Source organism: Myodes glareolus, unplaced genomic scaffold, assembly GCF_982192425.1.
Source record: "Myodes glareolus unplaced genomic scaffold, mMyoGla1.1 HAP1_SCAFFOLD_49, whole genome shotgun sequence".
Classification (NCBI taxonomy): domain Eukaryota; kingdom Metazoa; phylum Chordata; class Mammalia; order Rodentia; family Cricetidae; genus Myodes; species Myodes glareolus.
This window is the reverse complement of record NW_028263221.1, coordinates 330,444-401,901: the sequence shown is the minus strand read 5'-3', so window position 1 is coordinate 401,901 and position 71,458 is coordinate 330,444.

The window sequence follows — 71,458 nt, the reverse complement described above, 5'->3', positions numbered from 1 at the left end:
CACTCCATTCACTTCGCACAGTGAATTGAAGTGTTGGAACAGACTGCTTCTCTTTCAGAGAAACGGATGTGAGTTTTTTGTGAAAGCTTGTAAGTAGCTTAAGGCACTTTTAAAAGAAAGTGATTTTCTCTGAAAGGACAGCATGTAGAAAGTGAAGCAACACTCCATTCACTTCGCACAGTGAATTGAAGTGTTGGAACAGACTGCTTCTCTTTCAGAGATAAGCATGTGAATTTCTGTTGAATGCTTGTAAGTAGCTTAAGGCACTTTCAAAGGAAAGTGATTTTCTCTGAAAGGACAGCATGTAGAAAGTGAAGCAACACTCCATTCACTTCGCACAGTGAATTGAAGTGTTGGAACAGACTGCTTCTCTTTCAGAGAAACGCATGTGAATTTCTGTTGAATGCTTGTAAGTAGCTTAAGGCACTTTCAAAGGAAAGTGATTTTCTCTGAAAGGACAGCATTTAGAAAGTGAAGCAACACTCCATTCACTTCGCACTGTGAATTGAAGTGTTGGAACAGACTGCTTCTCTTTCAGAGAAACGCATGTGAGTTTTTTGTAAAGGTTGTAAGTAGCTTAAGGCACTTTTAAAGGAAAGTGATTTTCTCTGACAGGACAGCATTTAGAAAGTGAAGCAACACTCCATTCACTTCGCACAGTGAATTGAAGTGTTGGAACAGATTGCTTCTCTTACAGAGAAACGCATGTGAATTTCTGTTGAATGCTTGTAAGTAGCTTAAGGCGCTTTCAAAGGAAAGTGATTTTCTCTGAAAGGACAGCATGTAGAAAGTGAAGCAACACTCCATTCACTTCGCACAGTGAATTGAAGTGTTGGAACAGACTGCTTCTCTTTCAGAGAAACGGATGTGAGTTTTTTGTGAAAGCTTGTAAGTAGCTTAAGGCACTTTCAAAGGAATGTGATTTTCTCTGAAAGGACAGCATGTAGAAAGTGAAGCAACACTCCATTCACTTCGCACAGTGAATTGAAATGTTGGAACAGACTGCTTCTCTTTCAGAGAAACGGATGTGAGTTTTTTGTGAAAGCTTGTAAGTAGCTTAAGGCACTTTCAAAGGAAAGTGATTTTCTCTGACAGGACAGCATTTAGAAAGAGAAGCAACACTCCATTCACTTCGCACAGTGAATTGAAGTGTAGGAACAGACTGCTTCTCTTTCAGAGAAACGCATGTGAATTTCTGTTCAATGCTTGTAAGTAGCTTAAGGCACTTTCAAAGGAAAGTGATTTTCTCTGACAGGACAGCATTTAGAAAGAGAAGCAACACTCCATTCACTTCGCACAGTGAATTGAAGTGTTGGAACAGACTGCTTCTCTTTCAGAGAAACGGATGTGAGTTTTTTGTGAAAGCTTGTAAGTAGCTTAAGGGACTATCAAAGGAAAGTGATTTTCTCTGACAGGACAGCATTTAGAAAGTGAAGAAACACTCCATTCACTTCGCACAGTGAATTGAAGTGTTGGAACAGACTGCTTCTCTTTCAGAGAAACGGATGTGAGTTTTTTGTGAAAGCTTGTAAGTAGCTTAAGGCACTTTCAAAGGAAAGTGATTTTCTCTGAAAGGACAGCATGTAGAAAGTGAAGCAACACTCCATTCACTTCGCACAGTGAATTGAAGTGTTGGAACAGACTGCTTCTCTTTCAGAGAAACGCATGTGAATTTCTGTTGAATGCTTGTAAGTAGCTTAAGGCACTTTCAAAGGAAAGTGATTTTCTCTGAAAGGACAGCATTTAGAAAGTGAAGCAACACTCCATTCACTCGCACAGTGAATTGAAGTGTTGGAACAGACTGCTTCTCTTTCAGAGAAACGCATGTGAATTTCTGTTGAATGCTTGTAAGTAGCTTAAAGCACTTTCAAAGGAAAGTGATTTTCTCTGAAAGGACAGCATGTAGAAAATGATGCAACACTCCATTCACTTCGCACAGTGAATTGAAGTGTTGGAACAGACTGCTTCTCTTTCAGAGAAACGCATGTGAGTTTTTTGTGAAAGCTTGTAAGTAGCTTAAGGCACTTTCAAAGGAAAGTGATTTTCTCTGAAAGGACAGCATTTAAAAAGTTAAGCAACACTCCATTCACTTCGCACAGTGAATTGAAGTGTTGGAACAGACTGCTTCTCTTTCAGAGAAACGCATGTGAATTTCTGTTCAATGCTTGTAAGTAGCTTAAGGCACTTTCAAAGGAAAGTGATTTTCTCTGACAGGACAGCATTTAGAAAGAGAAGCAACACTCCATTCACTTCGCACAGTGAATTGAAGTGTTGGAACAGACTGCTTCTCTTTCAGAGAAACGGATGTGAGTTTTTTGTGAAAGCTTGTAAGTAGCTTAAGGCACTTTTAAAAGAAAGTGATTTTCTCTGAAAGGACAGCATGTAGAAAGTGAAGCAACACTCCATTCACTTCGCACAGTGAATTGAAGTGTTGGAACAGACTGCTTCTCTTTCAGAGAAACGGATGTGAGTTTTTTGTGAAAGCTTGTAAGTAGCTTAAGGCACTTTCAAAGGAAAGTGATTTTCTCTGAAAGGACAGCATTTAGAAAGTGAAGCAACACTCCATTCACTTCGCACAGTGAATTGAAGTGTTGGAACAGACTGCTTCTCTTTCAGAGAAACGCATGTGAATTTCTGTTCAATGCTTGTAAGTAGCTTAAGGCACTTTCAAAGGAAAGTGATTTTCTCTGACAGGACAGCATTTAGAAAGAGAAGCAACACTCCATTCACTTCGCACAGTGAATTGAAGTGCTGGAACAGACTGCTTCTCTTTCAGAGAAACGGATGTGAGTTTTTTGTGAAAGCTTGTAAGTAGCTTAAGGCACTTTCAAAGAAAAGTGATTTTCTCTGACAGGACAGCATTTAGAAAGTGAAGCAACACTCCATTCACTTCTCACAGTGAATTGAAGTGTTGGAACAGACTGCTTCTCTTTCAGAGATACGGATGTGAGTTTTTTGTGAAAGCTTGTAAGTAGCTTAAGGCACTTTCAAAGGAATGTGATTTTCTCTGACAGGACAGCATTTAGAAAGAGAAGCAACACTCCATTCACTTCGCACAGTGAATTGAAGTGTTGGAACAGACTGCTTCTCTTTCAGAGAAACGGATGTGAGTTTTTTGTGAAAGCTTGTAAGTAGCTTAAGGCACTTTTAAAGGAAAGTGATTTTCTCTGAAAGGACAGCATGTAGAAAGTGAAGCAACACTCCATTCACTTCGCACAGTGAATTGAAGTGTTGGAACAGACTGCTTCTCTTTTAGAGAAACGGATGTGAGTTTTTTGTGAAAGCTTGTAAGTAGCTTAAGGCACTTTCAAAGGAAAGTGATTTTCTCTGAAAGGACAGCATTTAGAAAGTGAAGCAGCACTCCATTCACTTCGCACAGTGAATTGAAGAGTTGGAACAGACTGCTTCTCTTTCAGAGAAACGCATATGAGTTTCTTGTGAATGCTTGTAAGTAGCTTAAGGCACTTTCAAAGGAAAGTGATTTTCTCTGACAGGACAGCATTTAGAAAGAGAAGCAACACTCCATTCACTTCGCACAGTGAATTGAAGTGCTGGAACAGACTGCTTCTCTTTCAGAGAAACGGATGTGAGTTTTTTGTGAAAGCTTGTAAGTAGCTTAAGGCACTTTTAAAGGAAAGTGATTTTCTCTGACAGGACAGCATTTAGAAAGTGAAGCAACACTCCATTCACTTCGCACAGTGAATTGAAGTGTTGGAACAGACTGCTTCTCTTTCAGAGAAACGGATGTGAGTTTTTTGTGAAAGCTTGTAAGTAGCTTAAGGCACTTTCAAAGGAAAGTGATTTTCTCTGAAAGGACAGCATTTAGAAAGTGAAGCAACACTCCATTCACTTCGCACAGTGAATTGAAGTGTTGGAATAGACTGCTTCTCTTTCAGTGAAACGCATGTGAATTTCTGTTCAATGCTTGTAAGTAGCTTAAGGCACTTTCAAAGGAAAGTGATTTACTCTGAAAGGACAGCATTTAGAAAGAGAAGCAACACTCCATTCACTTCGCACAGTGAATTGAAGTGTTGGAACAGACTGCTTCTCTTTCAGAGAAACGGATGTGAGTTTTTTGTGAAAGCTTGTAAGTAGCTTAAGGCACTTTCAAATGAAAGTGATTTTCTCTGACAGGACAGCATTTAGAAAGTGAAGAAACACTCCATTCACTTCGCACAGTGAATTGAAGTGTTGGAACAGACTGCTTCTCTTTCAGAGAAACGGATGTGAGTTTTTTGTGAAAGCTTGTAAGTAGCTTAAGGCACTTTCAAAGGAAAGTGATTTTCTCTGAAAGGACAGCATGTAGAAAGTGAAGCAACACTCCATTCACTTCGCACAGTGAATTGAAGTGTTGGAACAGACTGCTTCTCTTTCAGAGAAACGCATGTGAATTTCTGTTGAATGCTTGTAAGTAGCTTAAGGCACTTTCAAAGGAAAGTGATTTTCTCTGAAAGGACAGCATTTAGAAAGTGAAGCAACACTCCATTCACTCGCACAGTGAATTGAAGTGTTGGAACAGACTGCTTCTCTTTCAGAGAAACGCATGTGAATTTCTGTTGAATGCTTGTAAGTAGCTTAAAGCACTTTCAAAGGAAAGTGATTTTCTCTGAAAGGACAGCATGTAGAAAATGATGCAACACTCCATTCACTTCGCACAGTGAATTGAAGTGTTGGAACAGACTGCTTCTCTTTCAGAGAAACGGATGTGAGTTTTTTGTGAAAGCTTGTAAGTAGCTTAAGGCACTTTCAAAGGAAAGTGATTTTCTCTGAAAGGACAGCATTTAAAAAGTTAAGCAACACTCCATTCACTTCGCACAGTGAATTGAAGTGTTGGAACAGACTGCTTCTCTTTCAGAGAAACGCATGTGAATTTCTGTTCAATGCTTGTAAGTAGCTTAAGGCACTTTCAAAGGAAAGTGATTTTCTCTGACAGGACAGCATTTAGAAAGAGAAGCAACACTCCATTCACTTCGCACAGTGAATTGAAGTGTTGGAACAGACTGCTTCTCTTTCAGAGAAACGGATGTGAGTTTTTTGTGAAAGCTTGTAAGTAGCTTAAGGCACTTTTAAAAGAAAGTGATTTTCTCTGAAAGGACAGCATGTAGAAAGTGAAGCAACACTCCATTCACTTCGCACAGTGAATTGAAGTGTTGGAACAGACTGCTTCTCTTTCAGAGAAACGGATGTGAGTTTTTTGTGAAAGCTTGTAAGTAGCTTAAGGCACTTTCAAAGGAAAGTGATTTTCTCTGAAAGGACAGCATTTAGAAAGTGAAGCAACACTCCATTCACTTCGCACAGTGAATTGAAGTGTTGGAACAGACTGCTTCTCTTTCAGAGAAACGCATGTGAATTTCTGTTCAATGCTTGTAAGTAGCTTAAGGCACTTTCAAAGGAAAGTGATTTTCTCTGACAGGACAGCATTTAGAAAGAGAAGCAACACTCCATTCACTTCGCACAGTGAATTGAAGTGCTGGAACAGACTGCTTCTCTTTCAGAGAAACGGATGTGAGTTTTTTGTGAAAGCTTGTAAGTAGCTTAAGGCACTTTCAAAGAAAAGTGATTTTCTCTGACAGGACAGCATTTAGAAAGTGAAGCAACACTCCATTCACTTCTCACAGTGAATTGAAGTGTTGGAACAGACTGCTTCTCTTTCAGAGATACGGATGTGAGTTTTTTGTGAAAGCTTGTAAGTAGCTTAAGGCACTTTCAAAGGAATGTGATTTTCTCTGACAGGACAGCATTTAGAAAGAGAAGCAACACTCCATTCACTTCGCACAGTGAATTGAAGTGTTGGAACAGACTGCTTCTCTTTCAGAGAAACGGATGTGAGTTTTTTGTGAAAGCTTGTAAGTAGCTTAAGGCACTTTTAAAGGAAAGTGATTTTCTCTGAAAGGACAGCATGTAGAAAGTGAAGCAACACTCCATTCACTTCGCACAGTGAATTGAAGTGTTGGAACAGACTGCTTCTCTTTTAGAGAAACGGATGTGAGTTTTTTGTGAAAGCTTGTAAGTAGCTTAAGGCACTTTCAAAGGAAAGTGATTTTCTCTGAAAGGACAGCATTTAGAAAGTGAAGCAGCACTCCATTCACTTCGCACAGTGAATTGAAGAGTTGGAACAGACTGCTTCTCTTTCAGAGAAACGCATATGAGTTTCTTGTGAATGCTTGTAAGTAGCTTAAGGCACTTTCAAAGGAAAGTGATTTTCTCTGACAGGACAGCATTTAGAAAGAGAAGCAACACTCCATTCACTTCGCACAGTGAATTGAAGTGCTGGAACAGACTGCTTCTCTTTCAGAGAAACGGATGTGAGTTTTTTGTGAAAGCTTGTAAGTAGCTTAAGGCACTTTTAAAGGAAAGTGATTTTCTCTGACAGGACAGCATTTAGAAAGTGAAGCAACACTCCATTCACTTCGCACAGTGAATTGAAGTGTTGGAACAGACTGCTTCTCTTTCAGAGAAACGGATGTGAGTTTTTTGTGAAAGCTTGTAAGTAGCTTAAGGCACTTTCAAAGGAAAGTGATTTTCTCTGAAAGGACAGCATTTAGAAAGTGAAGCAACACTCCATTCACTTCGCACAGTGAATTGAAGTGTTGGAATAGACTGCTTCTCTTTCAGTGAAACGCATGTGAATTTCTGTTCAATGCTTGTAAGTAGCTTAAGGCACTTTCAAAGGAAAGTGATTTACTCTGAAAGGACAGCATTTAGAAAGAGAAGCAACACTCCATTCACTTCGCACAGTGAATTGAAGTGTTGGAACAGACTGCTTCTCTTTCAGAGAAACGGATGTGAGTTTTTTGTGAAAGCTTGTAAGTAGCTTAAGGCACTTTCAAATGAAAGTGATTTTCTCTGACAGGACAGCATTTAGAAAGTGAAGAAACACTCCATTCACTTCTCACAGTGAATTGAAGTGTTGGAACAGACTGCTTCTCTTTCAGAGATAAGCATGTGAATTTCTGTTGAATGCTTGTAAGTAGCTTAAGGCACTTTCAAAGGAAAGTGATTTTCTCTGAAAGGACAGCATGTAGAAAGTGAAGCAACACTCCATTCACTTCGCACAGTGAATTGAAGTGTTGGAACAGACTGCTTCTCTTTCAGAGAAACGCATGTGAATTTCTGTTGAATGCTTGTAAGTAGCTTAAGGCACTTTCAAAGGAAAGTGATTTTCTCTGAAAGGACAGCATTTAGAAAGTGAAGCAACACTCCATTCACTTCGCACAGTGAATTGAAGTGTTGCAACAGACTGCTTCTCTTTCAGAGAAACGCATGTGAGTTTTTTGTAAAGGTTGTAAGTAGCTTAAGGCACTTTTAAAGGAAAGTGATTTTCTCTGACAGGACAGCATTTAGAAAGTGAAGCAACACTCCATTCACTTCGCACAGTGAATTGAAGTGTTGGAACAGACTGCTTCTCTTACAGAGAAACGCATGTGAATTTCTGTTGAATGCTTGTAAGTAGCTTAAGGCGCTTTCAAAGGAAAGTGATTTTCTCTGAAAGGACAGCATGTAGAAAGTGAAGCAACACTCCATTCACTTCGCACAGTGAATTGAAGTGTTGGAACAGACTGCTTCTCTTTCAGAGAAACGGATGTGAGTTTTTTGTGAAAGCTTGTAAGTAGCTTAAGGCACTTTCAAAGGAATGTGATTTTCTCTGAAAGGACAGCATGTAGAAAGTGAAGCAACACTCCATTCACTTCGCACAGTGAATTGAAATGTTGGAACAGACTGCTTCTCTTTCAGAGAAACGGATGTGAGTTTTTTGTGAAAGCTTGTAAGTAGCTTAAGGCACTTTCAAAGGAAAGTGATTTTCTCTGACAGGACAGCATTTAGAAAGAGAAGCAACACTCCATTCACTTCGCACAGTGAATTGAAGTGTAGGAACAGACTGCTTCTCTTTCAGAGAAACGCATGTGAATTTCTGTTCAATGCTTGTAAGTAGCTTAAGGCACTTTCAAAGGAAAGTGATTTTCTCTGACAGGACAGCATTTAGAAAGAGAAGCAACACTCCATTCACTTCGCACAGTGAATTGAAGTGTTGGAACAGACTGCTTCTCTTTCAGAGAAACGGATGTGAGTTTTTTGTGAAAGCTTGTAAGTAGCTTAAGGGACTATCAAAGGAAAGTGATTTTCTCTGACAGGACAGCATTTAGAAAGTGAAGAAACACTCCATTCACTTCGCACAGTGAATTGAAGTGTTGGAACAGACTGCTTCTCTTTCAGAGAAACGGATGTGAGTTTTTTGTGAAAGCTTGTAAGTAGCTTAAGGCACTTTCAAAGGAAAGTGAATTTCTCTGAAAGGACAGCATGTAGAAAGTGAAGCAACACTCCATTCACTTCGCACAGTGAATTGAAGTGTTGGAACAGACTGCTTCTCTTTCAGAGAAACGCATGTGAATTTCTGTTGAATGCTTGTAAGTAGCTTAAGGCACTTTCAAAGGAAAGTGATTTTCTCTGAAAGGACAGCATTTAGAAAGTGAAGCAACACTCCATTCACTCGCACAGTGAATTGAAGTGTTGGAACAGACTGCTTCTCTTTCAGAGAAACGCATGTGAATTTCTGTTGAATGCTTGTAAGTAGCTTAAGGCACTTTCAAAGGAAAGTGATTTTCTCTGAAAGGACAGCATGTAGAAAATGATGCAACACTCCATTCACTTCGCACAGTGAATTGAAGTGTTGGAACAGACTGCTTCTCTTTCAGAGAAACGCATGTGAGTTTTTTGTGAAAGCTTGTAAGTAGCTTAAGGCACTTTCAAAGGAAAGTGATTTTCTCTGAAAGGACAGCATTTAAAAAGTTAAGCAACACTCCATTCACTTCGCACAGTGAATTGAAGTGTTGGAACAGACTGCTTCTCTTTCAGAGAAACGCATGTGAATTTCTGTTCAATGCTTGTAAGTAGCTTAAGGCACTTTTAAAGGAAAGTGATTTTCTCTGACAGGACAGCATTTAGAAAGAGAAGCAACACTCCATTCACTTCGCACAGTGAATTGAAGTGTTGGAACAGACTGCTTCTCTTTCAGAGAAACGGATGTGAGTTTTTTGTGAAAGCTTGTAAGTAGCTTAAGGCACTTTTAAAAGAAAGTGATTTTCTCTGAAAGGACAGCATGTAGAAAGTGAAGCAACACTCCATTCACTTCGCACAGTGAATTGAAGTGTTGGAACAGACTGCTTCTCTTTCAGAGAAACGGATGTGAGTTTTTTGTGAAAGCTTGTAAGTAGCTTAAGGCACTTTCAAAGGAAAGTGATTTTCTCTGAAAGGACAGCATTTAGAAAGTGAAGCAACACTCCATTCACTTCGCACTGTGAATTGAAGTGTTGGAACAGACTGCTTCTCTTTCAGAGAAACGCATGTGAATTTCTGTTCAATGCTTGTAAGTAGCTTAAGGCACTTTCAAAGGAAAGTGATTTTCTCTGACAGGACAGCATTTAGAAAGAGAAGCAACACTCCATTCACTTCGCACAGTGAATTGAAGTGCTGGAACAGACTGCTTCTCTTTCAGAGAAACGGATGTGAGTTTTTTGTGAAAGCTTGTAAGTAGCTTAAGGCACTTTCAAAGAAAAGTGATTTTCTCTGACAGGACAGCATTTAGAAAGTGAAGCAACACTCCATTCACTTCTCACAGTGAATTGAAGTGTTGGAACAGACTGCTTCTCTTTCAGAGATACGGATGTGAGTTTTTTGTGAAAGCTTGTAAGTAGCTTAAGGCACTTTCAAATGAAAGTGATTTTCTCTGAAAGGACAGCATGTAGAAAGTGAAGCAACACTCCATTCACTTCGCACAGTGAATTGAAGTGTTGGAACAGACTGCTTCTCTTTCAGAGAAACGCATGTGAATTTCTGTTGAATGCTTGTAAGTAGCTTAAGGCACTTTCAAAGGAAAGTGATTTTCTCTGAAAGGACAGCATGTAGAAAGTGAAGCAACACTCCATTCACTTCGCACAGTGAATTGAAGTGTTGGAACAGACTGCTTCTCTTTCAGAGAAACGCATGTGAATTTCTGTTGAATGCTTGTAAGTAGCTTAAGGCACTTTCAAAGGAAAGTGATTTTCTCTGAAAGGACAGCATTTAGAAAGTGAAGCAACACTCCATTCACTTCGCACAGTGAATTGAAGTGTTGGAACAGACTGCTTCTCTTTCAGAGAAACGCATGTGAGTTTTTTGTGAAAGCTTGTAAGTAGCTTAAGGCACTTTCAAAGGAAAGTGATTTTCTCTGACAGGACAGCATTTAGAAAGTGAAGCAACACTCCATTCACTTCGCACAGTGAATTGAAGTGTTGGAACAGACTGCTTCTCTTTCAGAGAAACGCATGTGAATTTCTGTTCAATGCTTGTAAGTAGCTTAAGGCACTTTCAAAGGAAAGTGATTTTCTCTGACAGGACAGCATTTAGAAAGAGAAGCAACACTCCATTCACTTCGCACAGTGAATTGAAGTGTTGGAACAGACTGCTTCTCTTTCAGAGAAACGGATGTGAGTTTTTTGTGAAAGCTTGTAAGTAGCTTAAGGCACTTTTAAAGGAAAGTGATTTTCTCTGAAAGGACAGCATGTAGAAAGTGAAGCAACACTCCATTCACTTCGCACAGTGAATTGAAGTGTTGGAACAGACTGCTTCTCTTTTAGAGAAACGGATGTGAGTTTTTTGTGAAAGCTTGTAAGTAGCTTAAGGCACTTTCAAAGGAAAGTGATTTTCTCTGAAAGGACAGCATTTAGAAAGTGAAGCAACACTCCATTCACTTCGCACAGTGAATTGAAGTGTTGGAACAGACTGCTTCTCTTTCAGAGAAACGCATGTGAATTTCTGTTCAATGCTTGTAAGTAGCTTAAGGCACTTTCAAAGGAAAGTGATTTTCTCTGACAGGACAGCATTTAGAAAGAGAAGCAACACTCCATTCACTTCGCACAGTGAATTGAAGTGTTGGAACAGACTGCTTCTCTTTCAGAGAAACGGATGTGAGTTTTTTGTGAAAGCTTGTAAGTAGCTTAAGGGACTATCAAAGGAAAGTGATTTTCTCTGACAGGACAGCATTTAGAAAGTGAAGAAACACTCCATTCACTTCGCACAGTGAATTGAAGTGTTGGAACAGACTGCTTCTCTTTCAGAGAAACGGATGTGAGTTTTTTGTGAAAGCTTGTAAGTAGCTTAAGGCACTTTCAAAGGAAAGTGAATTTCTCTGAAAGGACAGCATGTAGAAAGTGAAGCAACACTCCATTCACTTCGCACAGTGAATTGAAGTGTTGGAACAGACTGCTTCTCTTTCAGAGAAACGCATGTGAATTTCTGTTGAATGCTTGTAAGTAGCTTAAGGCACTTTCAAAGGAAAGTGATTTTCTCTGAAAGGACAGCATTTAGAAAGTGAAGCAACACTCCATTCACTCGCACAGTGAATTGAAGTGTTGGAACAGACTGCTTCTCTTTCAGAGAAACGCATGTGAATTTCTGTTGAATGCTTGTAAGTAGCTTAAGGCACTTTCAAAGGAAAGTGATTTTCTCTGAAAGGACAGCATGTAGAAAATGATGCAACACTCCATTCACTTCGCACAGTGAATTGAAGTGTTGGAACAGACTGCTTCTCTTTCAGAGAAACGCATGTGAGTTTTTTGTGAAAGCTTGTAAGTAGCTTAAGGCACTTTCAAAGGAAAGTGATTTTCTCTGAAAGGACAGCATTTAAAAAGTTAAGCAACACTCCATTCACTTCGCACAGTGAATTGAAGTGTTGGAACAGACTGCTTCTCTTTCAGAGAAACGCATGTGAATTTCTGTTCAATGCTTGTAAGTAGCTTAAGGCACTTTTAAAGGAAAGTGATTTTCTCTGACAGGACAGCATTTAGAAAGAGAAGCAACACTCCATTCACTTCGCACAGTGAATTGAAGTGTTGGAACAGACTGCTTCTCTTTCAGAGAAACGGATGTGAGTTTTTTGTGAAAGCTTGTAAGTAGCTTAAGGCACTTTTAAAAGAAAGTGATTTTCTCTGAAAGGACAGCATGTAGAAAGTGAAGCAACACTCCATTCACTTCGCACAGTGAATTGAAGTGTTGGAACAGACTGCTTCTCTTTCAGAGAAACGGATGTGAGTTTTTTGTGAAAGCTTGTAAGTAGCTTAAGGCACTTTCAAAGGAAAGTGATTTTCTCTGAAAGGACAGCATTTAGAAAGTGAAGCAACACTCCATTCACTTCGCACTGTGAATTGAAGTGTTGGAACAGACTGCTTCTCTTTCAGAGAAACGCATGTGAATTTCTGTTCAATGCTTGTAAGTAGCTTAAGGCACTTTCAAAGGAAAGTGATTTTCTCTGACAGGACAGCATTTAGAAAGAGAAGCAACACTCCATTCACTTCGCACAGTGAATTGAAGTGCTGGAACAGACTGCTTCTCTTTCAGAGAAACGGATGTGAGTTTTTTGTGAAAGCTTGTAAGTAGCTTAAGGCACTTTCAAAGAAAAGTGATTTTCTCTGACAGGACAGCATTTAGAAAGTGAAGCAACACTCCATTCACTTCTCACAGTGAATTGAAGTGTTGGAACAGACTGCTTCTCTTTCAGAGATACGGATGTGAGTTTTTTGTGAAAGCTTGTAAGTAGCTTAAGGCACTTTCAAATGAAAGTGATTTTCTCTGAAAGGACAGCATGTAGAAAGTGAAGCAACACTCCATTCACTTCGCACAGTGAATTGAAGTGTTGGAACAGACTGCTTCTCTTTCAGAGAAACGCATGTGAATTTCTGTTGAATGCTTGTAAGTAGCTTAAGGCACTTTCAAAGGAAAGTGATTTTCTCTGAAAGGACAGCATGTAGAAAGTGAAGCAACACTCCATTCACTTCGCACAGTGAATTGAAGTGTTGGAACAGACTGCTTCTCTTTCAGAGAAACGCATGTGAATTTCTGTTGAATGCTTGTAAGTAGCTTAAGGCACTTTCAAAGGAAAGTGATTTTCTCTGAAAGGACAGCATTTAGAAAGTGAAGCAACACTCCATTCACTTCGCACAGTGAATTGAAGTGTTGGAACAGACTGCTTCTCTTTCAGAGAAACGCATGTGAGTTTTTTGTGAAAGCTTGTAAGTAGCTTAAGGCACTTTCAAAGGAAAGTGATTTTCTCTGACAGGACAGCATTTAGAAAGTGAAGCAACACTCCATTCACTTCGCACAGTGAATTGAAGTGTTGGAACAGACTGCTTCTCTTTCAGAGAAACGCATGTGAATTTCTGTTCAATGCTTGTAAGTAGCTTAAGGCACTTTCAAAGGAAAGTGATTTTCTCTGACAGGACAGCATTTAGAAAGAGAAGCAACACTCCATTCACTTCGCACAGTGAATTGAAGTGTTGGAACAGACTGCTTCTCTTTCAGAGAAACGGATGTGAGTTTTTTGTGAAAGCTTGTAAGTAGCTTAAGGCACTTTTAAAGGAAAGTGATTTTCTCTGAAAGGACAGCATGTAGAAAGTGAAGCAACACTCCATTCACTTCGCACAGTGAATTGAAGTGTTGGAACAGACTGCTTCTCTTTTAGAGAAACGGATGTGAGTTTTTTGTGAAAGCTTGTAAGTAGCTTAAGGCACTTTCAAAGGAAAGTGATTTTCTCTGAAAGGACAGCATTTAGAAAGTGAAGCAACACTCCATTCACTTCGCACAGTGAATTGAAGTGTTGGAATAGACTGCTTCTCTTTCAGTGAAACGCATGTGAATTTCTGTTCAATGCTTGTAAGTAGCTTAAGGCACTTTCAAAGGAAAGTGATTTTCTCTGAAAGGACCGCATTTAGAAAGTGAAGCAACACTCCATTCACTTCGCACAGTGAATTGAAGTGTTGGAACAGACTGCTTCTCTTTCAGAGAAACGGATGTGAGTTTTTTGTGAAAGCTTGTAAGTAGCTTAAGGCACTTTCAAAGGAATGTGATTTTCTCTGAAAGGACAGCATGTAGAAAGTGAAGCAACACTCCATTCACTTCGCACAGTGAATTGAAGTGTTGGAACAGACTGCTTCTCTTTCAGAGAAACGGATGTGAGTTTTTTGTGAAAGCTTGTAAGTAGCTTAAGGCACTTTCAAAAAAAGTGATTTTCTCTGACAGGACAGCATTTAGAAAGAGAAGCAACACTCCATTCACTTCGCACAGTGAATTGAAGTGTAGGAACAGACTGCTTCTCTTTCAGAGAAACGCATGTGAATTTCTGTTCAATTTTGTAAGTAGCTTAAGGCACTTTCAAAGGAAAGTGATTTTCTCTGACATGACAGCATTTAGAAAGAGAAGCAACACTCCATTCACTTCGCACAGTGAATTGAAGTGTTGGAACAGACTGCTTCTCTTTCAGAGAAACGCATGTGAATTTCTGTTGAATGCTTGTAAGTAGCTTAAGGCACTTTCAAAGGAAAGTGATTTTCTCTGAAAGGACAGCATGTAGAAAGTGAAGCAACACTCCATTCACTTCGCACAGTGAATTGAAGTGTTGGAACAGACTGCTACTCTTTCAGAGAAACGCATGTGAGTTTTTTGTGAAAGCTTGTAAGTAGCTTAAGGCACTTTCAAAGGAAAGTGATTTTCTCTGACAGGACAGCATTTAGAAAGTGAAGCAACACTCCATTCACTTCGCACAGTGAATTGAAGTGTTGGAACAGACTGCTTCTCTTTTAGAGAAACGGATGTGAGTTTTTTGTGAAAGCTTGTAAGTAGCTTAAGGCACTTTCAAAGGAAAGTGATTTTCTCTGAAAGGACAGCATTTAGAAAGTGAAGCAACACTCCATTCACTTCGCACAGTGAATTGAAGTGTTGGAACAGACTGCTTCTCTTTCAGAGAAACGCATGTGAATTTCTGTTCAATGCTTGTAAGTAGCTTAAGGCACTTTCAAAGGAAAGTGATTTTCTCTGACAGGACAGCATTTAGAAAGAGAAGCAACACTCCATTCACTTCGCACAGTGAATTGAAGTGCTGGAACAGACTGCTTCTCTTTCAGAGAAACGGATGTGAGTTTTTTGTGAAAGCTTGTAAGTAGCTTAAGGCACTTTTAAAGGAAAGTGATTTTCTCTGACAGGACAGCATTTAGAAAGTGAAGCAACACTCCATTCACTTTGCACAGTGAATTGAAGTGTTGGAACACACTGCTTCTCTTTCAGAGAAACGGATGTGAGTTTTTTGTGAAAGCTTGTAAGTAGCTTAAGGCACTTTCAAAGGAAAGTGATTTTCTCTGAAAGGACAGCATTTAGAAAGTGAAGCAACACTCCATTCACTTCGCACAGTGAATTGAAGTGTTGGAATAGACTGCTTCTCTTTCAGTGAAACGCATGTGAATTTCTGTTCAATGCTTGTAAGTAGCTTAAGGCACTTTCAAAGGAAAGTGATTTACTCTGAAAGGACAGCATTTAGAAAGAGAAGCAACACTCCATTCACTTCGCACAGTGAATTGAAGTGTTGGAACAGACTGCTTCTCTTTCAGAGAAAAGGATGTGAGTTTTTTGTGAAAGCTTGTAAGTAGCTTAAGGTACTTTCAAAGGAAAGTGATTTTCTCTGACAGGACAGCATTTAGAAAGTGAAGAAACACTCCATTCACTTCTCACAGTGAATTGAAGTGTTGGAACAGACTGCTTCTCTTTCAGAGATAAGCATGTGAATTTCTGTTGAATGCTTGTAAGTAGCTTAAGGCACTTTCAAAGGAAAGTGATTTTCTCTGAAAGGACAGCATTTAGAAAGTGAAGCAACACTCCATTCACTTCGCACAGTGAATTGAAGTGTTGGAACAGACTGCTTCTCTTTCAGAGAAACGCATGTGAATTTCTGTTGAATGCTTGTAAGTAGCTTAAGGCACTTTCAAAGGAAAGTGATTTTCTCTGAAAGGACAGCATTTAGAAAGTGAAGCAACACTCCATTCACTTCGCACAGTGAATTGAAGTGTTGGAACAGACTGCTTCTCTTTCAGAGAAACGGATGTGAGTTTTTTGTGAAAGCTTGTAAGTAGCTTAAGGGACTATAAAAGGAAAGTGATTTTCTCTGACAGGACAGCATTTAGAAAGTGAAGAAACACTCCATTCACTTCGCACAGTGAATTGAAGTGTTGGAACAGACTGCTTCTCTTTCAGCGAAACGCATGTGAGTTTTTTGTGAAAGCTTGTAAGTAGCTTAAGGCACTTTCAAAGGAAAGTGATTTTCTCTGAAAGGACAGCATGTAGAAAGTGAAGCAACACTCCATTCACTTCGCACAGTGAATTGAAGTGTTGGAACAGACTGCTTCTCTTTCATAGAAACGCATGTGAATTTCTGTTGAATGCTTGTAAGTAGCTTAAGGCACTTTCAAAGGAAAGTGATTTTCTCTGAAAGGACAGCATTTAGAAAGTGAAGCAACACTCCATTCACTTCGCACAGTGAATTGAAGTGTTGGAACAGACTGCTTCTCTTTCAGAGAAACGCATGTGAATTTCTGTTGAATGCTTGTAAGTAGCTTAAGGCACTTTCAAAGGAAAGTGATTTTCTCTGAAAGGACAGCATTTAGAAAGTGAAGCAACACTCCATTCACTTCGCACAGTGAATTGAAGTGTTGGAACAGACTGCTTCTCTTTCAGAGAAACGGATGTGAGTTTTTTGTGAAAGCTTGTAAGTAGCTTAAGGCACTTTCAAAGGAATGTGATTTTCTCTGAAAGGACAGCATGTAGAAAGTGAAGCAACACTCCATTCACTTCGCACAGTGAATTGAAGTGTTGGAACAGACTGCTTCTCTTTCAGAGAAACGGATGTGAGTTTTTTGTGAAAGCTTGTAAGTAGCTTAAGGCACTTTCAAAGAAAGTGATTTTCTCTGACAGGACAGCATTTAGAAAGAGAAGCAACACTCCATTCACTTCGCACAGTGAATTGAAGTGTAGGAACAGACTGCTTCTCTTTCAGAGAAACGCATGTGAATTTCTGTTCAATTTTGTAAGTAGCTTAAGGCACTTTCAAAGGAAAGTGATTTTCTCTGACATGACAGCATTTAGAAAGAGAAGCAACACTCCATTCACTTCGCACAGTGAATTGAAGTGTTGGAACAGACTGCTTCTCTTTCAGAGAAACGCATGTGAATTTCTGTTGAATGCTTGTAAGTAGCTTAAGGCACTTTCAAAGGAAAGTGATTTTCTCTGAAAGGACAGCATGTAGAAAGTGAAGCAACACTCCATTCACTTCGCACAGTGAATTGAAGTGTTGGAACAGACTGCTACTCTTTCAGAGAAACGCATGTGAGTTTTTTGTGAAAGCTTGTAAGTAGCTTAAGGCACTTTCAAAGGAAAGTGATTTTCTCTGACAGGACAGCATTTAGAAAGTGAAGCAACACTCCATTCACTTCGCACAGTGAATTGAAGTGTTGGAACAGACTGCTTCTCTTTTAGAGAAACGGATGTGAGTTTTTTGTGAAAGCTTGTAAGTAGCTTAAGGCACTTTCAAAGGAAAGTGATTTTCTCTGAAAGGACAGCATTTAGAAAGTGAAGCAACACTCCATTCACTTCGCACAGTGAATTGAAGTGTTGGAACAGACTGCTTCTCTTTCAGAGAAACGCATGTGAATTTCTGTTCAATGCTTGTAAGTAGCTTAAGGCACTTTCAAAGGAAAGTGATTTTCTCTGACAGGACAGCATTTAGAAAGAGAAGCAACACTCCATTCACTTCGCACAGTGAATTGAAGTGCTGGAACAGACTGCTTCTCTTTCAGAGAAACGGATGTGAGTTTTTTGTGAAAGCTTGTAAGTAGCTTAAGGCACTTTTAAAGGAAAGTGATTTTCTCTGACAGGACAGCATTTAGAAAGTGAAGCAACACTCCATTCACTTTGCACAGTGAATTGAAGTGTTGGAACACACTGCTTCTCTTTCAGAGAAACGGATGTGAGTTTTTTGTGAAAGCTTGTAAGTAGCTTAAGGCACTTTCAAAGGAAAGTGATTTTCTCTGAAAGGACAGCATTTAGAAAGTGAAGCAACACTCCATTCACTTCGCACAGTGAATTGAAGTGTTGGAATAGACTGCTTCTCTTTCAGTGAAACGCATGTGAATTTCTGTTCAATGCTTGTAAGTAGCTTAAGGCACTTTCAAAGGAAAGTGATTTACTCTGAAAGGACAGCATTTAGAAAGAGAAGCAACACTCCATTCACTTCGCACAGTGAATTGAAGTGTTGGAACAGACTGCTTCTCTTTCAGAGAAACGGATGTGAGTTTTTTGTGAAAGCTTGTAAGTAGCTTAAGGTACTTTCAAAGGAAAGTGATTTTCTCTGACAGGACAGCATTTAGAAAGTGAAGAAACACTCCATTCACTTCTCACAGTGAATTGAAGTGTTGGAACAGACTGCTTCTCTTTCAGAGATAAGCATGTGAATTTCTGTTGAATGCTTGTAAGTAGCTTAAGGCACTTTCAAAGGAAAGTGATTTTCTCTGAAAGGACAGCATTTAGAAAGTGAAGCAACACTCCATTCACTTCGCACAGTGAATTGAAGTGTTGGAACAGACTGCTTCTCTTTCAGAGAAACGCATGTGAATTTCTGTTGAATGCTTGTAAGTAGCTTAAGGCACTTTCAAAGGAAAGTGATTTTCTCTGAAAGGACAGCATTTAGAAAGTGAAGCAACACTCCATTCACTTCGCACAGTGAATTGAAGTGTTGGAACAGACTGCTTCTCTTTCAGAGAAACGGATGTGAGTTTTTTGTGAAAGCTTGTAAGTAGCTTAAGGGACTATAAAAGGAAAGTGATTTTCTCTGACAGGACAGCATTTAGAAAGTGAAGAAACACTCCATTCACTTCGCACAGTGAATTGAAGTGTTGGAACAGACTGCTTCTCTTTCAGCGAAACGCATGTGAGTTTTTTGTGAAAGCTTGTAAGTAGCTTAAGGCACTTTCAAAGGAAAGTGATTTTCTCTGAAAGGACAGCATGTAGAAAGTGAAGCAACACTCCATTCACTTCGCACAGTGAATTGAAGTGTTGGAACAGACTGCTTCTCTTTCATAGAAACGCATGTGAATTTCTGTTGAATGCTTGTAAGTAGCTTAAGGCACTTTCAAAGGAAAGTGATTTTCTCTGAAAGGACAGCATTTAGAAAGTGAAGCAACACTCCATTCACTTCGCACAGTGAATTGAAGTGTTGGAACAGACTGCTTCTCTTTCAGAGAAACGCATGTGAATTTCTGTTGAATGCTTGTAAGTAGCTTAAGGCACTTTCAAAGGAAAGTGATTTTCTCTGAAAGGACAGCATGTAGAAAGTGAAGCAACACTCCATTCACTTCGCACAGTGAATTGAAGTGTTGGAACAGACTGCTTCTCTTTCAGAGAAACGCATGTGAGTTTTTTGTGAAAGCTTGTAAGTAGCTTAAGGCACTTTCAAAGGAAAGTGATTTTCTCTGAAAGGACAGCATTTAGAAAGTTAAGCAACACTCCATTCACTTCGCACAGTGAATTGAAGTGTTGGAACAGACTGCTTCTCTTTCAGAGAAACGCATGTGAATTTCTGTTCAATGCTTGTAAGTAGCTTAAGGCACTTTCAAAGGAAAGTGATTTTCTCTGACAGGACAGCATTTAGAAAGAGAAGCAACACTCCATTCACTTCGCACAGTGAATTGAAGTGTTGGAACAGACTGCTTCTCTTTCAGAGAAACGGATGTGAGTTTTTTGTGAAAGCTTGTATGTAGCTTAAGGCACTTTTAAAAGAAAGTGATTTTCTCTGAAAGGACAGCATGTAGAAAGTGAAGCAACACTCCATTCACTTCGCACAGTGAATTGAAGTGTTGGAACAGACTGCTTCTCTTTCAGAGAAACGGATGTGAGTTTTTTGTGAAAGCTTGTAAGTAGCTTAAGGCACTTTCAAAGGAAAGTGATTTTCTCTGAAAGGACAGCATTTAGAAAGTGAAGCAACACTCCATTCACTTCGCACAGTGAATTGAAGTGTTGGAACAGACTGCTTCTCTTTCAGAGAAACGCATGTGAATTTCTGTTCAATGCTTGTAAGTAGCTTAAGGCACTTTCAAAGGAAAGTGATTTTCTCTGACAGGACAGCATTTAGAAAGAGAAGCAACACTCCATTCACTTCGCACAGTGAATTGAAGTGCTGGAACAGACTGCTTCTCTTTAAGAGAAACGGATGTGAGTTTTTTGTGAAAGCTTGTAAGTAGCTTAAGGCACTTTTAAAGGAAAGTGATTTTCTCTGACAGGACAGCATTTAGAAAGTGAAGCAACACTCCATTCACTTCGCACAGTGAATTGAAGTGTTGGAACAGACTGCTTCTCTTTCAGAGAAACGGATGTGAGTTTTTTGTGAAAGCTTGTAAGTAGCTTAAGGCACTTTCAAAGGAAAGTGATTTTCTCTGAAAGGACAGCATTTAGAAAGTGAAGCAACACTCCATTCACTTCGCATAGTGAATTGAAGTGTTGGAATAGACTGCTTCTCTTTCAGTGAAACGCATGTGAATTTCTGTTCAATGCTTGTAAGTAGCTTAAGGCACTTTCAAAGGAAAGTGATTTACTCTGAAAGGACAGCATTTAAAAAGAGAAGCAACACTCCATTCACTTCGCACAGTGAATTGAAGTGTTGGAACAGACTGCTTCTCTTTCAGAGAAACGGATGTGAGTTTTTTGTGAAAGCTTGTAAGTAGCTTAAGGCACTTTTAAAGGAAAGTGATTTTCTCTGACAGGACAGCATTTAGAAAGTGAAGCAACACTCCATTCACTTCGCACAGTGAATTGAAGTGTTGGAACAGACTGCTTCTCTTTCAGAGAAACGGATGTGAGTTTTTTGTGAAAGCTTGTAAGTAGCTTAAGGCACTTTCAAAGGAAAGTGATTTTCTCTGACAGGACAGCATGTAGAAAGTGAAGAAACACTCCATTCACTTCTCACAGTGAATTGAAGTGTTGGAACAGACTGCTTCTCTTTCAGAGATAAGCATGTGAATTTCTGTTGAATGCTTGTAAGTAGCTTAAGGCACTTTCAAAGGAAAGTGATTTTCTCTGAAAGGACAGCATTTAGAAAGTGAAGCAACACTCCATTCACTTCGCACAGTGAATTGAAGTGTTGGAACAGACTGCTTCTCTTTCAGAGAAACGCATGTGAATTTCTGTTGAATGCTTGTAAGTAGCTTAAGGCACTTTCAAAGGAAAGTGATTTTCTCTGAAAGAACAGCATTTAGAAAGTGAAGCAACACTCCATTCACTTCGCACAGTGAATTGAAGTGTTGAAACAGACTGCTTCTCTTTCAGAGAAATGCATGTGAGTTTTTTGTTAAAGGTTGTAAGTAGCTTAAGGCACTTTCAAAGGAAAGTGATTTTCTCTGACAGGACAGCATTTAGAAAGTGAAGCAACACTCCATTCACTTCGCACAGTGAATTGAAGTGTTGGAACAGACTGCTTCTCTTTCAGAGAAACGCATGTGAATTTCTGTTCAATGCTTGTAAGTAGCTTAAGGCACTTTCAAAGGAAAGTGATTTTCTCTGACAGGACAGCATTTAGAAAGAGAAGCAACACTCCATTCACTTCGCACAGTGAATTGAAGTGCTGGAACAGACTGCTTCTCTTTCAGAGAAACGGATGTGAGTTTTTTGTGAAAGCTTGTAAGTAGCTTAAGGCACTTTTAAAGGAAAGTGATTTTCTCTGACAGGACAGCATTTAGAAAGTGAAGCAACACTCCATTCACTTCGCACAGTGAATTGAAGTGTTGGAACAGACTGCTTCTCTTTCAGAGATAAGCATGTGAATTTCTGTTGAATGCTTGTAAGTAGCTTAAGGCACTTTCAAAGGAAAGTGATTTTCTCTGACAGGACAGCATTTAGAAAGTGAAGAAACACTCCATTCACTTCTCACAGTGAATTGAAGTGTTGGAACAGACTGCTTCTCTTTCAGAGATAAGCATGTGAATTTCTGTTGAATGCTTGAAAGTAGCTTAAGGCACTTTCAAAGGAAAGTGATTTTCTCTGAAAGGACAGCATGTAGAAAGTGAAGCAACACTCCATTCACTTCGCACAGTGAATTGAAGTGTTGGAACAGACTGCTTCTCTTTCAGAGAAACGCATGTGAATTTCTGTTCAATGCTTGTAAGTAGCTTAAGGCACTTTCAAAGCAAAGTGATTTTCTCTGAAAGGACAGCATTTAGAAAGTGAAGCAACACTCCATTCACTTCGCACAGTGAATTGAAGTGTTGGAACAGACTGCTTCTCTTTCAGAGAAACGCATGTGAGTTTTTTGTAAAAGGTTGTAAGTAGCTTAAGGCACTTTCAAAGGAAAGTGATTTTCTCTGACAGGACAGCATTTAGAAAGTGAAGCAACACTCCATTCACTTCGCACAGTGAATTGAAGTGTTGGAACAGACTGCTTCTCTTACAGAGAAACGCATGTGAATTTCTGTTGAATGCTTGTAAGTAGCTTAAGGCGCTTTCAAAGGAAAGTGATTTTCTCTGAAAGGACAGCATTTAGAAAGTGAAGCAACACTCCATTCACTTCGCACAGTGAATTGAAGTGTTGGAACAGACTGCTTCTCTTTCAGAGAAACGGATGTGAGTTTTTTGTGAAAGCTTGTAAGTAGCTTAAGGCGCTTTCAAAGGAATGTGATTTTCTCTGAAAGGACAGCATGTAGAAAGTGAAGCAACACTCCATTCACTTCGCACAGTGAATTGAAGTGTTGGAACAGACTGCTTCTCTTTCAGAGAAACGGATGTGAGTTTTTTGTGAAAGCTTGTAAGTAGCTTAAGGCACTTTCAAAGAAAGTGATTTTCTCTGACAGGACAGCATTTAGAAAGAGAAGCAACACTCCATTCACTTCGCACAGTGAATTGAAGTGTAGGAACAGACTGCTTCTCTTTCAGAGAAACGCATGTAAATTTCTGTTCAATTTTGTAAGTAGCTTAAGGCACTTTCAAAGGAAAGTGATTTTCTCTGACATGACAGCATTTAGAAAGAGAAGCAACACTAAATTCACTTCGCACAGTGAATTGAAGTGTTGGAACAGACTGCTTCTCTTTCAGAGAAACGCATGTGAATTTCTGTTGAATGCTTGTAAGTAGCTTAAGGCACTTTCAAAGGAAAGTGATTTTCTCTGAAAGGACAGCATGTAGAAAGTGAAGCAACACTCCATTCACTTCGCACAGTGAATTGAAGTGTTGGAACAGACTGCTACTCTTTCAGAGAAACGCATGTGAGTTTTTTGTGAAAGCTTGTAAGTAGCTTAAGGCACTTTCAAAGGAAAGTGATTTTCTCTGACAGGACAGCATTTAGAAAGTGAAGCAACACTCCATTCACTTCGCACAGTGAATTGAAGTGTTGGAACAGACTGCTTCTCTTTCAGAGAAACGCATGTGAATTTCTGTTCAATGCTTGTAAGTAGCTTAAGGCACTTTCAAAGGAAAGTGATTTTCTCTGACAGGACAGCATTTAGAAAGAGAAGCAACACTCCATTCACTTCGCACAGTGAATTGAAGTGTTGGAACAGACTGCTTCTCTTTCAGAGAAACGGATGTGAGTTTTATGTGAAAGCTTGTAAGTAGCTTAAGGCACTTTTAAAGGAAAGTGATTTTCTCTGAAAGGACAGCATGTAGAAAGTGAAGCAACACTCCATTCACTTCGCACAGTGAATTGAAGTGTTGGAACAGACTGCTTCTCTTTTAGAGAAACGGATGTGAGTTTTTTGTGAAAGCTTGTAAGTAGCTTAAGGCACTTTCAAAGGAAAGTGATTTTCTCTGAAAGGACAGCATTTAGAAAGTGAAGCAACACTCCATTCACTTCGCACAGTGAATTGAAGTGTTGGAACAGACTGCTTCTCTTTCAGAGAAACGCATGTGAATTTCTGTTCAATGCTTGTAAGTAGCTTAAGGCACTTTCAAAGGAAAGTGATTTTCTCTGACAGGACAGCATTTAGAAAGAGAAGCAACACTCCATTCACTTCGCACAGTGAATTGAAGTGCTGGAACAGACTGCTTCTCTTTAAGAGAAACGGATGTGAGTTTTTTGTGAAAGCTTGTAAGTAGCTTAAGGCACTTTTAAAGGAAAGTGATTTTCTCTGACAGGACAGCATTTAGAAAGTGAAGCAACACTCCATTCACTTCGCACAGTGAATTGAAGTGTTGGAACAGACTGCTTCTCTTTCAGAGAAACGGATGTGAGTTTTTTGTGAAAGCTTGTAAGTAGCTTAAGGCACTTTCAAAGGAAAGTGATTTTCTCTGAAAGGACAGCATTTAGAAAGTGAAGCAACACTCCATTCACTTCGCATAGTGAATTGAAGTGTTGGAATAGACTGCTTCTCTTTCAGTGAAACGCATGTGAATTTCTGTTCAATGCTTGTAAGTAGCTTAAGGCACTTTCAAAGGAAAGTGATTTACTCTGAAAGGACAGCATTTAGAAAGAGAAGCAACACTCCATTCACTTCGCACAGTGAATTGAAGTGTTGGAACAGACTGCTTCTCTTTCAGAGAAACGGATGTGAGTTTTTTGTGAAAGCTTGTAAGTAGCTTAAGGCACTTTTAAAGGAAAGTGATTTTCTCTGACAGGACAGCATTTAGAAAGTGAAGCAACACTCCATTCACTTCGCACAGTGAATTGAAGTGTTGGAACAGACTGCTTCTCTTTCAGAGAAACGGATGTGAGTTTTTTGTGAAAGCTTGTAAGTAGCTTAAGGCACTTTCAAAGGAAAGTGATTTTCTCTGACAGGACAGCATGTAGAAAGTGAAGAAACACTCCATTCACTTCTCACAGTGAATTGAAGTGTTGGAACAGACTGCTTCTCTTTCAGAGATAAGCATGTGAATTTCTGTTGAATGCTTGTAAGTAGCTTAAGGCACTTTCAAAGGAAAGTGATTTTCTCTGAAAGGACAGCATTTAGAAAGTGAAGCAACACTCCATTCACTTCGCACAGTGAATTGAAGTGTTGGAACAGACTGCTTCTCTTTCAGAGAAACGCATGTGAATTTCTGTTGAATGCTTGTAAGTAGCTTAAGGCACTTTCAAAGGAAAGTGATTTTCTCTGAAAGGACAGCATTTAGAAAGTGAAGCAACACTCCATTCACTTCGCACAGTGAATTGAAGTGTTGAAACAGACTGCTTCTCTTTCAGAGAAATGCATGTGAGTTTTTTGTTAAAGGTTGTAAGTAGCTTAAGGCACTTTCAAAGGAAAGTGATTTTCTCTGACAGGACAGCATTTAGAAAGTGAAGCAACACTCCATTCACTTCGCACAGTGAATTGAAGTGTTGGAACAGACTGCTTCTCTTTCAGAGAAACGCATGTGAATTTCTGTTCAATGCTTGTAAGTAGCTTAAGGCACTTTCAAAGGAAAGTGATTTTCTCTGACAGGACAGCATTTAGAAAGAGAAGCAACACTCCATTCACTTCGCACAGTGAATTGAAGTGCTGGAACAGACTGCTTCTCTTTCAGAGAAACGGATGTGAGTTTTTTGTGAAAGCTTGTAAGTAGCTTAAGGCACTTTTAAAGGAAAGTGATTTTCTCTGACAGGACAGCATTTAGAAAGTGAAGCAACACTCCATTCACTTCGCACAGTGAATTGAAGTGTTGGAACAGACTGCTTCTCTTTCAGAGAAACGGATGTGAGTTTTTTGTGAAAGCTTGTAAGTAGCTTAAGGCACTTTCAAAGGAAAGTGATTTTCTCTGAAAGGACAGCATTTAGAAAGTGAAGCAACACTCCATTCACTTCGCACAGTGAATTGAAGTGTTGGAATAGACTGCTTCTCTTTCAGTGAAACGCATGTGAAATTCTGTTCAATGCTTGTAAGTAGCTTAAGGCACTTTCAAAGGAAAGTGATTTACTCTGAAAGGACAGCATTTAGAAAGAGAAGCAACACTCCATTCACTTCGCACAGTGAATTGAAGTGTTGGAACAGACTGCTTCTCTTTCAGAGAAACGGATGTGAGTTTTTTGTGAAAGCTTGTAAGTAGCTTAAGGCACTTTCAAAGGAAAGTGATTTTCTCTGACAGGACAGCATTTAGAAAGTGAAGAAACACTCCATTCACTTCTCACAGTGAATTGAAGTGTTGGAACAGACTGCTTCTCTTTCAGAGATAAGCATGTGAATTTCTGTTGAATGCTTGAAAGTAGCTTAAGGCACTTTCAAAGGAAAGTGATTTTCTCTGAAAGGACAGCATGTAGAAAGTGAAGCAACACTCCATTCACTTCGCACAGTGAATTGAAGTGTTGGAACAGACTGCTTCTCTTTCAGAGAAACGCATGTGAATTTCTGTTCAATGCTTGTAAGTAGCTTAAGGCACTTTCAAAGCAAAGTGATTTTCTCTGAAAGGACAGCATTTAGAAAGTGAAGCAACACTCCATTCACTTCGCACAGTGAATTGAAGTGTTGGAACAGACTGCTTCTCTTTCAGAGAAACGCATGTGAGTTTTTTGTAAAAGGTTGTAAGTAGCTTAAGGCACTTTCAAAGGAAAGTGATTTTCTCTGACAGGACAGCATTTAGAAAGTGAAGCAACACTCCATTCACTTCGCACAGTGAATTGAAGTGTTGGAACAGACTGCTTCTCTTACAGAGAAACGCATGTGAATTTCTGTTGAATGCTTGTAAGTAGCTTAAGGCGCTTTCAAAGGAAAGTGATTTTCTCTGAAAGGACAGCATTTAGAAAGTGAAGCAACACTCCATTCACTTCGCACAGTGAATTGAAGTGTTGGAACAGACTGCTTCTCTTTCAGAGAAACGGATGTGAGTTTTTTGTGAAAGCTTGTAAGTAGCTTAAGGCACTTTCAAAGGAATGTGATTTTCTCTGAAAGGACAGCATGTAGAAAGTGAAGCAACACTCCATTCACTTCGCACAGTGAATTGAAGTGTTGGAACAGACTGCTTCTCTTTCAGAGAAACGGATGTGAGTTTTTTGTGAAAGCTTGTAAGTAGCTTAAGGCACTTTCAAAGAAAGTGATTTTCTCTGACAGGACAGCATTTAGAAAGAGAAGCAACACTCCATTCACTTCGCACAGTGAATTGAAGTGTAGGAAGAGACTGCTTCTCTTTCAGAGAAACGCATGTAAATTTCTGTTCAATTTTGTAAGTAGCTTAAGGCACTTTCAAAGGAAAGTGATTTTCTCTGACATGACAGCATTTAGAAAGAGAAGCAACACTCCATTCACTTCGCACAGTGAATTGAAGTGTTGGAACAGACTGCTTCTCTTTCAGAGAAACGCATGTGAATTTCTGTTGAATGCTTGTAAGTAGCTTAAGGCACTTTCAAAGGAAAGTGATTTTCTCTGAAAGGACAGCATGTAGAAAGTGAAGCAACACTCCATTCACTTCGCACAGTGAATTGAAGTGTTGGAACAGACTGCTACTCTTTCAGAGAAACGCATGTGAGTTTTTTGTGAAAGCTTGTAAGTAGCTTAAGGCACTTTCAAAGGAAAGTGATTTTCTCTGACAGGACAGCATTTAGAAAGTGAAGCAACACTCCATTCACTTCGCACAGTGAATTGAAGTGTTGGAACAGACTGCTTCTCTTTCAGAGAAACGCATGTGAATTTCTGTTCAATGCTTGTAAGTAGCTTAAGGCACTTTCAAAGGAAAGTGATTTTCTCTGACAGGACAGCATTTAGAAAGAGAAGCAACACTCCATTCACTTCGCACAGTGAATTGAAGTGTTGGAACAGACTGCTTCTCTTTCAGAGAAACGGATGTGAGTTTTATGTGAAAGCTTGTAAGTAGCTTAAGGCACTTTTAAAGGAAAGTGATTTTCTCTGAAAGGACAGCATGTAGAAAGTGAAGCAACACTCCATTCACTTCGTACAGTGAATTGAAGTGTTGGAACAGACTGCTTCTCTTTTAGAGAAACGGATGTGAGTTTTTTGTGAAAGCTTGTAAGTAGCTTAAGGCACTTTCAAAGGAAAGTGATTTTCTCTGAAAGGACAGCATTTAGAAAGTGAAGCAACACTCCATTCACTTCGCACAGTGAATTGAAGTGTTGGAACAGACTGCTTCTCTTTCAGAGAAACGCATGTGAATTTCTGTTCAATGCTTGTAAGTAGCTTAAGGCACTTTCAAAGGAAAGTGATTTTCTCTGACAGGACAGCATTTAGAAAGAGAAGCAACACTCCATTCACTTCGCACAGTGAATTGAAGTGCTGGAACAGACTGCTTCTCTTTCAGAGAAACGGATGTGAGTTTTTTGTGAAAGCTTGTAAGTAGCTTAAGGCACTTTTAAAGGAAAGTGATTTTCTCTGACAGGACAGCATTTAGAAAGTGAAGCAACACTCCATTCACTTTGCACAGTGAATTGAAGTGTTGGAACAGACTGCTTCTCTTTCAGAGAAACGGATGTGAGTTTTTTGTGAAAGCTTGTAAGTAGCTTAAGGCACTTTCAAAGGAAAGTGATTTTCTCTGAAAGGACAGCATTTAGAAAGTGAAGCAACACTCCATTCACTTCGCACAGTGAATTGAAGTGTTGGAATAGACTGCTTCTCTTTCAGTGAAACGCATGTGAATTTCTGTTCAATGCTTGTAAGTAGCTTAAGGCACTTTCAAAGGAAAGTGATTTACTCTGAAAGGACAGCATTTAGAAAGAGAAGCAACACTCCATTCACTTCGCACAGTGAATTGAAGTGTTGGAACAGACTGCTTCTCTTTCAGAGAAACGGATGTGAGTTTTTTGTGAAAGCTTGTAAGTAGCTTAAGGTACGTTCAAAGGAAAGTGATTTTCTCTGACAGGACAGCATTTAGAAAGTGAAGAAACACTCCATTCACTTCTCACAGTGAATTGAAGTGTTGGAACAGACTGCTTCTCTTTCAGAGATAAGCATGTGAATTTCTGTTGAATGCTTGTAAGTAGCTTAAGGCACTTTCAAAGGAAAGTGATTTTCTCTGAAAGGACAGCATTTAGAAAGTGAAGCAACACTCCATTCACTTCGCACAGTGAATTGAAGTGTTGGAACAGACTGCTTCTCTTTCAGAGAAACGCATGTGAATTTCTGTTGAATGCTTGTAAGTAGCTTAAGGCACTTTCAAAGGAAAGTGATTTTCTCTGAAAGGACAGCATTTAGAAAGTGAAGCAACACTCCATTCACTTCGCACAGTGAATTGAAGTGTTGGAACAGACTGCTTCTCTTTCAGAGAAACGGATGTGAGTTTTTTGTGAAAGCTTGTAAGTAGCTTAAGGAACTATAAAAGGAAAGTGATTTTCTCTGACAGGACAGCATTTAGAAAGTGAAGAAACACTCCATTCACTTCGCACAGTGAATTGAAGTGTTGGAACAGACTGCTTCTCTTTCAGCGAAACGCATGTGAGTTTTTTGTGAAAGCTTGTAAGTAGCTTAAGGCACTTTCAAAGGAAAGTGATTTTCTCTGAAAGGACAGCATGTAGAAAGTGAAGCAACACTCCATTCACTTCGCACAGTGAATTGAAGTGTTGGAACAGACTGCTTCTCTTTCAGAGAAACGCATGTGAATTTCTGTTGAATGCTTGTAAGTAGCTTAAGGCACTTTCAAAGGAAAGTGATTTTCTCTGAAAGGACAGCATTTAGAAAGTGAAGCAACACTCCATTCACTTCGCACAGTGAATTGAAGTGTTGGAACAGACTGCTTCTCTTTCAGAGAAACGGATGTGAATTTCTGTTGAATGCTTGTAAGTAGCTTAAGGCACTTTCAAAGGAAAGTGATTTTCTCTGAAAGGACAGCATGTAGAAAGTGAAGCAACACTCCATTCACTTCGCACAGTGAATGGAAGTGTTGGAACAGACTGCTTCTCTTTCAGAGAAACGCATGTGAGTTTTTTGTGAAAGCTTGTAAGTAGCTTAAGGCACTTTCAAAGGAAAGTGATTTTCTCTGAAAGGACAGCATTTAGAAAGTTAAGCAACACTCCATTCACTTCGCACAGTGAATTGAAGTGTTGGAACAGACTGCTTCTCTTTCAGAGAAACGCATGTGAATTTCTGTTCAATGCTTGTAAGTAGCTTAAGGCACTTTCAAAGGAAAGTGATTTTCTCTGACAGGACAGCATTTAGAAAGAGAAGCAACACTCCATTCACTTCGCACAGTGAATTGAAGTGTTGGAACAGACTGCTTCTCTTTCAGAGAAACGGATGTGAGTTTTTTGTGAAAGCTTGTAAGTAGCTTAAGGCACTTTTAAAAGAAAGTGATTTTCTCTGAAAGGACAGCATGTAGAAAGTGAAGCAACACTCCATTCACTTCGCACAGTGAATTGAAGTGTTGGAAGAGACTGCTTCTCTTTCAGAGAAACGGATGTGAGTTTTTTGTGAAAGCTTGTAAGTAGCTTAAGGCACTTTCAAAGGAAAGTGATTTTCTCTGAAAGGACAGCATTTAGAAAGTGAAGCAACACTCCATTCACTTCGCACAGTGAATTGAAGTGTTGGAACAGACTGCTTCTCTTTCAGAGAAACGCATGTGAATTTCTGTTCAATGCTTGTAAGTAGCTTAAGGCACTTTCAAAGGAAAGTGATTTTCTCTGACAGGACAGCATTTAGAAAGAGAAGCAACACTCCATTCACTTCGCACAGTGAATTGAAGTGCTGGAACAGACTGCTTCTCTTTAAGAGAAACGTATGTGAGTTTTTTGTGAAAGCTTGTAAGTAGCTTAAGGCACTTTTAAAGGAAAGTGATTTTCTCTGACAGGACAGCATTTAGAAAGTGAAGCAACACTCCATTCACTTCGCACAGTGAATTGAAGTGTTGGAACAGACTGCTTCTCTTTCAGAGAAACGGATGTGAGTTTTTTGTGAAAGCTTGTAAGTAGCTTAAGGCACTTTCAAAGGAAAGTGATTTTCTCTGAAAGGACAGCATTTAGAAAGTGAAGCAACACTCCATTCACTTCGCATAGTGAATTGAAGTGTTGGAATAGACTGCTTCTCTTTCAGTGAAACGCATGTGAATTTCTGTTCAATGCTTGTAAGTAGCTTAAGGCACTTTCAAAGGAAAGTGATTTACTCTGAAAGGACAGCATTTAGAAAGAGAAGCAACACTCCATTCACTTCGCACAGTGAATTGAAGTGTTGGAACAGACTGCTTCTCTTTCAGAGAAACGGATGTGAGTTTTTTGTGAAAGCTTGTAAGTAGCTTAAGGCACTTTTAAAGGAAAGTGATTTTCTCTGACAGGACAGCATTTAGAAAGTGAAGCAACACTCCATTCACTTCGCACAGTGAATTGAAGTGTTGGAACAGACTGCTTCTCTTTCAGAGAAACGGATGTGAGTTTTTTGTGAAACCTTGTAAGTAGCTTAAGGCACTTTCAAAGGAAAGTGATTTTCTCTGACAGGACAGCATTTAGAAAGTGAAGAAACACTCCATTCACTTCTCACAGTGAATTGAAGTGTTGGAACAGACTGCTTCTCTTTTAGAGATAAGCATGTGAATTTCTGTTGAATGCTTGTAAGTAGCTTAAGGCACTTTCAAAGGAAAGTGATTTTCTCTGAAAGGACAGCATTTAGAAAGTGAAGCAACACTCCATTCACTTCGCACAGTGAATTGAAGTGTTGGAACAGACTGCTTCTCTTTCAGAGAAACGCATGTGAATTTCTGTTGAATGCTTGTAAGTAGCTTAAGGCACTTTCAAAGGAAAGTGATTTTCTCTGAAAGAACAGCATTTAGAAAGTGAAGCAACACTCCATTCACTTCGCACAGTGAATTGAAGTGTTGAAACAGACTGCTTCTCTTTCAGAGAAATGCATGTGAGTTTTTTGTTAAAGGTTGTAAGTAGCTTAAGGCACTTTCAAAGTAAAGTGATTTTCTCTGACAGGACAGCATTTAGAAAGTGAAGCAACACTCCATTCACTTCGCACAGTGAATTGAAGTGTTGGAACAGACTGCTTCTCTTACAGAGAAACGCATGTGAATTTCTGTTGAATGCTTGTAAGTAGCTTAAGGCACTTTCAAAGGAAAGTGATTTTCTCTGAAAGGACAGCATTTAGAAAGTGAAGCAACACTCCATTCACTTCGCACAGTGAATTGAAGTGTTGGAACAGACTGCTTCTCTTTCAGAGAAACGGATGTGAGTTTTTTGTGAAAGCTTGAAAGTAGCTTAAGGCACTTTCAAAGGAATGTGATTTTCTCTGAAAGGACAGCATGTAGAAAGTGAAGCAACACTCCATTCACTTCGCACAGTGAATTGAAGTGTTGGAACAGACTGCTTCTCTTTCAGAGAAACGGATGTGAGTTTTTTGTGAAAGCTTGTAAGTAGCTTAAGGCACTTTCAAAGGAAAGTGATTTTCTCTGACAGGACAGCATTTAGAAAGTGAAGCAACACACCATTCACTTCGCACAGTGAATTGAAGTGTAGGAACAGACTGCTTCTCTTTCAGAGAAACGCATGTGAATTTCTGTTCAATGCTTGTAAGTAGCTTAAGGCACTTTCAAAGGAAAGTGATTTTCTCTGACAGGACAGCATTTAGAAAGAGAAGCAACACTCCATTCACTTCGCACAGTGAATTGAAGTGTTGGAACAGACTGCTTCTCTTTCAGAGAAACGGATGTGAGTTTTTTGTGAAAGCTTGTAAGTAGCTTAAGGCACTTTTAAAAGAAAGTGATTTTCTCTGAAAGGACAGCATGTAGAAAGTGAAGCAACACTCCATTCACTTCGCACAGTGAATTGAAGTGTTGGAACAGACTGCTTCTCTTTCAGAGAAATGGATGTGAGTTTTTTGTGAAAGCTTGTAAGTAGCTTAAGGCACTTTCAAAGGAAAGTGATTTTCTCTGAAAGGACAGCATTTAGAAAGTGAAGCAACACTCCATTCACTTCGCATAGTGAATTGAAGTGTTGGAATAGACTGCTTCTCTTTCAGTGAAACGCATGTGAATTTCTGTTCAATGCTTGTAAGTAGCTTAAGGCACTTTCAAAGGAAAGTGATTTACTCTGAAAGGACAGCATTTAGAAAGAGAAGCAACACTCCATTCACTTCGCACAGTGAATTGAAGTGTTGGAACAGACTGCTTCTCTTTCAGAGAAACGGATGTGAGTTTTTTGTGAAAGCTTGTAAGTAGCTTAAGGCACTTTTAAAGGAAAGTGATTTTCTCTGACAGGACAGCATTTAGAAAGTGAAGCAACACTCCATTCACTTCGCACAGTGAATTGAAGTGTTGGAACAGACTGCTTCTCTTTCAGAGAAACGGATGTGAGTTTTTTGTGAAAGCTTGTAAGTAGCTTAAGGCACTTTCAAAGGAAAGTGATTTTCTCTGACAGGACAGCATTTAGAAAGTGAAGAAACACTCCATTCACTTCTCACAGTGAATTGAAGTGTTGGAACAGACTGCTTCTCTTTCAGAGATAAGCATGTGAATTTCTGTTGAATGCTTGTAAGTAGCTTAAGGCACTTTCAAAGGAAAGTGATTTTCTCTGAAAGGACAGCATTTAGAAAGTGAAGCAACACTCCATTCACTTCGCACAGTGAATTGAAGTGTTGGAACAGACTGCTTCTCTTTCAGAGAAACGCATGTGAATTTCTGTTGAATGCTTGTAAGTAGCTTAAGGCACTTTCAAAGGAAAGTGATTTTCTCTGAAAGAACAGCATTTAGAAAGTGAAGCAACACTCCATTCACTTCGCACAGTGAATTGAAGTGTTGGAACAGACTGCTTCTCTTTCAGAGAAATGCATGTGAGTTTTTTGTTAAAGGTTGTAAGTAGCTTAAGGCACTTTCAAAGGAAAGTGATTTTCTCTGACAGGACAGCATTTAGAAAGTGAAGCAACACTCCATTCACTTCGCACAGTGAATTGAAGTGTTGGAACAGACTGCTTCTCTTACAGAGAAACGCATGTGAATTTCTGTTGAATGCTTGTAAGTAGCTTAAGGCGCTTTCAAAGGAAAGTGATTTTCTCTGAAAGGACAGCATTTAGAAAGTGAAGCAACACTCCATTCACTTCGCACAGTGAATTGAAGTGATGGAACAGACTGCTTCTCTTTCAGAGAAACGGATGTGAGTTTTTTGTGAAAGCTTGAAAGTAGCTTAAGGCACTTTCAAAGGAATGTGATTTTCTCTGAAAGGACAGCATGTAGAAAGTGAAGCAACACTCCATTCACTTCGCACAGTGAATTGAAGTGTTGGAACAGACTGCTTCTCTTTCAGAGAAACGGATGTGAGTTTTTTGTGAAAGCTTGTAAGTAGCTTAAGGCACTTTCAAAGGAAAGTGATTTTCTCTGACAGGACAGCATTTAGAAAGTGAAGCAACACACCATTCACTTCGCACAGTGAATTGAAGTGTAGGAACAGACTGCTTCTCTTTCAGAGAAACGCATGTGAATTTCTGTTCAATGCTTGTAAGTAGCTTAAGGCACTTTCAAAGGAAAGTGATTTTCTCTGACAGGACAGCATTTAGAAAGAGAAGCAACACTCCATTCACTTCGCACAGTGAATTGAAGTGTTGGAACAGACTGCTTCTCTTTCAGAGAAACGGATGTGAGTTTTTTGTGAAAGCTTGTAAGTAGCTTAAGGCACTTTTAAAAGAAAGTGATTTTCTCTGAAAGGACAGCATGTAGAAAGTGAAGCAACACTCCATTCACTTCGCACAGTGAATTGAAGTGTTGGAACAGACTGCTTCTCTTTCAGAGAAACGGATGTGAGTTTTTTGTGAAAGCTTGTAAGTAGCTTAAGGCACTTTCAAAGGAAAGTGATTTTCTCTGAAAGGACAGCATTTAGAAAGTGAAGCAACACTCCATTCACTTCGCACAGTGAATTGAAGTGTTGGAACAGACTGCTTCTCTTTCAGAGAAACGCATGTGAATTTCTGTTCAATGCTTGTAAGTAGCTTAAGGCACTTTCAAAGGAAAGTGATTTTCTCTGACAGGACAGCATTTAGAAAGAGAAGCAACACTCCATTCACTTCGCACAGTGAATTGAAGTGCTGGAACAGACTGCTTCTCTTTCAGAGAAACGGATGTGAGTTTTTTGTGAAAGCTTGTAAGTAGCTTAAGGCACTTTCAAAGGAAAGTGATTTTCTCTGACAGGACAACATTTAGAAAGTGAAGCAACACTCCATTCACTTCTCACAGTGAATTGAAGTGTTGGAACAGACTGCTTCTCTTTCAGAGAAACGGATGTGAGTTTTTTGTGAAAGCTTGTAAGTAGCTTAAGGCACTTTCAAATGAAAGTGATTTTCTCTGAAAGGACAGCATTTAGAAAGTGAAGCAACACTCCATTCACTTCGCACAGTGAATTGAAGTGTTGGAACAGACTGCTTCTCTTTCAGAGAAACGCATGTGAATTTCTGTTGAATGCTTGTAAGTAGCTTAAGGCACTTTCAAAGGAAAGTGATTTTCTCTGAAAGGACAGCATTTAGAAAGTGAAGCAACACTCCATTCACTTCGCACAGTGAATTGAAGTGTTGGAACAGACTGCTTCTCTTTCAGAGAAACGCATGTGAATTTCTGTTGAATGCTTGTAAGTAGCTTAAGGCACTTTCAAAGGAAAGTGATTTTCTCTGAAAGGACAGCATGTAGAAAGTGAAGCAACACTCCATTCACTTCGCACAGTGAATTGAAGTGTTGGAACAGACTGCTTCTCTTTCAGAGAAACGCATGTGAGTTTTTTGTGAAAGCTTGTAAGTAGCTTAAGGCACTTTCAAAGGAAAGTGATTTTCTCTGAAAGGACAGCATTTAGAAAGTGAAGCAACACTCCATTCACTTCGCACAGTGAATTGAAGTGTTGGAACAGACTGCTTCTCTTTCAGAGAAACGCATGTGAATTTCTGTTCAATGCTTGTAAGTAGCTTAAGGCACTTTCAAAGGAAAGTGATTTTCTCTGACAGGACAGCATTTAGAAAGAGAAGCAACACTCCATTCACTTCGCACAGTGAATTGAAGTGTTGGAACAGACTGCTTCTCTTTCAGAGAAACGCATGTGAGTTTTTTGTGAAAGCTTGTAAGTAGCTTAAGGCACTTTTAAAGGAAAGTGATTTTCTCTGAAAGGACAGCATGTAGAAAGTGAAGCAACACTCCATTCACTTCGCACAGTGAATTGAAGTGTTGGAACAGACTGCTTCTCTTTTAGAGAAACGGATGTGAGTTTTTTGTGAAAGCTTGTAAGTAGCTTAAGGCACTTTCAAAGGAAAGTGATTTTCTCTGAAAGGACAGCATTTAGAAAGTGAAGCAACACTCCATTCACTTCGCACAGTGAATTGAAGTGTTGGAACAGACTGCTTCTCTTTCAGAGAAACGCATGTGAATTTCTGTTCAATGCTTGTAAGTAGCTTAAGGCACTTTCAAAGGAAAGTGATTTTCACTGACAGGACAGCATTTAGAAAGAGAAGAAACACTCCATTCACTTCGCACAGTGAATTGAAGTGCTGGAACAGACTGCTTCTCTTTCAGAGAAACGGATGTGAGTTTTTTGTGAAAGCTTGTAAGTAGCTTAAGGCACTTTTAAAGGAAAGTGATTTTCTCTGACAGGACAGCATTTAGAAAGTGAAGCAACACTCCATTCACTTCGCACAGTGAATTGAAGTGTTGGAACAGACTGCTTCTCTTTCAGAGAAACGGATGTGAGTTTTTTGTGAAAGCTTGTAAGTAGCTTAAGGCACTTTCAAAGGAAAGTGATTTTCTCTGAAAGGACAGCATTTAGAAAGTGAAGCAACACTCCATTCACTTCGCACAGTGAATTGAAGTGTTGGAATAGACTGCTTCTCTTTCAGTGAAACGCATGTGAATTTCTGTTCAATGCTTGTAAGTAGCTTAAGGCACTTTCAAAGGAAAGTGATTTACTCTGAAAGGACAGCATTTAGAAAGAGAAGCAACACTCCATTCACTTCGCACAGTGAATTGAAGTGCTGGAACAGACTGCTTCTCTTTCAGAGAAACGGATGTGAGTTTTTTGTGAAAGCTTGTAAGTAGCTTAAGGCACTTTTAAAGGAAAGTGATTTTCTCTGACAGGACAGCATTTAGAAAGAGAAGCAACACTCCATTCACTTCGCACAGTGAATTGAAGTGTTGGAACAGACTGCTTCTCTTTCAGAGAAACGGATGTGAGTTTTTTGTGAAAGCTTGTAAGTAGTTTAAGGCACTTTCAAAGGAAAGTGATTTTCTCTGAAAGGACAGCATTTAGAAAGTGAAGCAACACTCCATTCACTTCGCACAGTGAATTGAAGTGTTGGAATAGACTGCTTCTCTTTCAGTGAAACGCATGTGAATTTCTGTTCAATGCTTGTAAGTAGCTTAAGGCACTTTCAAAGGAAAGTGATTTACTCTGAAAGGACAGCATTTAGAAAGAGAAGCAACACTCCATTCACTTCGCACAGTGAATTGAAGTGTTGGAACAGACTGCTTCTCTTTCAGAGAAACGGATGTGAGTTTTTTGTGAAAGCTTGCAAGTAGCTTAAGGCACTTTCAAAGGAAAGTGATTTTCTCTGACAGGACAGCATTTAGAAAGAGAAGCAACACTCCATTCACTTCGCACAGTGAATTGAAGTGTTGGAACAGACTGCTTCTCTTTCAGAGAAACGGATGTGAGTTTTTTGTGAAAGCTTGTAAGTAGCTTAAGGCACTTTTAAAGGAAAGTGATTTTCTCTGAAAGGACAGCATGTAGAAAGTGAAGCAACACTCCATTCACTTCGCACAGTGAATTGAAGTGTTGGAACAGACTGCTTCTCTTTCAGAGAAACGGATGTGAGTTTTTTGTGAAAGCTTGTAAGTAGCTTAAGGCACTTTCAAAGGAAAGTGATTTTCTCTGACAGGACAGCATTTAAAAAGTGAAGAAACACTCCATTCACTTCTCACAGTGAATTGAAGTGTTGGAACAGACTGCTTCTCTTTCAGAGATAAGCATGTGAATTTCTGTTGAATGCTTGTAAGTAGCTTAAGGCACTTTCAAAGGAAAGTGATTTTCTCTGAAAGGACAGCATTTAGAAAGTGAAGCAACACTCCATTCACTTCGCACAGTGAATTGAAGTGTTGGAACAGACTGCTTCTCTTTCAGAGTAACGCATGTGAATTTCTGTTGAATGCTTGTAAGTAGCTTAAGGCACTTTCAAAGGAAAGTGATTTTCTCTGAAAGGACAGCATTTAGAAAGTGAAGCAACACTCCATTCACTTCGCACAGTGAATTGAAGTGTTGGAACAGTCTGCTTCTCTTTCAGAGAAACGCATGTGAGTTTTTTGTAAAAGGTTGTAAGTAGCTTAAGGCACTTTCAAAGGAAAGTGATTTTCTCTGACAGGACAGCATTTAGAAAGTGAAGCAACACTCCATTCACTTCGCACAGTGAATTGAAGTGTTGGAACAGACTGCTTCTCTTACAGAGAAACGCATGTGAATTTCTGTTGAATGCTTGTAAGTAGCTTAAGGCGCTTTCAAAGGAAAGTGATTTTCTCTGAAAGGACAGCATTTAGAAAGTGAAGCAACACTCCATTCACTTCGCACAGTGAATTGAAGTGTTGGAACAGACTGCTTCTCTTTCAGAGAAACGGATGTGAGTTTTTTGTGAAAGCTTGAAAGTAGCTTAAGGCACTTTCAAAGGAATGTGATTTTCTCTGAAAGGACAGCATGTAGAAAGTGAAGCAACACTCCATTCACTTCGCACAGTGAATTGAAGTGTTGGAACAGACTGCTTCTCTTTCAGAGAAACGGATGTGAGTTTTTTGTGAAAGCTTGTAAGTAGCTTAAGGCACTTTCAAAGGAAAGTGATTTTCTCTGACAGGACAGCATTTAGAAAGTGAAGCAACACTCCATTCACTTCGCACAGTGAATTGAAGTGTTGGAAGAGACTGCTTCTCTTTCAGAGAAACGCATGTGAATTTCTGTTCAATGCTTGTAAGTAGCTTAAGGCACTTTCAAAGGAAAGTGATTTTCTCTGACAGGACAGCATTTAGAAAGAGAAGCAACACTCCATTCACTTCGCACAGTGAATTGAAGTGTTGGAACCGACTGCTTCTCTTTCAGAGAAACGGATGTGAGTTTTTTGTGAAAGCTTGTAAGTAGCTTAAGGCACTTTTAAAAGAAAGTGATTTTCTCTGAAAGGACAGCATGTAGAAAGTGAAGCAACACTCCATTCACTTCGAACAGTGAATTGAAGTGTTGGAACAGACTGCTTCTCTTTCAGAGAAACGGATGTGAGTTTTTTGTGAAAGCTTGTAAGTAGCTTAAGGCACTTTCAAAGGAAAGTGATTTTCTCTGACAGGACAGCATTTAGAAAGTGAAGCAACACTCCATTCATTTCGCACAGTGAATTGAAGTGTTGGAACAGACTGCTTCTCTTTCAGAGAAACGCATGTGAATTTCTGTTCAATGCTTGTAAGTAGCTTAAGGGACTATCAAAGGAAAGTGATTTTCTCTGACAGGACAGCATTTAGAAAGTGAAGAAACACACCATTCACTTCGCACAGTGAATTGAAGTGTTGGAACAGACTGCTTCTCTTTCAGAGATAAGCATGTGAATTTCTGTTGAATGCTTGTAAGTAGCTTAAGGCACTTTCAAAGGAAAGTGATTTTCTCTGAAAGGACAGCATTTAGAAAGTGAAGCAACACTCCATTCACTTCGCACAGTGAATTGAAGTGTTGGAACAGACTGCTTCTCTTTCAGAGAAACGGATGTGAGTTTTTTGTGAAAGCTTGTAAGTAGCTTAAGGCACTTTCAAAGGAAAGTGATTTTCTCTGACAGGACAGCATTTAGAAAGTGAAGAAACACACCATTCACTTCGCACAGTGAATTGAAGTGTTGGAACAGACTGCTTCTCTTTCAGAGATAAGCATGTGAATTTCTGTTGAATGCTTGTAAGTAGCTTAAGGCACTTTCAAAGGAAAGTGATTTTCTCTGAAAGGACAGCATTTAGAAAGTGAAGCAACACTCCATTCACTTCGCACAGTGAATTGAAGTGTTGGAACAGACTGCTTCTCTTTCAGAGAAACGGATGTGAGTTTTTTGTGAAAGCTTGTAAGTAGCTTAAGGCACTTTCAAAGGAAAGTGATTTTCTCTGACAGGACAACATTTAGAAAGTGAAGCAACACTCCATTCACTTCTCACAGTGAATTGAAGTGTTGGAACAGACTGCTTCTCTTTCAGAGAAACGGATGTGAGTTTTTTGTGAAAGCTTGTAAGTAGCTTAAGGCACTTTCAAATGAAAGTGATTTTCTCTGAAAGGACAGCATGTAGAAAGTGAAGCAACACTCCATTCACTTCGCACAGTGAATTGAAGTGTTGGAACAGACTGCTTCTCTTTCAGAGAAACGCATGTGAATTTCTGTTGAATGCTTGTAAGTAGCTTAAGGCACTTTCAAAGGAAAGTGATTTTCTCTGAAAGGACAGCATTTAGAAAGTGAAGCAACACTCCATTCACTTCGCACAGTGAATTGAAGTGTTGGAACAGACTGCTTCTCTTTCAGAGAAACGCATGTGAATTTCTGTTGAATGCTTGTAAGTAGCTTAAGGCACTTTCAAAGGAAAGTGATTTTCTCTGAAAGGACAGCATTTAGAAAGTGAAGCAACACTCCATTCACTTCGCACAGTGAATTGAAGTGTTGGAACAGACTGCTTCTCTTTCAGAGAAACGCATGTGAATTTCTGTTCAATGCTTGTAAGTAGCTTAAGGCACTTTCAAAGGAAAGTGATTTTCTCTGACAGGACAGCATTTAGAAAGAGAAGCAACACTCCATTCACTTCGCACAGTGAATTGAAGTGTTGGAACAGACTGCTTCTCTTTCAGAGAAACGCATGTGAGTTTTTTGTGAAAGCTTGTAAGTAGCTTAAGGCACTTTTAAAGGAAAGTGATTTTCTCTGAAAGGACAGCATGTAGAAAGTGAAGCAACACTCCATTCACTTCGCACAGTGAATTGAAGTGTTGGAACAGACTGCTTCTCTTTTAGAGAAACGGATGTGAGTTTTTTGTGAAAGCTTGTAAGTAGCTTAAGGCACTTTCAAAGGAAAGTGATTTTCTCTGAAAGGACAGCATTTAGAAAGTGAAGCAACACTCCATTCACTTCGCACAGTGAATTGAAGTGTTGGAACAGACTGCTTCTCTTTCAGAGAAACGCATGTGAATTTCTGTTCAATGCTTGTAAGTAGCTTAAGGCACTTTCAAAGGAAAGTGATTTTCTCTGACAGGACAGCATTTAGAAACAGAAGCAACACTCCATTCACTTCGCACAGTGAATTGAAGTGCTGGAACAGACTGCTTCTCTTTCAGAGAAACGGATGTGAGTTTTTTGTGAAAGCTTGTAAGTAGCTTAAGGCACTTTTAAAGGAAAGTGATTTTCTCTGACAGGACAGCATTTAGAAAGTGAAGCAACACTCCATTCACTTCGCACAGTGAATTGAAGTGTTGGAACAGACTGCTTCTCTTTCAGAGAAACGGATGTGAGTTTTTTGTGAAAGCTTGTAAGTAGCTTAAGGCACTTTCAAAGGAAAGTGATTTTCTCTGAAAGGACAGCATTTAGAAAGTGAAGCAACACTCCATTCACTTCGCACAGTGAATTGAAGTGTTGGAATAGACTGCTTCTCTTTCAGTGAAACGCATGTGAATTTCTGTTCAATGCTTGTAAGTAGCTTAAGGCACTTTCAAAGGAAAGTGATTTACTCTGAAAGGACAGTATTTAGAAAGAGAAGCAACACTCCATTCACTTCGCACAGTGAATTGAAGTGTTGGAACAGACTGCTTCTCTTTCAGAGAAACGGATGTGAGTTTTTTGTGAAAGCTTGTAAGTAGCTTAAGGCACTTTCAAAGGAAAGTGATTTTCTCTGACAGGACAGCATTTAGAAAGAGAAGCAACACTCCATTCACTTCGCACAGTGAATTGAAGTGTTGGAACAGACTGCTTCTCTTTCAGAGAAACGGATGTGAGTTTTTTGTGAAAGCTTGTAAGTAGCTTAAGGCACTTTTAAAAGAAAGTGATTTTCTCTGAAAGGACAGCATGTAGAAAGTGAAGCAACACTCCATTCACTTCGCACAGTGAATTGAAGTGTTGGAACAGACTGCTTCTCTTTCAGAGAAACGGATGTGAGTTTTTTGTGAAAGCTTGTAAGTAGCTTAAGGCACTTTCAAAGGAAAGTGATTTTCTCTGAAAGGACAGCATTTAGAAAGTGAAGCAACACTCCATTCACTTCGCACAGTGAATTGAAGTGTTGGAACAGACTGCTTCTCTTTCAGAGAAACGCATGTGAATTTCTGTTCAATGCTTGTAATTAGCTTAAGGCACTTTCAAAGGAAAGTGATTTTCTCTGACAGGACAGCATTTAGAAAGAGAAGCAACACTCCATTCACTTCGCACAGTGAATTGAAGTGCTGGAACAGACTGCTTCTCTTTCAGAGAAACGGATGTGAGTTTTTTGTGAAAGCTTGTAAGTAGCTTAAGGCACTTTTAAAGGAAAGTGATTTTCTCTGACAGGACAGCATTTAGAAAGTGAAGCAACACTCCATTCACTTCGCACAGTGAATTGAAGTGTTGGAACAGACTGCTTCTCTTTCAGAGAAACGGATGTGAGTTTTTTGTGAAAGCTTGTAAGTAGTTTAAGGCACTTTCAAAGGAAAGTGATTTTCTCTGAAAGGACAGCATTTAGAAAGTGAAGCAACACTCCATTCACTTCGCACAGTGAATTGAAGTGTTGGAATAGACTGCTTCTCTTTCAGTGAAACGCATGTGAATTTCTGTTCAATGCTTGTAAGTAGCTTAAGGCACTTTCAAAGGAAAGTGATTTACTCTGAAAGGACAGCATTTAGAAAGAGAAGCAACACTCCATTCACTTCGCACAGTGAATTGAAGTGTTGGAACAGACTGCTTCTCTTTCAGAGAAACGGATGTGAGTTTTTTGTGAAAGCTTGTAAGTAGCTTAAGGCACTTTCAAAGGAAAGTGATTTTCTCTGACAGGACAGCATTTAGAAAGAGAAGCAACACTCCATTCACTTCGCACAGTGAATTGAAGTGTTGGAACAGACTGCTTCTCTTTCAGAGAAACGGATGTGAGTTTTTTGTGAAAGCTTGTAAGTAGCTTAAGGCACTTTTAAAGGAAAGTGATTTTCTCTGAAATGACAGCATGTAGAAAGTGAAGCAACACTCCATTCACTTCGCACAGTGAATTGAAGTGTTGGAACAGACTGCTTCTCTTTCAGAGAAACGGATGTGAGTTTTTTGTGAAAGCTTGTAAGTAGCTTAAGGCACTTTCAAAGGAAAGTGATTTTCTCTGACAGGACAGCATTTAGAAAGTGAAGAAACACTCCATTCACTTCTCACAGTGAATTGAAGTGTTGGAACAGACTGCTTCTCTTTCAGAGATAAGCATGTGAATTTCTGTTGAATGCTTGTAAGTAGCTTAAGGCACTTTCAAAGGAAAGTGATTTTCTCTGAAAGGACAGCATTTAGAAAGTGAAGCAACACTCCATTCACTTCGCACAGTGAATTGAAGTGTTGGAACAGACTGCTTCTCTTTCAGAGAAACGGATGTGAGTTTTTTGTGAAAGCTTGTAAGTAGCTTAAGGCACTTTCAAAGGAAAGTGATTTTCTCTGACAGGACAGCATTTAGAAAGTGAAGAAACACACCATTCACTTCGCACAGTGAATTGAAGTGTTGGAACAGACTGCTTCTCTTTCAGAGATAAGCATGTGAATTTCTGTTGAATGCTTGTAAGTAGCTTAAGGCACTTTCAAAGGAAAGTGATTTTCTCTGAAAGGACAGCATTTAGAAAGTGAAGCAACACTCCATTCACTTCGCACAGTGAATTGAAGTGTTGGAACAGACTGCTTCTCTTTCAGAGAAACGCATGTGAATTTCTGTTCAATGCTTGTAATTAGCTTAAGGCACTTTCAAAGGAAAGTGATTTTCTCTGACAGGACAGCATTTAGAAAGAGAAGCAACACTCCATTCACTTCGCACAGTGAATTGAAGTGCTGGAACAGACTGCTTCTCTTTCAGAGAAACGGATGTGAGTTTTTTGTGAAAGCTTGTAAGTAGCTTAAGGCACTTTTAAAGGAAAGTGATTTTCTCTGACAGGACAGCATTTAGAAAGTGAAGCAACACTCCATTCACTTCGCACAGTGAATTGAAGTGTTGGAACAGACTGCTTCTCTTTCAGAGAAACGGATGTGAGTTTTTTGTGAAAGCTTGTAAGTAGTTTAAGGCACTTTCAAAGGAAAGTGATTTTCTCTGAAAGGACAGCATTTAGAAAGTGAAGCAACACTCCATTCACTTCGCACAGTGAATTGAAGTGTTGGAATAGACTGCTTCTCTTTCAGTGAAACGCATGTGAATTTCTGTTCAATGCTTGTAAGTAGCTTAAGGCACTTTCAAAGGAAAGTGATTTACTCTGAAAGGACAGCATTTAGAAAGAGAAGCAACACTCCATTCACTTCGCACAGTGAATTGAAGTGTTGGAACAGACTGCTTCTCTTTCAGAGAAACGGATGTGAGTTTTTTGTGAAAGCTTGTAAGTAGCTTAAGGCACTTTCAAAGGAAAGTGATTTTCTCTGACAGGACAGCATTTAGAAAGAGAAGCAACACTCCATTCACTTCGCACAGTGAATTGAAGTGTTGGAACAGACTGCTTCTCTTTCAGAGAAACGGATGTGAGTTTTTTGTGAAAGCTTGTAAGTAGCTTAAGGCACTTTTAAAGGAAAGTGATTTTCTCTGAAATGACAGCATGTAGAAAGTGAAGCAACACTCCATTCACTTCGCACAGTGAATTGAAGTGTTGGAACAGACTGCTTCTCTTTCAGAGAAACGGATGTGAGTTTTTTGTGAAAGCTTGTAAGTAGCTTAAGGCACTTTCAAAGGAAAGTGATTTTCTCTGACAGGACAGCATTTAGAAAGTGAAGAAACACTCCATTCACTTCTCACAGTGAATTGAAGTGTTGGAACAGACTGCTTCTCTTTCAGAGATAAGCATGTGAATTTCTGTTGAATGCTTGTAAGTAGCTTAAGGCACTTTCAAAGGAAAGTGATTTTCTCTGAAAGGACAGCATTTAGAAAGTGAAGCAACACTCCATTCACTTCGCACAGTGAATTGAAGTGTTGGAACAGACTGCTTCTCTTTCAGAGAAACGGATGTGAGTTTTTTGTGAAAGCTTGTAAGTAGCTTAAGGCACTTTCAAAGGAAAGTGATTTTCTCTGACAGGACAGCATTTAGAAAGTGAAGAAACACACCATTCACTTCGCACAGTGAATTGAAGTGTTGGAACAGACTGCTTCTCTTTCAGAGATAAGCATGTGAATTTCTGTTGAATGCTTGTAAGTAGCTTAAGGCACTTTCAAAGGAAAGTGATTTTCTCTGAAAGGACAGCATTTAGAAAGTGAAGCAACACTCCATTCACTTCGCACAGTGAATTGAAGTGTTGGAACAGACTGCTTCTCTTTCAGAGAAACGCATGTGAGTTTTTTGTAAAAGGTTGTAAGTAGCTTAAGGCACTTTCAAAGGAAAGTGATTTTCTCTGACAGGACAGCATTTAGAAAGTGAAGCAACACTCCATTCACTTCGCACAGTGAATTGAAGTGTTGGAACAGACTGCTTCTCTTACAGAGAAACGCATGTGAATTTCTGTTGAATGCTTGTAAGTAGCTTAAGGCGCTTTCAAAGGAAAGTGATTTTCTCTGAAAGGACAGCATTTAGAAAGTGAAGCAACACTCCATTCACTTCGCACAGTGAATTGAAGTGTTGGAACAGACTGCTTCTCTTTCAGAGAAACGGATGTGAGTTTTTTGTGAAAGCTTGTAAGTAGCTTAAGGCACTTTCAAAGGAATGTGATTTTCTCTGAAAGGACAGCATGTAGAAAGTGAAGCAACACTCCATTCACTTCGCACAGTGAATTGAAGTGTTGGAACAGACTGCTTCTCTTTCAGAGAAACGGATGTGAGTTTTTTGTGAAAGCTTGTAAGTAGCTTAAGGCACTTTCAAAGGAACGTGATTTTCTCTGACAGGACAGCATTTAGAAAGTGAAGCAACACACCATTCACTTCGCACAGTGAATTGAAGTGTAGGAACAGACTGCTTCTCTTTCAGAGAAACGCATGTGAATTTCTGTTCAATGCTTGTAAGTAGCTTAAGGCACTTTCAAAGGAAAGTGATTTTCTCTGAAAGGACAGCATTTAGAAAGTGAAGCAACACTCCATTCACTTCGCACAGTGAATTGAAGTGTTGGAACAGACTGCTTCTCTTTCAGAGAAACGCATGTGAATTTCTGTTCAATGCTTGTAAGTAGCTTAAGGCACTTTCAAAGGAAAGTGATTTTCTCTGACAGGACAGCATTTAGAAAGAGAAGCAACACTCCATTCACTTCTTACAGTGAATTGAAGTGTTGGAACAGACTGCTTCTCTTTCAGAGAAACGGATGTGAGTTTTTTGTGAAAGCTTGTAAGTAGCTTAAGGCACTTTTAAAAGAAAGTGATTTTCTCTGAAAGGACAGCATGTTGAAAGTGAAGCAACACTCCATTCACTTCGCACAGTGAATTGAAGTGTTGGAACAGACTGCTTCTCTTTCAGAGAAACGGATGTGAGTTTTTTGTGAAAGCTTGTAAGTAGCTTAAGGCACTTTCAAAGGAAAGTGATTTTCTCTGAAAGGACAGCATTTAGAAAGTGAAGCAACACTCCATTCACTTCGCACAGTGAATTGAAGTGTTGGAACAGACTGCTTCTCTTTCAGAGAAACGCATGTGAATTTCTGTTCAATGCTTGTAAGTAGCTTAAGGCACTTTCAAAGGAAAGTGATTTTCTCTGACAGGACAGCATTTAGAAAGAGAAGCAACACTCCATTCACTTCGCACAGTGAATTGAAGTGTTGGAACAGACTGCTTCTCTTTCAGAGAAACGCATGTGAGTTTTTTGTGAAAGCTTGTAAGTAGCTTAAGGCACTTTTAAAAGAAAGTGATTTTCTCTGAAAGGACAGCATGTTGAAAGTGAAGCAACACTCCATTCACTTCGCACAGTGAATTGAAGTGTTGGAACAGACTGCTTCTCTTTCAGAGAAACGGATGTGAGTTTTTTGTGAAAGCTTGTAAGTAGCTTAAGGCACTTTCAAAGGAAAGTGATTTTCTCTGAAAGGACAGCATTTAGAAAGTGAAGCAACACTCCATTCACTTCGCACAGTGAATTGAAGTGTTGGAACAGACTGCTTCTCTTTCAGAGAAACGCATGTGAATTTCTGTTCAGTGCTTGTAAGTAGCTTAAGGCACTTTCAAAGGAAAGTGATTTTCTCTGACAGGACAGCATTTAGAAAGAGAAGCAACACTCCATTCACTTCGCACAGTGAATTGAAGTGTTGGAACAGACTGCTTCTCTTTCAGAGAAACGCATGTGAGTTTTTTGTGAAAGCTTGTAAGTAGCTTAAGGCACTTTTAAAGGAAAGTGATTTTCTCTGACAGGACAGCATTTAGAAAGTGAAGCAACACTCCATTCACTTCGCACAGTGAATTGAAGTGTTGGAACAGACTGCTTCTCTTTCAGAGAAACGGATGTGAGTTTTTTGTGAAAGCTTGTAAGTAGCTTAAGGCACTTTCAAAGGAAAGTGATTTTCTCTGACAGGACAGCATTTAGAAAGTGAAGCAACACTCCATTCACTTCGCACAGTGAATTGAAGTGTTGTAACAGACTGCTTCTCTTTCAGAGAAACACATGTGAATTTCTGTTCAATGCTTGTAAGTAGCTTAAGGCACTTTCAAAGGAAAGTGATTTTCTCTGAAAGGACAGCATTTAGAAAGAGAAGCAACACTGCATTCACTTCGCACAGTGAATTGAAGTGTTGGAACAGACTGCTTCTCTTTCAGAGAAACGCATGTGAGTTTTTTGTGAAAGCTTGTAAGTAGCTTAAGGTACTTTTAAAGGAAAGTGATTTTCTCTGACAGGACAGCATTTAGAAAGTGAAGCAACACTCCATTCACTTCGCACAGTGAATTGAAGTGTTGGAACAGACTGCTTCTCTTTCAGAGAAACGGATGTGAGTTTTTTGTGAAAGCTTGTAAGTAGCTTAAGGCACTTTCAAAGGAAAGTGATTTTCTCTGACAGGACTGCATTTAGAAAGTGAAGAAACACTCCATTCACTTCTCACAGTGAATTGAAGTGTTGGAACAGACTGCTTCTCTTTCAGAGATAAGCATGTGAATTTCTGTTGAATGCTTGTAAGTAGCTTAAGGCACTTTCAAAGGAAAGTGATTTTCTCTGAAAGGACAGCATTTAGAAAGTGAAGCAACACTCCATTCACTTCGCACAGTGAATTGAAGTGTTGGAACAGACTGCTTCTCTTTCAGAGAAACGCATGTGAATTTCTGTTGAATGCTTGTAAGTAGCTTAAGGCACTTTCAAAGGAAAGAGATTTTCTCTGAAAGGACAGCATTTAGAAAGTAAAGCAACACTCCATTCACTTCGCACAGTGAATTGAATTGTTGGAACAGACTGCTACTCTTACAGAGAAACGCATGTGAATTTCTGTTGAATGCTTGTAAGTAGCTTAAGGCGCTTTCAAAGAAAAGTGATTTTCTCTGAAAGGACAGCATTTAGAAAGTGAAGCAACACTCCATTCACTTCGCACAGTGAATTGAAGTGTTGGAACAGAATGCTTCTCTTTCAGAGAAACGGATGTGAGTTTTTTGTGAAAGCTTGTAAGTAGCTTAAGGCACTTTCAAAGGAATGTGATTTTCTCTGAAAGGACAGCATGTAGAAAGTGAAGCAACACTCCATTCACTTCGCACAGTGAATTGAAGTGTTGGAACAGACTGCTTCTCTTTCAGAGAAACGCATGTGAATTTCTGTTGAATGCTTGTAAGTAGCTTAAGGCACTTTCAAAGGAAAGTGATTTTCTCTGAAAGGACAGCATTTAGAAAGTGAAGCAACACTCCATTCACTTCGCACAGTGAATTGAAGTGTTGGAACAGACTGCTTCTCTTTCAGAGAAACGCATGTGAATTTCTGTTGAATGCTTGTAAGTAGCTTAAGGGACTATAAAAGGAAAGTGATTTTCTCTGAAAGGACAGCATTTAGAAAGTGAAGCAACACTCCATTCACTTCGCACAGTGAATTGAAGTGTTGGAACAGACTGCTTCTCTTTCAGGGAAACGCATGTGAGTTTTTTGTGAAAGCTTGTAAGTAGCTTAAGGCACTTTTAAAGGAAAGTGATTTTCTCTGACCGGACAGCATTTAGAAAGTGAAGAAACACTCCATTCACTTCGCACAGTGAATTGAAGTGTTGGAACAGACTGCTTCTCTTTCAGAGAAACGCATGTGAGTTTTTTGTGAAAGCTTGTAAGTAGCTTAAGGCACTTTCAAAGGAATGTGATTTTCTCTGAAAGGACAGCATGTAGAAAGTGAAGCAACACTCCATTCACTTCGCACAGTGAATTGAAGTGTTGGAACAGACTGCTTCTCTTTCAGAGAAACGCATGTGAATTTCTGTTGAATGCTTGTAAGTAGCTTAAGGCACTTTCAAAGGAAAGTGATTTTCTCTGAAAGGACAGCATTTAGAAAGTGAAGCAACACTCCATTCACTTCGCACAGTGAATTGAAGTGTTGGAACAGACTGCTTCTCTTTCATAGAAACGGATGTGAGTTTTTTGTGAAAGCTTGTAAGTAGCTTAAGGCACTTTCAAAGGAAAGTGATTTTCTCTGACAGGACAGCATTTAGAAAGTGAAGCAACACTCCATTCACTTCGCACAGTGAATTGAAGTGTTGGAACAGACTGCTTCTTTTTCAGAGAAACGCATGTGAATTTCTGTTGAATGCTTGTAAGTAGCTTAAGGGACTATCAAAGGAAAGTGATTTTCTCTGAAAGGACAGCATTTAGAAAGTGAAGCAACACTCCATTCACTTCGCACAGTGAATTGAAGTGTTGGAACAGACTGCTTCTCTTTCAGGGAAACGCATGTGAGTTTTTTGTGAAAGCTTGTAAGTAGCTTAAGGCACTTTTAAAGGAAAGTGATTTTCTCTGACCGGACAGCATTTAGAAAGTGAAGAAACACTCCATTCACTTCGCACAGTGAATTGAAGTGTTGGAACAGACTGCTTCTCTTTCAGAAATAAGCATGTGAATTTCTGTTGAATGCTTGTAAGTAGCTTCAGGCACTTTCAAAGGAAAGTGATTTTCTGTGAAAGCACAGCATTTAGAAAGTGAAGCAACACTCCATTCACTTCGCACAGTGAATTGAAGTGTTGGAACAGACTGCTTCTCTTTCAGAGAAACGCATGTGAGTTTTTTGTAAAAGGTTGTATGTAGCTTAAGGCACTTTCAAAGGAAAGTGATTTTCTCTGACAGGACAGCATTTAGAAAGTGAAAAAACACTCCATTCACTTCGCACAGTGAAGTGAAGTGTTGGAACAGACTGCTTCTCTTTCAGAGATAAGCATGTGAATTTCTGTTGAATGCTTGTAAGTAGCTTAAGGCACTTTCAAAGGAAAGTGATTTTCTCTGAAAGGACAGCATTTAGAAAGTGAAGCAACACTCCATTCACTTCGCACAGTGAATTGAAGTGTTGGAACAGACTGCTTCTCTTTCAGAGAAACGGATGTGAGTTTTTTGTGAAAGCTTGTAAGTAGCTTAAGGCACTTTCAAAGGAAAGTGATTTTCTCTGACAGGACAGCATTTAGAAAGTGAAGAAACACACCATTCACTTCGCACAGTGAATTGAAGTGTTGGAACAGACTGCTTCTCTTTCAGAGATAAGCATGTGAATTTCTGTTGAATGCTTGTAAGTAGCTTAAGGCACTTTCAAAGGAAAGTGATTTTCTCTGAAAGGACAGCATTTAGAAAGTGAAGCAACACTCCATTCACTTCGCACAGTGAATTGAAGTGTTGGAACAGACTGCTTCTCTTTCAGAGAAACGCATGTGAATTTCTGTTGAATGCTTGTAAGTAGCTTAAGGCACTTTCAAAGGAAAGTGATTTTCTCTGAAAGGACAGCATTTAGAATGTGAAGCAACACTCCATTCACTTCGCACAGTGAATTGAAGTGTTGGAACAGACTGCTTCTCTTACAGAGAAACGCATGTGAATTTCTGTTTAATGCTTGTAAGTAGCTTAAGGCGCTTTCAAAGGAAAGTGATTTTCTCTGAAAGGACAGCATTTAGAAAGTGAAGCAACACTCCATTCACTTCGCACAGTGAATTGAAGTGTTGGAACAGACTGCTTCTCTTTCAGAGAAACGCATGTGAGTTTTTTGTGAAAGCTTGTAAGTAGCTTAAGGCACTTTCAAAGGAATGTGATTTTCTCTGAAAGGACAGCATGTAGAAAGTGAAGCAACACTCCATTCACTTCGCACAGTGAATTGAAGTGTTGGAACAGACTGCTTCTCTTTCAGAGAAACGCATGTGAATTTCTGTTGAATGCTTGTAAGTAGCTTAAGGCACTTTCAAAGGAAAGTGATTTTCTCTGAAAGGACAGCATTTAGAAAGTGAAGCAACACTCCATTCACTTCGCACAGTGAATTGAAGTGTTGGAACAGACTGCTTCTCTTTCAGGGAAACGCATGTGAGTTTTTTGTAAAAGGTTGTATGTAGCTTAAGGCACTTTCAAAGGAAAGTGATTTTCTCTGACAGGACAGCATTTAGAAAGTGAAAAAACACTCCATTCACTTCGCACAGTGAAGTGAAGTGTTGGAACAGACTGCTTCTCTTTCAGAGATAAGCATGTGAATTTCTGTTGAATGCTTGTAAGTAGCTTAAGGCACTTTCAAAGGAAAGTGATTTTCTCTGAAAGGACAGCATTTAGAAAGTGAAGCAACACTCCATTCACTTCGCACAGTGAATTGAAGTGTTGGAACAGACTGCTTCTCTTTCAGAGAAACGGATGTGAGTTTTTTGTGAAAGCTTGTAAGTAGCTTAAGGCACTTTCAAAGGAAAGTGATTTTCTCTGACAGGACAGCATTTAGAAAGTGAAGAAACACACCATTCACTTCGCACAGTGAATTGAAGTGTTGGAACAGACTGCTTCTCTTTCAGAGATAAGCATGTGAATTTCTGTTGAATGCTTGTAAGTAGCTTAAGGCACTTTCAAAGGAAAGTGATTTTCTCTGAAAGGACAGCATTTAGAAAGTGAAGCAACACTCCATTCACTTCGCACAGTGAATTGAAGTGTTGGAACAGACTGCTTCTCTTTCAGAGAAACGCATGTGAATTTCTGTTGAATGCTTGTAAGTAGCTTAAGGCACTTTCAAAGGAAAGTGATTTTCTCTGAAAGGACAGCATTTAGAAAGTGAAGCAACACTCCATTCACTTCGCACAGTGAATTGAAGTGTTAGAACAGACTGCTTCTCTTTCAGAGAAACGCATGTGAGTTTTTTGTAAAAGGTTGTAAGTAGCTTAAGGCACTTTCAAAGGAAAGTGATTTTCTCTGACAGGACAGCATTTAGAAAGTGAAGCAACACTCCATTCACTTCGCACAGTGAATTGAAGTGTTGGAACAGACTGCTTCTCTTTCAGAGAAACGCATGTGAATTTCTGTTGAATGCTTGTAAGTAGCTTAAGGCGCTTTCAAAGGAAAGTGATTTTCTCTGAAAGGACAGCATTTAGAAAGTGAAGCAACACTCCATTCACTTTGCACAGTGAATTGAAGTGTTGGAACAGACTGCTTCTCTTTCAGAGAAACGGATGTGAGTTTTTTGTGAAAGCTTGTAAGTAGCTTAAGGCACTTTCAAAGGAATGTGATTTTCTCTGAAAGGACAGCATGTAGAAAATGAAGCAACACTCCATTCACTTCGCACAGTGAATAGAAGTGTTGGAACAGACTGCTTCTCTTTCAGAGAAACGGATGTGAGTTTTTTGTGAAAGCTTGTAAGTAGCTTAAGGCACTTTCAAAGGAAAGTGATTTTCTCTGACAGGACAGCATTTAGAAAGTGAAGCAACACACCATTCACTTCGCACAGTGAATTGAAGTGTAGGAACAGACTGCTTCTCTTTCAAAGAAACGCATGTGAATTTCTGTTCAATGCTTGTAAGTAGCTTAAGGCACTTTCAAAGGAAAGTGATTTTCTCTGAAAGGACAGCATTTAGAAAGTTAAGCAACACTCCATTCACTTCGCACAGTGAATTGAAGTTTTGGAACAGACTGCTTCTCTTTCAGAGAAACGCATGTGAATTTCTGTTCAATGCTTGTAAGTAGCTTAAGGCACTTTCAAAGGAAAGTGATTTTCTCTGAAAGGACAGCATTTAGAAAGAGAAGCAACACTCCATTCACTTCTTACAGTGAATTGAAGTGTTGGAACAGACTGCTTCTCTTTCAGAGAAACGGATGTGAGTTTTTTGTGAAAGCTTGTAAGTAGCTTAAGGCACTTTCAAAGGAAAGTGATTTTCTCTGAAAGGACAGCATTTAGAAAGTGAAGCAACACTCCATTCACTTCGCACAGTGAATTGAAGTGTTGGAACAGACTGCTTCTCTTTCAGAGAAACGCATGTGAATTTCTGTTCAATGCTTGTAAGTAGCTTAAGGCACTTTCAAAGGAAAGTGATTTTCTCTGACAGGACAGCATTTAGAAAGAGAAGCAACACTCCATTCACTTCGCACAGTGAATTGAAGTGTTGGAACAGACTGCTTCTCTTTCAGAGAAACGGATGTGAGTTTTTTGTGAAAGCTTGTAAGTAGCTTAAGGCACTTTTAAAGGAAAGTGATTTTCCCTGACAGGACAGCATTTAGAAAGTGAAGCAACACTCCATTCACTTCGCACAGTGAATTGAAGTGTTGGAACAGACTGCTTCTCTTTCAGAGAAACGGATGTGAGTTTTTTGTGAAAGCTTGTAAGTAGCTTAAGGCACTTTCAAAGGAAAGTGATTTTCTCTGACAGGACAGCATTTAGAAAGTGAAGCAACACTCCATTCACTTCGCACAGTGAATTGAAGTGTTGGAACAGACTGCTTCTCTTTCAGAGAAACACATGTGAATTTCTGTTCAATGCTTGTAAGTAGCTTAAGGCACTTTCAAAGGAAAGTGATTTTCTCTGAAAGGACAGCATTTAGAAAGAGAAGCAACACTGCATTCACTTCGCACAGTGAATTGAAGTGTTGGAACAGACTGCTTCTCTTTCAGAGAAACGCATGTGAGTTTTTTGTGAAAGCTTGTAAGTAGCTTAAGGTACTTTTAAAGGAAAGTGATTTTCTCTGACAGGACAGCATTTAGAAAGTGAAGCAACACTCCATTCACTTCGCACAGTGAATTGAAGTGTTGGAACAGACTGCTTCTCTTTCAGAGAAACGGATGTGAGTTTTTTGTGAAAGCTTGTAAGTAGCTTAAGGCACTTTCAAAGGAAAGTGATTTTCTCTGACAGGACTGCATTTAGAAAGTGAAGAAACACTCCATTCACTTCTCACAGTTAATTGAAGTGTTGGAACAGACTGCTTCTCTTTCAGAGATAAGCATGTGAATTTCTGTTGAATGCTTGTAAGTAGCTTAAGGCACTTACAAAGGAAAGTGATTTTCTCTGAAAGGACAGCATTTAGAAAGTGAAGCAACACTCCATTCACTTCGCACAGTGAATTGAAGTGTTGGAACAGACTGCTTCTCTTTCAGAGAAACGCATGTGAATTTCTGTTGAATGCTTGTAAGTAGCTTAAGGCACTTTCAAAGGAAAGTGATTTTCTCTGAAAGGACAGCATTTAGAAAGTGAAGCAACACTCCATTCACTTCGCACAGTGAATTGAAGTGTTGGAACAGACTGCTTCTCTTTCAGAGAAACGCATGTGAATTTCTGTTGAATGCTTGTAAGTAGCTTAAGGGACTATAAAAGGAAAGTGATTTTCTCTGAAAGGACAGCATTTAGAAAGTGAAGCAACACTCCATTCACTTCGCACAGTGAATTGAAGTGTTGGAACAGACTGCTTCTCTTTCAGGGAAACGCATGTGATTTTTTTGTGAAAGTTTGTAAGTAGCTTAAGGCACTTTTAAAGGAAAGTGATTTTCTCTGAAAGGACAGCATTTAGAAAGTGAAGAAACACTCCATTCACTTCGCACAGTGAATTGAAGTGTTGGAACAGACTGCTTCTCTTTCAGAAATAAGCATGTGAATTTCTGTTGAATGCTTGTAAGTAGCTTAAGGCACTTTCAAAGGAAAGTGATTTTCTCTGAAAGGACAGCATTTAGAAAGTGAAGCAACACTCCATTCACTTCGCACAGTGAATTGAAGTGTTGGAACAGACTGCTTCTCTTTCAGAGAAACGCATGTGAATTTCTGTTTAATGCTTGTAAGTAGCTTAAGGCGCTTTCAAAGGAAAGTGATTTTCTCTGAAAGGACAGCATTTAGAAAGTGAAGTAACACTGCATTCACTTCGCACAGTGAATTGAAGTGTTGGAACAGACTGCTTCTCTTTCAGAGAAACGCATGTGAGTTTTTTGTGAAAGCTTGTAAGTAGCTTAAGGCACTTTCAAAGGAAAGTGATTTTCTCTGAAAGGACAGCATTTAGAAAGTGAAGCAACACTCCATTCACTTCGCACAGTGAATTGAAGTGTTGGAACAGACTGCTTCTCTTTCAGAGAAACGCATGTGAATTTCTGTTGAATGCTTGTAAGTAGCTTAAGGCACTTTCAAAGGAAAGTGATTTTCTCTGAAAGGACAGCATTTAGAAAGTGAAGCAACACTCCATTCACTTCGCACAGTGAATTGAAGTGTTGGAACAGACTGCTTCTCTTTCATAGAAACGGATGTGAGTTTTTTGTGAAAGCTTGTAAGTAGCTTCAGGCACTTTCAAAGGAAAGTGATTTTCTCTGACAGGACAGCATTTAGAAAGTGAAGCAACACTCCATTCACTTCGCACAGTGAATTGAAGTGTTGGAACAGACTGCTTCTCTTTCAGAGAAACGCATGTGAATTTCTGTTGAATGCTTGTAAGTAGCTTAAGGGACTATCAAAGGAAAGTGATTTTCTCTGAAAGGACAGCATTTAGAAAGTGAAGCAACACTCCATTCACTTCGCACAGTGAATTGAAGTGTTGGAACAGACTGCTTCTCTTTCAGGGAAACGCATGTGAGTTTTTTGTGAAAGCTTGTAAGTAGCTTAAGGCACTTTTAAAGGAAAGTGATTTTCTCTGACCGGACAGCATTTAGAAAGTGAAGAAACACTCCATTCACTTCGCACAGTGAATTGAAGTGTTGGAACAGACTGCTTCTCTTTCAGAAATAAGCATGTGAATTTCTGTTGAATGCTTGTAAGTAGCTTCAGGCACTTTCAAAGGAAAGTGATTTTCTCTGAAAGGACAGCATTTAGAAAGTGAAGCAACACTCCATTCACTTCGCACAGTGAATTGAAGTGTTGGAACAGACTGCTTCTCTTTCAGAGAAACGCATGTGAGTTTTTTGTAAAAGGTTGTATGTAGCTTAAGGCGCTTTCAAAGGAAAGTGATTTTCTCTGAAAGAACAGCATTTAGAAAGTGAAGCAACACTCCATTCACTTCGCACAGTGAATTGAAGTGTTGGAACAGACTGCTTCTCTTTCAGAGAAACGGATGTGAGTTTTTTGTGACAGCTTGTAAGTAGCTTAAGGCACTTTCAAAGGAAAGTGATTTTCTCTGAAAGGACAGCATTTAGAAAGTGAAGCAATACTCCATTCACTTCGCACAGTGAATTGAAGTGTTGGAACAGACTGCTTCTCTTTCAGAGAAACGGATGTGAGTTTTTTTGTGACAGCTTGTAAGTAGCTTAAGGCACTATCAAAGGAAAGTGATTTTCTCTGAAAGGACAGGATTTAGAAAGTGAAGCAACACTCCATTCACTTCGCACAGTGAATTGAAGTGTTGGAACAGACTGCTTCTCTTTCAGTGAAACGCATGTGAATTTCTGTTCAATGCTTGTAAGTAGCTTAAGGCACTTTCAAAGGAAAGTGATTTTCTCTGAAAGGACAGCATTTAGAAGGAGAAGCAACACTCCATTCACTTCGCACAGTGAATTGAAGTTTTGGAACAGACTGCTTCTCTTTCAGAGAAACGGATGTGAGTTTTTTGTGAAAGCTTGTAAGTAGCTTAAGGCACTTTTAAAGGAAAGTGATTTTCTCTGACAGGACAGCATTTAGAAAGTGAAGCAACACTCCATTCACTTCGCACAGTGAATTGAAGTGTTGGAACAGACTGCTTCTCTTTCAGAGATAAGCATATGAATTTCTGTTGAATGCTTGTAAGTAGCTTAAGGCACTTTCAAAGGAAAGTGATTTTCTCTGACAGGACAGCATTTAGAAAGTGAAGCAACACTCCATTCACTTCGCACAGTGAATTGAAGTGTTGGAACAGACTGCTTCTCTTTCAGAGAAACGCATGTGAATTTCTGTTGAATGCTTGTAAGTAGCTTAAGGCACTTTCAAAGGAAAGTGATATTCTCTGACAGGACAGCATTTAGAAAGTGAAGCAACCCTCCATTCACTTCGCACAGTGAATTGAAGTGTTGGAACAGACTGCTTCTCTTTCAGAGAAACGCATGTGAGTTTTTTGTAAAAGGTTGTAAGTAGCTTAAGGCACTTTCAAAGGAAAGTGTTTTTCTCTGACAGGACAGCATTTAGAAAGTGAAGCAACACTCCATTCACTTCGCACAGTGAATTGAAGTGTTGGAACAGACTGCTTCTCTTTCAGAGAAACGCATGTGAATTTCTGTTGAATGCTTGTAAGTAGCTTAAGGCGCTTTCAAAGGAAAGTGATTTTCTCTGGAAGGACAGCATTTAGAAAGTGAAGCAACACTCCATTCACTTCGCACAGTGAATTGAAGTGTTGGAACAGACTGCTTCTCTTTCAGAGAAACGGATGTGAGTTTTTTGTGAAAGCTTGTAAGTAGCATAAGGCACTTTCAAAGGAAAGTGATTTTCTCTGACAGGACAGCATTTAGAAAGTGAAGAAACACTCCATTCACTTCGCACAGTGAATTGAAGTGTTGGAACAGACTGCTTCTCTTTCAGAGAAACGGATGTGAGTTTTTTGTGAAAGCTTGTAAGTAGCTTAAGGCACTTTCAAAGGAAAGTGATTTTCTCTGAAAGGACAGCATTTAGAAAGTGAAGCAACACTCCATTCACTTCGCACAGTGAATTGCAGTGTTGGAACAGACTGCTTCTCTTTCAGAGAAACGCATGTGAATTTCTGTTGAATGCTTGTAAGTAGCTTAAGGGACTATCAAAGGAAAGTGATTTTCTCTGAAAGGACAGCATTTAGAAAGTGAAGCAACACTCCATTCACTTCGCACAGTGAATTGAAGTGTTGGAACAGACTGCTTCTCTTTCAGGGAAACGCATGTGAGTTTTTTGTGAAAGCTTGTAAGTAGCTTAAGGCACTTTTAAAGGAAAGTGATTTTCTCTGACCGGACAGCATTTAGAAAGTGAAGAAACACTCCATTCACTTCGCACAGTGAATTGAAGTGTTGGAACAGACTGCTTCTCTTTCAGAAATAAGCATGTGAATTTCTGTTGAATGCTTGTAAGTAGCTTCAGGCACTTTCAAAGGAAAGTGATTTTCTCTGAAAGGACAGCATTTAGAAAGTGAAGCAACACTCCATTCACTTCGCACAGTGAATTGAAGTGTTGGAACAGACTGCTTCTCTTTCAGAGAAACGCATGTGAATTTCTGTTGAATGCTTGTAAGTAGCTTAAGGCACTTTCAAAGGAAAGTGATTTTCTCTGAAAGGACAGCATTTAGAAAGTGAAGCAACACTCCATTCACTTCGCACAGTGAATTGAAGTGTTGGAACAGACTGCTTCTCTTTCATAGAAACGGATGTGAGTTTTTTGTGAAAGCTTGTAAGTAGCTTCAGGCACTTTCAAAGGAAAGTGATTTTCTCTGACAGGACAGCATTTAGAAAGTGAAGCAACACTCCATTCACTTCGCACAGTGAATTGAAGTGTTGGAACAGACTGCTTCTCTTTCAGAGAAACGCATGTGAATTTCTGTTGAATGCTTGTAAGTAGCTTAAGGGACTATCAAAGGAAAGTGATTTTCTCTGAAAGGACAGCATTTAGAAAGTGAAGCAACACTCCATTCACTTCGCACAGTGAATTGAAGTGTTGGAACAGACTGCTTCTCTTTCAGGGAAACGCATGTGAGTTTTTTGTGAAAGCTTGTAAGTAGCTTAAGGCACTTTTAAAGGAAAGTGATTTTCTCTGACCGGACAGCATTTAGAAAGTGAAGAAACACTCCATTCACTTCGCACAGTGAATTGAAGTGTTGGAACAGACTGCTTCTCTTTCAGAAATAAGCATGTGAATTTCTGTTGAATGCTTGTAAGTAGCTTCAGGCACTTTCAAAGGAAAGTGATTTTCTCTGAAAGGACAGCATTTAGAAAGTGAAGCAACACTCCATTCACTTCGCACAGTGAATTGAAGTGTTGGAACAGACTGCTTCTCTTTCAGAGAAACGCATGTGAGTTTTTTGTAAAAGGTTGTATGTAGCTTAAGGCGCTTTCAAAGGAAAGTGATTTTCTCTGAAAGAACAGCATTTAGAAAGTGAAGCAACACTCCATTCACTTCGCACAGTGAATTGAAGTGTTGGAACAGACTGCTTCTCTTTCAGAGAAACGGATGTGAGTTTTTTGTGACAGCTTGTAAGTAGCTTAAGGCACTTTCAAAGGAAAGTGATTTTCTCTGAAAGGACAGCATTTAGAAAGTGAAGCAATACTCCATTCACTTCGCACAGTGAATTGAAGTGTTGGAACAGACTGCTTCTCTTTCAGAGAAACGGATGTGAGTTTTTTTGTGACAGCTTGTAAGTAGCTTAAGGCACTTTCAAAGGAAAGTGATTTTCTCTGAAAGGACAGGATTTAGAAAGTGAAGCAACACTCCATTCACTTCGCACAGTGAATTGAAGTGTTGGAACAGACTGCTTCTCTTTCAGTGAAACGCATGTGAATTTCTGTTCAATGCTTGTAAGTAGCTTAAGGCACTTTCAAAGGAAAGTGATTTTCTCTGAAAGGACAGCATTTAGAAGGAGAAGCAACACTCCATTCACTTCGCACAGTGAATTGAAGTTTTGGAACAGACTGCTTCTCTTTCAGAGAAACGGATGTGAGTTTTTTGTGAAAGCTTGTAAGTAGCTTAAGGCACTTTTAAAGGAAAGTGATTTTCTCTGACAGGACAGCATTTAGAAAGTGAAGCAACACTCCATTCACTTCGCACAGTGAATTGAAGTGTTGGAACAGACTGCTTCTCTTTCAGAGATAAGCATATGAATTTCTGTTGAATGCTTGTAAGTAGCTTAAGGCACTTTCAAAGGAAAGTGATTTTCTCTGACAGGACAGCATTTAGAAAGTGAAGCAACACTCCATTCACTTCGCACAGTGAATTGAAGTGTTGGAACAGACTGCTTCTCTTTCAGAGAAACGCATGTGAATTTCTGTTGAATGCTTGTAAGTAGCTTAAGGCACTTTCAAAGGAAAGTGATATTCTCTGACAGGACAGCATTTAGAAAGTGAAGCAACCCTCCATTCACTTCGCACAGTGAATTGAAGTGTTGGAACAGACTGCTTCTCTTTCAGAGAAACGCATGTGAGTTTTTTGTAAAAGGTTGTATGTAGCTTAAGGCGCTTTCAAAGGAAAGTGATTTTCTCTGAAAGAACAGCATTTAGAAAGTGAAGCAACACTCCATTCACTTCGCACAGTGAATTGAAGTGTTGGAACAGACTGCTTCTCTTTCAGAGAAACGGATGTGAGTTTTTTGTGACAGCTTGTAAGTAGCTTAAGGCACTTTCAAAGGAAAGTGATTTTCTCTGAAAGGACAGCATTTAGAAAGTGAAGCAATACTCCATTCACTTCGCACAGTGAATTGAAGTGTTGGAACAGACTGCTTCTCTTTCAGAGAAACGGATGTGAGTTTTTTTGTGACAGCTTGTAAGTAGCTTAAGGCACTTTCAAAGGAAAGTGATTTTCTCTGAAAGGACAGGATTTAGAAAGTGAAGCAACACTCCATTCACTTCGCACAGTGAATTGAAGTGTTGGAACAGACTGCTTCTCTTTCAGTGAAACGCATGTGAATTTCTGTTCAATGCTTGTAAGTAGCTTAAGGCACTTTCAAAGGAAAGTGATTTTCTCTGAAAGGACAGCATTTAGAAGGAGAAGCAACACTCCATTCACTTCGCACAGTGAATTGAAGTTTTGGAACAGACTGCTTCTCTTTCAGAGAAACGGATGTGAGTTTTTTGTGAAAGCTTGTAAGTAGCTTAAGGCACTTTTAAAGGAAAGTGATTTTCTCTGACAGGACAGCATTTAGAAAGTGAAGCAACACTCCATTCACTTCGCACAGTGAATTGAAGTGTTGGAACAGACTGCTTCTCTTTCAGAGATAAGCATATGAATTTCTGTTGAATGCTTGTAAGTAGCTTAAGGCACTTTCAAAGGAAAGTGATTTTCTCTGACAGGACAGCATTTAGAAAGTGAAGCAACACTCCATTCACTTCGCACAGTGAATTGAAGTGTTGGAACAGACTGCTTCTCTTTCAGAGAAACGCATGTGAATTTCTGTTGAATGCTTGTAAGTAGCTTAAGGCACTTTCAAAGGAAAGTGATATTCTCTGACAGGACAGCATTTAGAAAGTGAAGCAACCCTCCATTCACTTCGCACAGTGAATTGAAGTGTTGGAACAGACTGCTTCTCTTTCAGAGAAACGCATGTGAGTTTTTTGTAAAAGGTTGTAAGTAGCTTAAGGCACTTTCAAAGGAAAGTGTTTTTCTCTGACAGGACAGCATTTAGAAAGTGAAGCAACACTCCATTCACTTCGCACAGTGAATTGAAGTGTTGGAACAGACTGCTTCTCTTTCAGAGAAACGCATGTGAATTTCTGTTGAATGCTTGTAAGTAGCTTAAGGCGCTTTCAAAGGAAAGTGATTTTCTCTGGAAGGACAGCATTTAGAAAGTGAAGCAACACTCCATTCACTTCGCACAGTGAATTGAAGTGTTGGAACAGACTGCTTCTCTTTCAGAGAAACGGATGTGAGTTTTTTGTGAAAGCTTGTAAGTAGCATAAGGCACTTTCAAAGGAAAGTGATTTTCTCTGACAGGACAGCATTTAGAAAGTGAAGAAACACTCCATTCACTTCGCACAGTGAATTGAAGTGTTGGAACAGACTGCTTCTCTTTCAGAGAAACGGATGTGAGTTTTTTGTGAAAGCTTGTAAGTAGCTTAAGGCACTTTCAAAGGAAAGTGATTTTCTCTGAAAGGACAGCATTTAGAAAGTGAAGCAACACTCCATTCACTTCGCACAGTGAATTGCAGTGTTGGAACAGACTGCTTCTCTTTCAGAGAAACGCATGTGAATTTCTGTTGAATGCTTGTAAGTAGCTTAAGGGACTATCAAAGGAAAGTGATTTTCTCTGAAAGGACAGCATTTAGAAAGTGAAGCAACACTCCATTCACTTCGCACAGTGAATTGAAGTGTTGGAACAGACTGCTTCTCTTTCAGGGAAACGCATGTGAGTTTTTTGTGAAAGCTTGTAAGTAGCTTAAGGCACTTTTAAAGGAAAGTGATTTTCTCTGACCGGACAGCATTTAGAAAGTGAAGAAACACTCCATTCACTTCGCACAGTGAATTGAAGTGTTGGAACAGACTGCTTCTCTTTCAGAAATAAGCATGTGAATTTCTGTTGAATGCTTGTAAGTAGCTTCAGGCACTTTCAAAGGAAAGTGATTTTCTCTGAAAGGACAGCATTTAGAAAGTGAAGCAACACTCCATTCACTTCGCACAGTGAATTGAAGTGTTGGAACAGACTGCTTCTCTTTCAGAGAAACGCATGTGAGTTTTTTGTAAAAGGTTGTATGTAGCTTAAGGCGCTTTCAAAGGAAAGTGATTTTCTCTGAAAGAACAGCATTTAGAAAGTGAAGCAACACTCCATTCACTTCGCACAGTGAATTGAAGTGTTGGAACAGACTGCTTCTCTTTCAGAGAAACGGATGTGAGTTTTTTGTGACAGCTTGTAAGTAGCTTAAGGCACTTTCAAAGGAAAGTGATTTTCTCTGAAAGGACAGCATTTAGAAAGTGAAGCAATACTCCATTCACTTCGCACAGTGAATTGAAGTGTTGGAACAGACTGCTTCTCTTTCAGAGAAACGGATGTGAGTTTTTTTGTGACAGCTTGTAAGTAGCTTAAGGCACTTTCAAAGGAAAGTGATTTTCTCTGAAAGGACAGGATTTAGAAAGTGAAGCAACACTCCATTCACTTCGCACAGTGAATTGAAGTGTTGGAACAGACTGCTTCTCTTTCAGTGAAACGCATGTGAATTTCTGTTCAATGCTTGTAAGTAGCTTAAGGCACTTTCAAAGGAAAGTGATTTTCTCTGAAAGGACAGCATTTAGAAGGAGAAGCAACACTCCATTCACTTCGCACAGTGAATTGAAGTGTTGGAACAGACTGCTTCTCTTTCAGAGAAACGCATGTGAATTTCTGTTGAATGCTTGTAAGTAGCTTAAGGCACTTTCAAAGGAAAGTGATATTCTCTGACAGGACAGCATTTAGAAAGTGAAGCAACCCTCCATTCACTTCGCACAGTGAATTGAAGTGTTGGAACAGACTGCTTCTCTTTCAGAGAAACGCATGTGAGTTTTTTGTAAAAGGTTGTAAGTAGCTTAAGGCACTTTCAAAGGAAAGTGTTTTTCTCTGACAGGACAGCATTTAGAAAGTGAAGCAACACTCCATTCACTTCGCACAGTGAATTGAAGTGTTGGAACAGACTGCTTCTCTTTCAGAGAAACGCATGTGAATTTCTGTTGAATGCTTGTAAGTAGCTTAAGGCGCTTTCAAAGGAAAGTGATTTTCTCTGGAAGGACAGCATTTAGAAAGTGAAGCAACACTCCATTCACTTCGCACAGTGAATTGAAGTGTTGGAACAGACTGCTTCTCTTTCAGAGAAACGGATGTGAGTTTTTTGTGAAAGCTTGTAAGTAGCATAAGGCACTTTCAAAGGAAAGTGATTTTCTCTGACAGGACAGCATTTAGAAAGTGAAGAAACACTCCATTCACTTCGCACAGTGAATTGAAGTGTTGGAACAGACTGCTTCTCTTTCAGAGAAACGGATGTGAGTTTTTTGTGAAAGCTTGTAAGTAGCTTAAGGCACTTTCAAAGGAAAGTGATTTTCTCTGAAAGGACAGCATTTAGAAAGTGAAGCAACACTCCATTCACTTCGCACAGTGAATTGCAGTGTTGGAACAGACTGCTTCTCTTTCAGAGAAACGCATGTGAATTTCTGTTGAATGCTTGTAAGTAGCTTAAGGCACTTTCAAAGGAAAGTGATATTCTCTGACAGGACAGCATTTAGAAAGTGAAGCAACCCTCCATTCACTTCGCACAGTGAATTGAAGTGTTGGAACAGACTGCTTCTCTTTCAGAGAAACGCATGTGAGTTTTTTGTAAAAGGTTGTAAGTAGCTTAAGGCACTTTCAAAGGAAAGTGTTTTTCTCTGACAGGACAGCATTTAGAAAGTGAAGCAACACTCCATTCACTTCGCACAGTGAATTGAAGTGTTGGAACAGACTGCTTCTCTTACAGAGAAACGCATGTGAATTTCTGTTGAATGCTTGTAAGTAGCTTAAGGCGCTTTCAAAGGAAAGTGATTTTCTCTGAAAGGACAGCATTTAGAAAGTGAAGCAACACTCCATTCACTTCGCACAGTGAATTGAAGTGTTGGAACAGACTGCTTCTCTTTCAGAGAAACGGATGTGAGTTTTTTGTGAAAGCTTGTAAGTAGCATAAGGCACTTTCAAAGGAAAGTGATTTTCTCTGACAGGACAGCATTTAGAAAGTGAAGAAACACTCCATTCACTTCGCACAGTGAATTGAAGTGTTGGAACAGACTGCTTCTCTTTCAGAGAAACGGATGTGAGTTTTTTGTGAAAGCTTGTAAGTAGCTTAAGGCACTTTCAAAGGAAAGTGATTTTCTCTGACAGGACAGCATTTAGAAAGTGAAGCAACACTCCATTCACTTCGCACAGTGAATTGAAGTGTTGGAACAGACTGCTTCTCTTTCAGAGAAACGCATGTGAATTTCTGTTGAATGCTTGTAAGTAGCTTAAGGGACTATCAAAGGAAAGTGATTTTCTCTGAAAGGACAGCATTTAGAAAGTGAAGCAACACTCCATTCACTTCGCACAGTGAATTGAAGTGTTGGAACAGACTGCTTCTCTTTCAGGGAAACGCATGTGAGTTTTTTGTGAAAGCTTGTAAGTAGCTTAAGGCACTTTTAAAGGAAAGTGATTTTCTCTGACCGGACAGCATTTAGAAAGTGAAGAAACACTCCATTCACTTCGCACAGTGAATTGAAGTGTTGGAACAGACTGCTTCTCTTTCAGAAGTAAGCATGTGAATTTCTGTTGAATGCTTGTAAGTAGCTTCAGACACTTTCAAAGGAAAGTGATTTTCTCTGAAAGGACAGCATTTAGAAAGTGAAGCAACACTCCATCACTTCGCACAGTGAATTGAAGTGTTGGAACAGACTGCTTCTCTTTCAGAGAAACGCATGTGAGTTTTTTGTAAAAGGTTGTATGTAGCTTAAGGCACTTTCAAAGGAAAGTGATTTTCTCTGACAGGACAGCATTTAGAAAGTGAAGCAACACTCCATTCACTTTGCACAGTGAATTGAAGTGTTGGAACAGACTGCTTCTCTTACAGAGAAACGAATGTGCATTTCTGTTGAATGCTTGTAAGTAGCTTAAGGCGCTTTCAAAGGAAAGTGATTTTCTCTGAAAGAACAGCATTTAGAAAGTGAAGCAACACTCCATTCACTTCGCACAGTGAATTGAAGTGTTGGAACAGACTGCTTCTCTTTCAGAGAAACGGATGTGAGTTTTTTGTGACAGCTTGTAAGTAGCTTAAGGCACTTTCAAAGGAAAGTGATTTTCTCTGAAAGGACAGCATTTAGAAAGTGAAGCAACACTCCATTCACTTCGCACAGTGAATTGAAGTGTTGGAACAGACTGCTTCTCTTTCAGAGAAACGGATGTGAGTTTTTTGTGAAAGCTTGTAAGTAGCTTAAGGCACTTTCAAAGGAAAGTGATTTTCTCTGAAAGGACAGCATTTAAAAAGTGAAGCAACACTCCATTCACTTCTCACAGTGAATTGAAGTGTTGGAACAGACTGCTTCTCTTTCAGTGAAACGCATGTGAATTTCTGTTCAATGCTTGTAAGTAGCTTAAGGCACTTTCAAAGGAAAGTGATTTTCTCTGAAAGGACAGCATTTAGAAGAAGAAGCAACACTCCATTCACTTCGCACAGTGAATTGAAGTGTTGGAACAGACTGCTTCTCTTTCAGAGAAACGGATGTGAGTTTTTTGTGAAAGCTTGTAAGTAGCTTAAGGCACTTTTAAAGGAAAGTGATTTTCTCTGACAGGACAGCATTTAGAAAGTGAAGCAACACTCCATTCACTTCGCACAGTGAATTGAAGTGTTGGAACAGACTGCTTCTCTTTCAGAGAAACGGATGAGTTTTTTGTGAAAGCTTGTAAGTAGCTTAAGGCACTTTCAAAGGAAAGTGATTTTCTCTGACAGGACAGCATTTAGAAAGTGAAGCAACACTCCATTCACTTCGCACAGTGAATTGAAGTGTTGGAACAGACTGCTTCTCTTTCAGAGATAAGAATGTGAATTTCTGTTGAATGCTTGTAAGTAGCTTAAGGCACTTTCAAAGGAAAGTGATTTTCTCTGAAAGGACAGCATTTAGAAAGTGAAGCAACACTCCATTCACTTCGCACAGTGAATTGAAGTGTTGGAACAGACTGCTTCTCTTTCAGAGAAACGGATGTGAGTTTTTTGTGAAAGCTTGTAAGTAGCATAAGGCACTTTCAAAGGAAAGTGATTTTCTCTGACAGGACAGCATTTAGAAAGTGAAGAAACACTCCATTCACTTCGCACAGTGAATTGAAGTGTTGGAACAGACTGCTTCTCTTTCAGAGAAACGCATGTGAGTTTTTTGTAAAAGGTTGTAAGTAGCTTAAGGCACTTTCAAAGGAAAGTGTTTTTCTCTGACAGGACAGCATTTAGAAAGTGAAGCAACACTCCATTCACTTCGCACAGTGAATTGAAGTGTTGGAACAGACTGCTTCTCTTACAGAGAAACGCATGTGAATTTCTGTTGAATGCTTGTAAGTAGCTTAAGGCGCTTTCAAAGGAAAGTGATTTTCTCTGAAAGGACAGCATTTAGAAAGTGAAGCAACACTCCATTCACTTCGCACAGTGAATTGAAGTGTTGGAACAGACTGCTTCTCTTTCAGAGAAACGGATGTGAGTTTTTTGTGAAAGCTTGTAAGTAGCTTAAGGCACTTTCAAAGAAATGTGATTTTCTCTGAAAGGACAGCATGTAGAAAGTGAAGCAACACTCCATTCACTTCGCACAGTGAATTGAAGTGTTGGAACAGACTGCTTCTCTTTCAGAGAAACGGATGTGAGTTTTTTGTGAAAGCTTGTAAGTAGCTTAAGGCACTTTCAAAGGAAAGTGATTTTCTCTGAAAGGACAGCATTTAGAAAGTGAAGCAACACTCCATTCACTTCGCACAGTGAATTGAAGTGTTGGAACAGACTGCTTCTCTTTCAGAGAAACGCATGTGAATTTCTGTTCAATGCTTGTAAGTAGCTTAAGGCACTTTCAAAGGAAAGTGATTTTCTCTGAAAGGACAGCATTTAAAAAGTGAAGCAACACTCCATTCACTTCTCACAGTGAATTGAAGTGTTGGAACAGACTGCTTCTCTTTCAGTGAAACGCATGTGAATTTCTGTTCAATGCTTGTAAGTAGCTTAAGGCACTTTCAAAGGAAAGTGATTTTCTCTGAAAGGACAGCATTTAGAAGGAGAAGCAACACTCCATTCACTTCGCACAGTGAATTGAAGTGTTGGAACAGACTGCTTCTCTTTCAGAGAAACGGATGTGAGTTTTTTGTGAAAGCTTGTAAGTAGCTTAAGGCACTTTTAAAGGAAAGTGATTTTCTCTGACAGGAGAGCATTTAGAAAGTGAAGCAACACTCCATTCACTTCGCACAGTGAATTGAAGTGTTGGAACAGACTGCTTCTCTTTCAGAGAAACGGATGAGTTTTTTGTGAAAGCTTGTAAGTAGCTTAAGGCACTTTCAAAGGAAAGTGATTTTCTCTGACAGGACAGCATTTAGAAAGTGAAGCAACACTCCATTCACTTCGCACAGTGAATTGAAGTGTTGGAACAGACTGCTTCTCTTTCAGAGATAAGCATGTGAATTTCTGTTGAATGCTTGTAAGTAGCTTAAGGCACTTTCAAAGGAAAGTGATTTTCTCTGAAAGGACAGCATTTAGAAAGTGAAGCAACACTCCATTCACTTCGCACAGTGAATTGAAGTGTTGGAACAGACTGCTTCTCTTTCAGAGAAACGCATGTGAATTTCTGTTGAATGCTTGTAAGTAGCTTAAGGCACTTTCAAAGGAAAGTGATATTCTCTGACAGGACAGCATTTAGAAAGTGAAGAAACCCTCCATTCACTTCGCACAGTGAATTGAAGTGTTGGAACAGACTGCTTCTCTTTCAGAGAAACGCATGTGAGTTTTTTGTAAAAGGTTGTAAGTAGCTTAAGGCACTTTCAAAGGAAAGTGTTTTTCTCTGACAGGACAGCATTTAGAAAGTGAAGCAACACTCCATTCACTTCGCACAGTGAATTGAAGTGTTGGAACAGACTGCTTCTCTTACAGAGAAACGCATGTGAATTTCTGTTGAATGCTTGTAAGTAGCTTAAGGCGCTTTCAAAGGAAAGTGATTTTCTCTGAAAGGACAGCATTTAGAAAGTGAAGCAACACTCCATTCACTTCGCACAGTGAATTGAAGTGTTGGAACAGACTGCTTCTCTTTCAGAGAAACGGATGTGAGTTTTTTGTGAAAGCTTGTAAGTAGCTTAAGGCACTTTCAAAGAAATGTGATTTTCTCTGAAAGGACAGCATGTAGAAAGTGAAGCAACACTCCATTCACTTCGCACAGTGAATTGAAGTGTTGGAACAGACTGCTTCTCTTTCAGAGAAACGGATGTGAGTTTTTTGTGAAAGCTTGTAAGTAGCTTAAGGCACTTTCAAAGGAAAGTGATTTTCTCTGAAAGGACAGCATTTAGAAAGTGAAGCAACACTCCATTCACTTCGCACAGTGAATTGAAGTGTTGGAACAGACTGCTTCTCTTTCAGAGAAACGCATGTGAATTTCTGTTCAATGCTTGTAAGTAGCTTAAGGCACTTTCAAAGGAAAGTGATTTTCTCTGAAAGGACAGCATTTAGAAAGAGAAGCAACACTCCATTCACTTCGCACAGTGAATTGAAGTGTTGGAACAGACTGCTTCTCTTTCAGAGAAACGGATGTGAGTTTTTTGTGAAAGCTTGTAAGTAGCTTAAGGCACTTTTAAAGGAAAGTGATTTTCTCTGACAGGAGAGCATTTAGAAAGTGAAGCAACACTCCATTCACTTCGCACAGTGAATTGAAGTGATGGAACAGACTGCTTCTCTTTCAGAGAAACGGATGAGTTTTTTGTGAAAGCTTGTAAGTAGCTTAAGGCACTTTCAAAGGAAAGTGATTTTCTCTGACAGGACAGCATTTAGAAAGTGAAGCAACACTCCATTCACTTCGCACAGTGAATTGAAGTGTTGGAACAGACTGCTTCTCTTTCAGAGATAAGCATGTGAATTTCTGTTGAATGCTTGTAAGTAGCTTAAGGCACTTTCAAAGGAAAGTGATTTTCTCTGAAAGGACAGCATTTAGAAAGTGAAGCAACACTCCATTCACTTCGCACAGTGAATTGAAGTGTTGGAACAGACTGCTTCTCTTTCAGAGAAACGCATGTGAATTTCTGTTGAATGCTTGTAAGTAGCTTAAGGCACTTTCAAAGGAAAGTGATTTTCTCTGACAGGACAGCATTTAGAAAGTGAAGCAACCCTCCATTCACTTCGCACAGTGAATTGAAGTGTTGGAACAGACTGCTACTCTTTCAGAAAAACGCATGTGAGTTTTGTGTAAAAGGTTGTAAGTAGCTTAAGGCACTTTCAAAGGAAAGTGATTTTCTCGGACAGGATAGCATTGAGAAAGTGAAGCAACACTCCATTCACTTCGCACAGTGAATTGAAGTGTTGGAACAGACTGCTTCTCTTACAGAGAAACGCATGTGAATTTCTGTTGAATGCTTGTAAGTAGCTTAAGGCGCTTTCAAAGGAAAGTGATTTTCTCTGAAAGGACAGCATTTAGAAAGTGAAGCAACACTCCATTCACTTCGCACAGTGAATTGAAGTGTTGGAACAGACTGCTTCTCTTTCAGAGAAACGGATGTGAGTTTTTTGTGAAAGCTTGTAAGTAGCTTAAGGCACTTTCAAGGGAAAGTGATTTTCTCTGACAGGACAGCATTTAAAAAGTGAAGCAACACTCCATTCACTTCGCACAGTGAATTGAAGTGTTGGAACAGACTGCTTCTCTTTCAGAGAAACGGATGTGAGTTTTTTGTGAAAGCTTGTAAGTAGCTTAAGGGACTATCAAAGGAAAGTGATTTTCTCTGACAGGACAGCATTTAGAAAGTGAAGAAACACTCCATTCACTTCGCACAGTGAATTGAAGTGTTGGAACAGACTGCTTCTCTTTCAGAGAAACGGATGTGAGTTTTTTGTGAAAGCTTGTAAGTAGCTTAAGGCACTTTCAAAGGAAAGTGATTTTCTCTGAAAGGACAGCATTTAGAAAGTGAAGCAACACTCCATTCACTTCGCACAGTGAATTGAAGTGTTGGAACAGACTGCTTCTCTTTCAGAGAAACGCATGTGAATTTCTGTTCAATGCTTGTAAGTAGCTTAAGGCACTTTCAAAGGAAAGTGATTTTCTCTGAAAGGACAGCATTTAGAAAGTGAAGCAACACTCCATTCACTTCGCACAGTGAATTGAAGTGTTGGAACAGACTGCTTCTCTTTCAGAGATACGCATGTGAATTTCTGTTCAATGCTTGTAAGTAGCTTAAGGCACTTTCAAAGGAAAGTGATTTTCTCTGAAATGACAGCATTTAGAAAGAGAAGCAACACTCCATTCACTTCGCACAGTGAATTGAAGTGTTGGAACAGACTGCTTCTCTTTCAGAGAAACGGATGTGAGTTTTTTGTGAAAGCTTGTAAGTAGCTTAAGGCACTTTTAAAGGAAAGTGATTTTCTCTGACAGGACAGCATTTAGAAAGTGAAGCAACACTCCATTCACTTCGCACAGTGAATTGAAGTGTTGGAACAGACTGCTTCTCTTTCAGAGAAACGGATGAGTTTTTTGTGAAAGCTTGTAAGTAGCTTAAGGCACTTTCAAAGGAAAGTGATTTTCTCTGACAGGACAGCATTTAGAAAGTGAAGCAACACTCCATTCACTTCGCACAGTGAATTGAAGTGTTGGAACAGACTGCTTCTCTTTCAGAGATAAGCATGTGAATTTCTGTTGAATGCTTGTAAGTAGCTTAAGGCACTTTCAAAGGAAAGTGATTTTCTCTGAAAGGACAGCATTTAGAAAGTGAAGCAACACTCCATTCACTTCGCACAGTGAATTGAAGTGTTGGAACAGACTGCTTCTCTTTCAGAGAAACGCATGTGAATTTCTGTTGAATGCTTGTAAGTAGCTTAAGGCACTTTCAAAGGAAAGTGATTTTCTCTGACAGGACAGCATTTAGAAAGTGAAGCAACCCTCCATTCACTTCGCACAGTGAATTGAAGTGTTGGAACAGACTGCTTCTCTTTCAGAGAAACGCATGTGAGTTTTTTGTAAAAGGTTGTAAGTAGCTTAAGGCACTTTCAAAGGA